Source organism: Erpetoichthys calabaricus, chromosome 12, assembly GCF_900747795.2.
Source record: "Erpetoichthys calabaricus chromosome 12, fErpCal1.3, whole genome shotgun sequence".
Classification (NCBI taxonomy): domain Eukaryota; kingdom Metazoa; phylum Chordata; class Cladistia; order Polypteriformes; family Polypteridae; genus Erpetoichthys; species Erpetoichthys calabaricus.
This window is the reverse complement of record NC_041405.2, coordinates 139,253,379-139,322,592: the sequence shown is the minus strand read 5'-3', so window position 1 is coordinate 139,322,592 and position 69,214 is coordinate 139,253,379. Positions and strand designations below refer to the sequence as shown.

The window sequence follows — 69,214 nt, the reverse complement described above, 5'->3', positions numbered from 1 at the left end:
GGACATGCAATAAGGGATGCCATTGTTAGAAACAATTTTTCATTTTGTCATTATCTTATATATAAATGTCTACGTGTGGAAGTGTGTATGTCTGTCTGTTCAGCCCGGAAGTGAGAGGTGGAGTCGGGCTAAGGGCTCCACCTCCGAGGAAACAGAAAACTGGCTTAGCCATTAATAACAAAAGCGAGGTCAGCATATCAGAAAAACGAAACCTCTGAAGAAAGACAAAGTCGTTTAGCCACTAACATCGGTGGAACGGTGTCCCTTTTACTTTTCCTCCCGCTGCCAATACACAAGCGAGGCGAACACATCGGCAAAATTAATCCTCTTAGGAGAGAGAAGTCCAGAGTAGTTCCTTTCAATTACCTCACATCTCTACATTTCAATTTTTTTTCTGACGATTTCAATAGCTTCTTGGACCCAGCTAGTAATTAATATAAAGTGTCATATGAAAGTTCAAATTGAATATTTTTTTTTATTTTTGGCAGCGATTTGCAGGATTACATAGTCCCTCCAACATGTCCTGGGTCTTCCCCGGGGCCTCCTCCCAGTTAGACGTGCCCGGAACACCTCACCAGGGAGGCATCCAGGAGGCATCCTGATCAGATGCCCGAGCCACCTCATCTGACTCCTCTCGATGCGGAGGAGCAGCGGCTCTACTCTGAGCCCCTCCCGGATGACTGAGCTTCTCACCCTATCTTTAAGGGAAAGCCCAGACACCCTGCGGAGGAAACTCATTTCAGCCGCTTGTATTCGCGATCTCGTTCTTTCGGTCACTACCCATAGCTCATGACCATAGGTGAGGGTAGGAACATAGATCGACTGGTAAATTGAGAGCTTCGCCTTGCGGCTCAGCTCCTTTTTCACCACGACAGACCGATGCAGCGCCCGCATTACTGTGGATGCCGCACCGATCAGCCTGTCGATCTCACGCTCCATTCTTCCCTCACTCGTGAACAAGACCCCGAGATACTTGAACTCCTCCACTTGGGGCAGGATCTCGCTACCAACCCTGAGAGGGCACTCCACCCTTTTCCGGCTGAGTACCATGGTCTTGGATTTGGAGGTGCTGATTCTCATCCCAGCCGCTTCACACTCGGCTGCGAACCGATCCAGAGAGAGCTGAAGATCACGGCCTGATGAAGCAAACAGGACAACATCATCTGCAAAAAGCAGTGACCCAATCCTGAGCTCACCAAACCGGACCCCCTCAACGCCCTGGCTGCGCCTAGAAATTCTGTCCATAAAAGTTATGAACAGAATCGGTGACAAAGGGCAGCCCTGGCGGAGTCCAACTCTCACTGGAAACGGGTTCGACTTACTGCCGGCAATGCGGACCAAGCTCTGGCACCGATCGTACAGGGACCGAACAGCCCTTATCAGGGGGGCCGGTACCCCATACTCTCGGAGTACCCCCCACAGGATTCCCCGAGGGACACGGTCGAATGCCTTTTCCAAGTCCACAAAACACATGTAGACTGGTTGGGCAAACTCCCATGCACCCTCCAGGACCCTGCTAAGGGTACAGAGCTGGTCCACTGTTCCGCGACCAGGACGAAAACCACACTGTTCCTCCTGAATCTGAGGCTCGACTATCCGACGGACCCTCCTCTCCAGGACCCCTGAATAGACTTTTCCAGGGAGGCTGAGGAGTGTGATCCCTCTGTAGTTGGAACACACCCTCGGTCTGCCAATCCAGAGGCACTGTCCCTGATGTCCATGCGATGTTGCAGAGGCGTGTCAACCAAGACAGTCCTACAACATCCAGAGCCTTGAGGAACTCTGGGCGTATCTCATCCACCCCCGGGGCCCTGCCATCAAGGAGTTTTTTGACCACCTCGGTGACCTCAGTCCCAGAGATGGGGGAGCCCACCTCTGAGTCCCCAGGCTCTGCTTCCTCATTGGAAGGCATGTTAATGGGATTGAGGAGGTCTTTGAAGTACTCCCCCCACCGACCCACAACGTCCCGAGTCGAGGTCAGCAGCGCACCATCCCCACCATATACAGTGTTGACACTGCACTGCTTCCCCTTCCTGAGACGCCGGATGGTGGACCAGAATCTCCTCAAAGCTGTCCGAAAGTCGTTCTCCATGGCCTCCCCAAACTCCTCCCACGCCCGAGTTTTTGCCTCAGCAACCACCAAAGCCGCATTCCGCTTGGCCTGCCGGTACCTATCAGCTGCCTCCAGGGTCCCACAGGACAAAAGGGTCCTGTAGGACTCCTTCTTCAGCTTGACGGCATCCTTCACCGCCGGTATCCACCAACGGGTTCGGGGATTGCCGCCACGACAGGCACCGACCACCTTACGGCCACAGCTCCGGTCAGCTGCCTTAATAATAGAGGCACGGAACATGGCCCATTCGGACTCAATGTCCCCCACCTCCCTCGGGATGTGGTCGAAGTTCTGCCGGAGGTGGGAGTTGAAGCTACTTCTGACAGGGGGCTCTGCCAGACGTTCCCAGCAGACCCTCACAACACGTTTGGGCCTACCACGCCTGACCAGCATACTCCCCCACCATCGAAGCCAACTCACCACCAGGTGGTGATCAGTTGACAGCTCCGCCCCTCTCTTCACCCGAGTGTCCAAGACATGTGGCCGCAAGTCCGACGACACGACCACAAAGTCGATCATCGAACTGAGGCCTAGGGTGTCCTGGTGCCAAGTGCACATATGAACACCCCTATGCTTGAACATGGTGTTCGTTATGGACAATCCGTGACGAGCACAGAAGTCCAATAACAAAATACCGCTCGGGTTCAGATCAGGGGGGCCATTCCTCCCAATCACGCCTTTCCAGGTCTCACTGTCATTGCCCACGTGAGCATTGAAGTCTCCCAGCAGAACGAGGGAGTCCCCAGAAGGTATGCCCTCTAGCACCCCCTCCAGGGATTCCAAAAAGGGTGGGTACTCTGAACTGCTGTTAGGTGCATACGCACAAACAACAGTTAGGACCCGTCCCCCCACCCGAAGGCGAAGGGAGGCTACCCTCTCGTCCACCGGGGTAAACCCCAATGTACAGGCTCCAAGTTGGGGGGCAATAAGTATACCCACACCCGCTCGGCGCCTCTCACCGGGGGCAACTCCAGAGTGGTACAGAGTCCAGCCCCTCTCAAGGAGATTGGTTCCAGAGTCCAAGCTGTGCGTCGAGGTGAGTCCGACTATATCTAGCCGGAACCTCTCAACTTCACGCACTAGCTCAGGCTCCTTCCCCTTCAGAGAGGTGACATTCCACGTCCCAAGAGCCAGCTTCTGTAGCCGAGGATCGGACCGCCAAGGTCCCCGCTTTCGGCCACCACCCAACCTCACACTGCACCCGACCTCCTTGGCCCCTCCCATAGGTGGTGAGCCCATGGGAAGGGGGACCCACGTTGCCTCTTCGGGCTGTGCCCGGCCGAGCCCCATGGGTGCAGGCCCGGCCACCAGGCGCTCGCCATCGAGCCCCACCTCCAGGCCTGGCTCCAGAGTGGGGCCCTGGTGACCCGCGTCCGGTCAAGGGAAAACGCAGTCCAAAATTGTTTTTCATCATAGGAGGTTTTGTTTAACCTCGACTGGCCTGGGAACGCCTTGGGATTCTCCCAGAAGAGCTAGAAGAAGTGGCCAGGGAGAGGGAAGTCTGGGCATCTCTGCTCAAGCTGCTGCCCCCGCGACCCGACCTCGGATAAGCGGGAGACAATGGATGGATGGATGGATGGATTTGCAGGATTATTTTAGGGGGACAAAATCCTTTCTTTAACCTTACTGTAATGAAAGGTGTAATAGCCTAATTTCTGCTTTATCTTCTTTATCACTGTAATGGTAAACATATCAGGTGCAAAATATTAATAAATAAATGAGTGTATACTACATGATATAAATGATGTTTATTTGACCAATTTAAATTACATTTTTGATTCCTGAAATCCACTTTCTGGCAGGGATCAGAATCATCCTGATTTTTGGATCAAAGTTATCCCTTCCTTTTCTTCTTCTTCTTCTTCTTTTACTTTCGGCTTCTCCTGTTAGGGGGTCACCACAGTGAAACATCTTCATCCATATCTTTCTGTCCTGCACATCTTGTTCTGTTACACCCATCACCTGCATGTCCTCTCTCACCACATCCATAAACCTTCCCTTAGGCCTTCCTCTTGTCCTCTTCCCTGGCAGCTCTATCCTTAACATCCTTCTCCCAATATAACCAGTATCTCTCCTCTGCACACGTCCAAACCAACGAAATCTCGCCTCTCTGACATTGTCTCCCAACCGTCCAACTTGAGCTGACCCTCTAATGTTCTCATTTCTAATCCTATCCATCCTTGTCACACCCAATTCAAATCTTAGCATGTTTAACTCTGCCACCTCCAGATTTGTCTCCTGCTTTCTGGTCAGTGCCACCGTCTCCAACCCATATAACATAGCTGGTCTCACTACCGTCCTGTAGACCTTCCCTTTCACTCTTGCTGATACCCATCTGTCACAAATCACTCCTGACATTCTTCTCCATCCCACTCCACCCTGCCTGCACTCTCTTCTTCACGTCTCTGCCACACTCCCCAATTATATCCCAAAGTTATCCCAATCCTACTAAAAGGTTTTGAACAACACAAACTGAGGAGTTGATCCAGAAAACCAAGATTGGATTATGTGATGTAATCTAATATTTAACCCGTTTTTAGTTTTGAACAATACATTTTCAAGATTTGATCCAATCCATTATCCAAAATCCGATCAGATTACTTTGGAACAACTGTACTCTGAGGAGCCTATCTCAAAAAGCATCAGACACAAGACAGGAACAAGCCCTGGGCATGGCACCCATACATTGCAGGATAAATACACAGACATGCAGGGTCAGTTTAGCAATGCCAGTACACATAAGCTGCTTGTCTTTAGAAATTGGCAGGAAACTGGGAAACCCAGAGAGAACATGCAATCTCCATACAGGACATTAATCTGAGGCACATGCACCACTGTGCCACCCACAAGGCTACATAATAATAATTCTTTGCATTTATATAGCGCTTTTCTCACTACTCAAAGCGCTCAGCAATTGCAGGTTAAGGGCCTTGCTTAAGGGCCCAACAGAGCAGAGTCTCTTTTGGCATTTACGAGATTCGAACCAGCAACCTTCCGATTGGCAGTACAGATCCCTAGGCTCAGATCCACCACTCTTATTTCCTTTCTCATGAGAGCACTTCAATATGTAATAAAGGTTAATAAGATTAAAGGAGAAAAGGCACCTCTCAGATAAATGTGCCATGTAAATCATTGAATTTAACATCTTGAACACTTTTCACTTATGACCATCAGTTTTTCTCAGTTGCTTTGATGCGATTCACACATCAGAGACATCATTAATGCAGTTCTCGAAACAGTTAAGGCGTTCCTTATAACACTAATTTGCTTGTGCAAAAGCCACTAAAAGAATCAAAACTGTGTTCACGTGTCAAAATATGCAAAGTCAGTCTGCCACGTCAACATTGTCACCAATGAATGAAACCTTTTCGCCTGTGCTTTAAGAGTTAGATACCAAATTATTTCATTTTTAGTGAAAACCTTGCTAAAAAAAAAAGAGTACTGCAAAAAATGTAGAGTAAAAAATGTCTAGACACAAAATGAATGTGAATGTGATTTATTTGTAAATGAGCACAATATAATTGTTATAACCAAGAAAATCAAAATGATGAACATGGAAGTATACATCGGAAAACAGACAAAGAAAACATAGCAGCAGTTATAGGACAGTACATTCACACTACCTGTATAAATCAAAAATGACTAGAAAGTGCAAAAAAATCACTCAAGAAAAATCCAGTCTCTCATCTCTATTAGGTCACATCATTGTGTCTACATCACGCCGTTGTCTTCGCATCTGAGACACAGAGGGAAACATCTTTTGACACATCACACCCAGGGCCAACTAACCAGCCAGTATCTGTTGCCTGCAGTAATGACATCTGATTATGGGGCTTGAAATCATACACCTTCCACCTCCAACTAAAGAAGAATTCCTCAAATGGGTTGTGGACTGGTGAATAAAGTGACAGGAACATCATTATCATGTTCTGGTGGGTGTCAAATCATTCCCTCACACAGTAGAAGTGATGAAAATTTACATTGTCCGTAATTACCACATGACATGGCACATTGGCCCTCACGATTCCCCTTTTATTCTCTGGAATGAGGGCAATGTAGAGCCGATCCAAGAAGTGAAGGAACTGGTCTGTGTTGCAGGGTCCAATGGCTCCCACATTACCCCATGTTCAGCAGTAGCAGTGCAATTACGTGAAACCTGCTTCATACTCCATTGTCAACACCATGCACTGGGTGAAACCTGATCATCCATACAGTATATGCCTGTGTGTAATTACTGCAGTGTCATGACATGCACCTTTGATACAAGATTGAGAACGTATGCTGTTTTATTTGAACCTATTCTCAGAGCATGTGATTACATTTGTTTTCAATTGAAACATAAGTTCACTACTACCAGTGACAGTGTGTAACTAACCTGAAGGTTTACCTTCCAACAGGACAATGAACTCAAGAACAAAGAAAAGACAATGCAGGAGTGGCTTAGGCTCAACTCTGTGAATGTTCTTGAGTGGCCCACTCATAGCCCAGACTTGAATCACATCAAACATCTCTGGAGAGACCTGAAAATGCAGTAGCTCTCCATCTACATTACAGAAGGTCTCCATCCATCCATCCTGACAGAGCTGGGAGAAGATCAGCAGAAAAGAATGGCAGAAAATCCCCAGTCTAAGTGTGGGAAGCTTGTTGAGTCATCCCTCAACACTTCAGGTTACAATTGATGGCAAAATACTTCAAATAAATGCTGAGTAAAGGGTCTGAATATTTGTGTCAATGTGACATTTTAGTTTATTTTTTTATAAATTTGCAAAAATTCCTAAAATCCTCTGTCTACTTTGTCATTCTGGGTAGCAAGTGTGGTCTGATGAGGGATGAAATTAACTTAAAACAGTCTCAACATAAGGCTACAACATAACAAAATGTGTAAAAAGTGAAGGAATCTGAATACTTTCTGAAGGCAAGATAGATAGATAGATAGATAGATAGATAGATAGATAGATAGATAGATAGATAGATAGATAGATAGATAGATAGATAGATAGATAGATAGATAGATGTGAAACACACTATATGATAGATAATAATAATAATATTTATTTGTATAGCACATTTTCATACAAAAAAGTAGCTCAAAGTGCTTTACATAATGAAGAACAGTAAATAAAAAAAAAATATATATAACAACATAAGGAATTAAAATAAGACAATATTAGTTAACATAAAAAAGAGTAAGGTCCAATGGCCAGGGTGGACAGAAAAAAACAAAAAAAAAAACTCCAGATGGCTGGAGAAAAAAATAAAATCTGCAGGGGTTCCAGGCCACGAGACCACCCAGTCCCCTCTGGGCATTCTACCTAACATAAATGAAATAGTCCTCTTGTGTCTAGGGTTCTCAGAGAAGGACTTGATGATGATGGACATGCAGACTTCTGGCTTTTAATTCTTCACTGTTGGAACATCATGGTGCTTTGAGTAGATGGTGGTGGTGAAAGCCACCACCAAAAGGACACCGGAAAAAGAAACAGAAGAGAGAATAGGGGTTAGTACAGATTTTAGAGCTACCACGGATAGTTATTATAATGAATTGGATATACAAAGTATCAGGATTAAATTACAGTGAAATTATGAGAAGGGCATGTTAAAATAATGTGTTTTCAGCAGTTTTTTAAAGTGCTCCACTGTATTAGTCTGGTGAATTCCTATTGGTTGGCTATTCCAGATTTTAGGTGCATAACAGCAGAAGGCCGCCTCACCACTTCTTTTAAGTTTTGCTCTCGGAGTTCTAAGGAGACACTCATTTGAGGATCTGAGATTACGATTTGGAATATAAGATGTCAGACATTCCGATATATAAGATGGAGCAAGATGATTTAAAGCTTTATAAACCATAAGCAGAATTTTAAAGTCAATCCTGAATGACACAGGTAACCAGTGTAGTGACATCAAAACTGGAGACATAGATAGATAGATAGATAGATAGATAGATAGATAGATAGATAGATAGATAGATAGATAGATAGATAGATAGATAGATAGATAGATAGATAGATAGATAGATAGATAGATAGATAGATAGATAGATAGATAGATAGATAGATAGATAGATAGATAGATAGATAGTGTTGCTACCCTTGGCACTGGTCTTCATTTCCAGTTAGGTTTAGATGTTTTTTTAAAGCCTGGGCAGAATATGGACTAGTTTAATTGGAGAAAAAAAAATAGCTTGTGTCTGTAAAATTTTAAACATATATAACAACGAAAGTTGTGTGATTAATACATGAAGAGGCAAAACTATACATTCTGTGAAGTCATCATTCAAGAAGCTTTGCTCTATTCACTCTTTCTGGATAGCATTGCCTAATATTTTAAACTAAAAGTGGTGCAGGATGTTGGTGGTTGACTAATGTGCTCTAAAAGGTCACATAACACCTCCTACTTGCTATGTGGTATTACAGTTAAAGTTTCAGTCCAGCCTTAGATATTTTTAATAAAACCATTTGCAGCTGCAAAAATGCAGTATATAGCAATCTTATTTATTATGTGTGTTTGTTCTGTTGAGACTAACTCAGGTAAAGCTAAAAAATGTTGCACTAAACTAGATAAATATTAAGGTCAAATGTTAGGAATTTCCTTTTAGCGTTTGCGGTAAAATATATTTTTAAAAAATGTGTGAAACAAGGTGAGTGAAAAGCTACTAAAAGTGATGTCCTCATCAAAGTCTATAGCTCAGGGAAACTCAGCAACAGTTTTTAGTTCATATGATATTTGTGGTGGGTGCACAGTTAAACAAATGAAATATGAATACCAGCCAGTAGGGGGCAACATTCCACTCCTAGGCATTTAGGTACTTTAGGCCAATATCTGGAAGGGACCCCTGTAAGGAAAAAGAAGAACTGGCAAACAGGACAAGAACACTTAAAACTCCAGCTCAAAATACTGACCCAGTATAAAAGAGAGCCTGTCTTTCAATCCCCAGACAATCGACGGAGAGGAGGAAATCATGGCTGCTAAAATGGAGATGGCCCACCTACCTGGTGGGTTGTATGATGTTCTGTTAAGGGAGAAAGGATAAACTGTCTGGGAAAAACATCCCCAGGCCACCACATAGCACAGTGTCTAGGATAAGGATACAGGGAATTGCAATGTTCCTTTTGTTTAATTTTATCACAGATTTTTGGAACCATCTTTCCTTTAGGTAAGCATACATTTCTTGTCTGCTTATCTGCACATAGCTGCCATCATGAATGAAGTTTAAACGTAAATAAAGAAATTGATCAGCCTGAAAATGAACACATCTCTGTCTCTATTTAGAGCAGTTTTGTCTTTTGATAAATAGTTTTAAAATGTGCCAACAAAATTCTAAAAAACAAAGCATTTAAAGTTTCCATGGACACCCTTATGGGAACCATCCATCCATCCATTTTCCAACCCGCTGAATCCGAACACAGGGTCAAGGGGGTCTGCTGGAGCCAATCCCAGCCAACACAGGGCACAAGGCAGGAACCAATCCCGGGCAGGGTGCCAGCTCACCGCGGGACCTTATGGGAACCATAATACCTTAAAGTTATGGCTTGTAGAGCTTAGGTTAGATGTGAACACTCGAATGGAAAACCTACTGTAAGTGGACCTGCGAGTCTGAAGTGATCATTTCTCTGTGCATGACTACTTGCAGCCAAGAAGGAAAAGAAAATCCATTCTTGATCACGCATTACTGATGCCAATTGCAGTTCCAAACATTTTTCAGGTGATTCATTTCACTGCAGCTGCCACTGAAGCAGACTAAAATGTAGAGCCATAGAATGTTAACAATAGAAATGTTGTTTATAAGCAACTGAATACTGCATGGATGAGTAGCTGTGATGTAGGGCAGCAAGGCAGAACAATCATTAGTGGTGCCGCTTCACTGATTTTACGTCATTGGTTTGAATCGTGTGCCTCGTTGTTGCACATATGTAGTTTGCACATTCTCATTGACTTAGTGTAGTGTTTTCTCTAACACATATACAAAGCCATAAAGATAATATGAAAGGGTGATTCCAGATTAGTGTGAATGAGATTGTACATGGCTGCCTGTGTGTGAGTTGTTCCTCCTGTCGCCTGTTTCTTGCCTTTCACATGGTGTTAATGGGAAAGGTACCACACACCCGTGACCAAGAATTACATTCAACAACATTCTACATTCTGGAACATACAATACACCAGCACTGAAGAACATGCAGTCTCAGTGATTCAGATCTGTCAAACATCAGGGCTAAGTATGCATTTAACACTGCATAAGCAAACATACTGTAATTGAAACTGCCCATTTGGTCTTTCAGGTTTTGATTGTTTCTTCTAGTTTAATTTTGGAAAGTGGAAAAATGTCTCCAGCCCTTTATGATTCATCAGTAACATATACTGAAGCCTCCCGTAACATAGCAAACTCATCACTTGTTTTGTCTTACATTGCCCAGAACTGGAAGCATTAAATCCCACTTCCTGCAACAGAGGCATTCTTCCTCAGTGGCCATTACTTCATATTTTCTACACATACCCCAAAAATCACCACTTGTTAGTTGCATCACCATACCATTCAGTTGCATATTTTCTTTATTACGTCTCTCCAGTTCTGCTGTTGTTTCTGTTCTGTCCTCTTCAGTCTGTTGGAGTTCCTCATCAGTACATTATGACTTATAAAAATACGGTTCAGTAAATATGTTTAATGTATTCTTGTCTTCATTAATGTATTCTTGTCTTCAGAGGAAGAGGATGACAAAGAAGAAGTGGGATAGTCAGAGAGATGCAGAAAGTAGACAAGAGTACAAGGAGATAAGGCGCAAGGTGAAGAGAGAGTTGGTGAAGGCTAAAGAAAAGGCGTATGATGAGTTGTATGAGAGGTTGGACACTAAGGAGGGATAAAAGGACCTGTACCGATTGGCTAGACAGAGGGACCGAGCTGGGAAAGATGTGCAGCAGGTTAGGGTGATAAAGGATAAAGATGGAAACGTACTCACAAGCAAGGAGAGTGTGTTGAGCAGATGGAAAGAGTACTTTGAGAGGCTGATGAATGAAGAGAACGAGAGAGAGAAGAGGTTGGATGATGTGGAGATTGTGAATCAGGAAGTGCAACAGATTAGCAAGGAGGAAGTAAGGACAGCTATGAAGAGGATGAAAAATGGAAAGGCCGTTGGTCCAGATGGAAGCATGGAGGTATTTAGGAGAGATGGCAGTGGAGTTTTTAACCAGAGTGTTTAATGGAATCTTGGAAAGTGAGAGGATGCCTGAGGAGTAGAGAAAAAGTGTACTGGTGCCGATATTTAAGAATAAGGGGGATGTGCAAGACTGCAGTAACTATAGGGGAATAAAATTGATGAGCCACAGCATGATGTTATGGGAAAGATTAGTGGAAGCTAGGTTAAGAAGTGAGGTGATGATTAGTGAGCAGCAGTATGGTTTCATGCCAAGAAAGAGCACCACAGATGCAATGTTTGCTCTGAGGGTGTTGATGGAGAAGTTTAAAGAAGGCCAGAAGGAGTTGCATTGCGTCTTTGTGGACCTGGAGAAAGCATATGGCAGGGTGCCTCGAGAGGAGCTGTGGTATTGTGTGAGGAAGTCGGGAGTGGCAGAGAAGTACGTAAGAGTTGTACAGGATATGTACGAGGGAAGTGTGACCGTGGTGAGGTCTACGGTAGGAGTGACGGATGCATTCAAGGTGGAGGTGGGATTACATCAGGGATCGGCTCTGATCCCTTTCTTATTTGCAATGGTGATGGACAGGTTGACAGACGAGATTAGACAGGAGTCCCCGTGGACTATGATGTTTGCTGATGACATTGTGATCTGTAGCGATAGTAGGGAGCAGGTTGAGGAGACCCTGGAGAGGTGGAGATATGCTCTAGAGAGGAGAGGAATGAAGGTCAGTAGGAACAAGACAGAATACATGTGTGTAAATGAGAGGGAGGTCAGTGGAATGCTGAGGATGCAAGGAGTAGAGTTGGCGAAGGTGGATGAGTTTAAATCCTTGGGATCAATAGTACAGAGTAATGGGGATTGTGGCAGGGTGGAATGGGTGGAGAAGAGTGTCAGGAGTAATTTGTGACACACGTGTATCAGCAAGAGTGAAAGGGAAGGTCTACAGGACGGTAGTGAGACCAGCTATGTTATATGGGTTGGAGACGGTGGCACTGACCAGAAAGCAGGTGACAGAGCTGGAGGTAGCAGAGTTAAAGATGCTAAGATTTGCATTTGGTGTGACGAGGATGGACAGGATTAGAAATGAGGACATTAGAGTGTCAGCTCAAGTTGGACGGTTGGGAGACAAAGTCAGAGAGGCAAGATTGTGTTGGTTTGGACATGTGCAGAGGAGAGATACTGGGTATATTGGGAGAAGGATGCTAAGGATAGAGCTGCCAGGGAAGAGGAAAGGCCTAAGCGAAGGTTTATGGATGTGGTGAGAGAGGACATGCAGGTGATGGGTGTAACAGAACAAGATGCAGAGGACAGAAAGATATGGAAGAAGATGATCCACTGTGGCAACCCCTAATGGGAGCAGCTGAAAGAAGAAGAAGAAGAAGAAGAAGAAGAAGAAGAAGAAGAAGAAGAAGAAGAAGAAGAAGAAGAAGAAGAAAAAGAAGAAGAAGAAGTATTCTCGTCTTCATAGTTGAACATATTGACAATTTGAAGTTATAGCTGTTTTGTCTAAATTCTAAAAGTAAATGTACCCATTAAGAGTTGATTCTTGAAATAAAAATGGTTGGCATTCACAAAACAAGCTAGAGGAAACCACACCCCTGGGGGACAAAAGGTTTCATGGAGGGAGAGGCAATCAGTGAGATGAGGTACAGAGCTGGTTTTCATTTGAAATGGCCAAATCTCACAACAGACTGTTTACTTTTTTATTCCTTTCCAAAGCAATGTGGTGTAGGAGGAGAATGGGCATCCCTGTCAGGAAGGAGAATACTTTTATTACCTAGGCTTGAGGCCAATGCAAAGCAACAAGCAAACTGGCCAATGGGAACTAACTAGTGCCTGGCCAGTATGATTTAGCAGATGGACAAGCGGAAGCCGAGAGTCGGGAGCTCCATCCCCCATACACCAGGTGGCAGTGGTCCACATATAGGACACCCGCAGGGGTGCTTATGAGATGGAGTCCGAAAATGCAGCCCTGTCAGGTCCCTACATACTGTTAGAGGGAGCTGTCAGGGGAGGCCCTCCCTACTTTCTTCTGGGCCCAGAAGTGCTTCTTGGAAGACATGGCATAGCACCAGAAGCATTCCTCAGTCCAGATTAAAAGGAGCCTGCTGCCTTATATCGGGGAGTCAGAGTTGAGAGTGAGAGGACAACAATTAATGGAGGAAGAGAGGAGGAAGAATTGTGTATTTATTGTGTAACTGTGGCTGATGTCTGGAAAGATGATTGTAGCGAAGTGTATTGGAGAAATAAATATTTTTTATTTTATTCCAACAACATGTTGGGTATTACTGAGTCTTGAGTTTGGGGCTTAGTGGTGCACCCTTGTGGTTACAGAGGATACACTGTTTTACAATATTTTTACAGTCTCAAGAGATGGATTAATATTTAATAACATTCTTGCCTTAAAAAATTACATATTTGTTAAGTTTCATTCTTTTTTCTTATATTTGGACCAGTGTACCCTTTAGCCCCATTGCAGGCTGCAAGAATAGACAAGGTATTTTTAAAATTTATAAAAAACATTTCACTTTAGAACACAGCTTTATGTGGCAAATTAATATATACCACGATTCTGAAGAAATTATTGGGACTTGAATTATACCAAACTCAAATATAGTCTTTATTGAGACTATGTTGTAATAGTGGGCATTGACAGATTGGCATGCTGATGGTTCAGAGTTAAGAGTTTGAAATAAGTGAAGGACAGTGGGAGAGTGCCTCCAGGACCATGTTTTCGCACCGAATACTGAATGGCAGCATCTCCCTTAACAACCTCTAATTTGGACACTTACAGAGTGGTATGGGAGTTGAAGTCCCAATTGGCAGCCCTGTCAGGTTTCTTGGGTGCTGCCAAGGAGAGGCTTCTCTGTTCTGCCTGACCCAGAAGTGCTTTCTGGAGGCAGTATTGTTACACCGAAAGCACTCCAAGATCTCATCTAAAAAAACTGCTCCTCCACCTCACACAAAGGAAATTGCAGTATGGAATGGAGGAGGACAAAGCTCACTTGGAAAGAAAGAGGAAAGGGATAGAGAGTTTCCATTTGAATGGTAAAATATTGATTATGAATACTTTAGCTTATGGTTGTAAAAGGCACTGTGTGCTAATAAAATAGTCCTTTTGAGATGTAAACCCATATCTTTTTTAGTTGTGTCTGGGATTTGGGGTACATGATGCCCCCTACAGGTCACATTGTTCAGATACAGTGATAAAAGAAAACATCAGAACATTAGAATAATTTAACTCCTATCATCTAACCACACTACTTGGCAATGCATTACATGTGTCTGTGGTTCTTTGAGTGAAAAAAACTTTCAGGATTTGTATTAAATTTGCCCTTAACAATATCCTCGAGTTCTTGTTGAAATGTATTTTAAAGTAACAGCAGAGATCCACTGTACCAATTTATCTCCATAATTTAAAACACTTCAATCATGTTTGCTTGAACCGAAAAGGTTCAGCTCCTTCAGTCTCTCCTCATAACTCATATCTCTCAGACTTAACCAGCCTAGTTGCTCTTCTGTAGTCTTTTTCTAGCAGCACTTCATCTTTTTGCCACATGAAGACCGGAACTGTACATGATACACCAGGTGAGGCCCCACTAATCAGTTAAGCATAACCTCTTTTAGTGTACCTTACACATGGTGCTATATAAAATTCTTGATTGCTTCTTGATTACCTTAATAGCTTTTGTACATGGATCATTTGATCACCTTATTGATCACTTCTGTATGCTGTATATTGGTATTGTTGATTCATCTTAAATGTAATCCTTAACATTTACTCATAATAAATTTCATAATGAATACTTCTTTTAGATTTATTACAAAACTTTTATGCAGGACCTTATCAAAAAATTTCTGAAAATTATGGTAGATAATATAAAATGCATAGATTATATCATATTAGATATAGATAATATCATATTAGATATAGATATAGATAATATCATATTAGATATAGATAATATCATATACTCTCATAGAACTCATATTACTGAAGTACTTCCCTCTGCACAATTTCTAAATTACTCAGTACCTCCTTGGCAGTTCCTGTTACATTTAGAAGGTTACTGACTTCTTCACACAAGTAAATCTCATCAAAATGCACGTTCAGAGCATTCAACATTTCAGTGTCTGCATATTTTAAATCACCCTTACTGTTCGTTATACAGTTCACCTCCTCCTTGACTATTCTTTTACTACTAAAATACTAAAACTCTTTTGGGTCGTCATTTCTCTCCACCTATCTTTTCACTTTCCTAATATCTTTTTTAAAGGTGCAGCTCTTTTTTCCTTCTTCAGCTTCTTCTCAGATCCTTATTTATGAACTGCAGTGTTTTCTTTAATTTCCTACAGCTACTAAATTTTGAAATCAGCTTGTTTTACATTAGATGTTAAATCTGTCATTTATCTCCTTAACTGTCTCCACACTTGTCCCACTACAGTATATCTTATTTAGGCTTTTCCTCATGTGCTCAAATTAAATTTAACTGATTTATTTTTTGAGTATGCATTCTGCAAAAGCACTGTAAACTATATTTGATTATGATACTAAACGTTCAACCACATCTCCTAAATCCTATCCTGATTATTACAAAATACTAAATGTAGACAGGCTTCCCACTTGTTTGTGCTTTAACATCCTACAGTGCAAAACTGTGAGTATAAATTAAAGTAATAGTGTAAGAGAATATCTATTATCTTATATTATATATTACTGCAACTGGTATATTATATTATATATTACTGTAACTGGTATTCCTTTTGTATGTAACTAAAGTTTCCTGTCAGTCACACCCTAAGATGGTGCCTGCCTGATCATATGACAAATTACCAAAGACTTTTAAACTGTCGTAACTGTTGTAGTAACATTATTATCTATATATAGCATATGGTGTGATGTGTTACGCAAGTGCATTATGCAAAATATTTTAGCCTATATAAGTTTAGCTGTTCCTTTACCATGCTCACTCTGATGTTTTGAAATTAAGACATTTTTTCGATGATAGCTGTTATTTCACAGAAAATCCACATCAACCAGAAAATATTGTATAAGAATAAATATTCACTCACGCGAAATATGGATACATGTATGTCACTAAATTTTTGATCCTTCAGCTTTTTACCAGGGAATTTTTTTGACCACAGAGAGGTAGGACCTCGGGTTTTACATCTCATCCAAAGAACAGTGCCATTTTTTCAGCACAATGTCCCTGTCACTATGCTGGAGCCCACACGCAGATCACAGGGTAAGCACACCCTGTCTGGACTAACCAGTACCCCTTCTAGCACTTATAGCAGCAAGCCAATCTTTCTGGTTGGTCTCCCATCCAATTACTGCCCAGGCCTAATCATTCTTAGCTTAAGATGGATTACCTGTTCTAAAGTGCAGGTGGTATGGCTGCTGGCTACACCAGTTGTGGCCTGTAAGTTGCAATTGTAGCTGCCTCTAAACTTAAATAAGGACCAGTGATGCCAGAAAAATATACAAAACATATAAATACCCCAATGAGTAACGATGGGCCATACCATACAACTCTTTTCAACTAAAACATATAATTTCCAGGAATATAGTGCTCCTGTCATGAAAAACTATCTTCTACCTACTAGTTACCCAATTACAAAAGCTGGATCAAACAAAAGGTACTGACAATTATATAAAATTATTAAAACTTGTCATTTTGGTATTATTCTTGTAATACATTTTGCAGTTCTGAAATTTTTCAGGTAACAAAGTCAAACATTTTGAGGTAAGGAAGACGGAAGTTTTGAGGCAAGGTACTTCTGCTCATTAATCATGGTGCTAGAGAGTGGTAATGTATTGCATCTTCACGAGGACAAACAAGTAAGAATTTCACAGTAGCAATCACCCAATAAAGCTAAGAACCCATATTCAACTCAGTCCCAAACCCTTATATTTAGACCAAACTGTTTTGTTGTTCTCTGTACCTACAGTATAGTGACTTCAATTAAAAGAGAAAATAGACAGGAAAAAATATATGTGCATTTGGGCATGGATTGAAATGTGCCACCAGAGGGAAAAAACGTCTTGAAAGAAAAATCTTTTTATAGGTTCACGGCTGTAGATGGTCCAGAAATCCTTCAAGAAATCAGCTGTAGCTTGTAGGGGACTCCCTTACTGTCCCTAAACCTAAATAAAAATAAAGCAGACAGAGATATTGTTATGATCATGGAGTTCCAAAGCACAAAGAAAGTCCCACAATTGTCCAACATGCCCACTATGAGGGATTTACCATCAAACCCCAACTAGATAAAAGGGCAAACACTGGATATTTATAAAATAAAAGGTATATTTTAACAAAAATTATCTGATGCACAAAAGAGGGCTCAGTGGAACACAAAAAGAAAAATGAATTGTCTGAAAAGGAAAGGGCAATCCAGTAGCAAACATTGAATCCAAGAGGAAAAGTCAAAAACAAAGCCCAGGTTCAAAAATCCAGAAAAAGCACAAGAGAACTCACTACATCACAAGCATATTAAGAATGAACTGCAAGGGATGGTGGATTGCCCCCATCTTTACAGGGTTGAGGTGGTGCCGTGATGGGCAGGTAGGCCCATCTCTTGGGCAACACCCACAAAACACAAATGGTGAATAAAGTAAATTATTAACAAAAGCAACATTAGCGTAAATACTCAAAAATTAGCAAAAAAGACATCAAACAATGGATTTGAACCCCAGCGAGGGGAGGAATCCTGACTGAAATACAACAATTATAGTTAGCCATGGCTCCCACCTTTTGATTTTGTTTCCTGCCCCTTTTATTGCTCAGGATAATACAGGATTAGAAGAAGGATGGATGGATGGATGGATGGATGGATGGATGGATGGATGGATGGATTGATAAATTTGATTGTGTTTGATGGAGGATCAGCGAGTCCCTTCATTTGATTGCAGGCCCCAAGTAATAAAGTTGCATTACTGTAGCAACAGGGGACTCTCTGAGGTTCTTTCTGCCGCTATACTCTCACAATGGCATTGGTTACATAAGAACATAACAATTTTGACAAACAAAATGATACCATTCAATCCATCAGGCTGATTTGTTTAGCTAATAGCAAAGCTGTCCAAAATCTCTTTGAGATACTTCTTAAAAGTTGTCAAGATTTAGGCTTTAACTACATGGCTCAGTAGCAGGCTCTTACTGAATTCTTCTGCTTGTCTTGTTATTTTGTGCTTTGCTCTTTTGTTTGTTTGTTTCATTCTGCTTTATTTTCAAGAATTTTAATTTTTTGTTTCTGTTTTAGGGGTTTGACGTGAAGATTACAGATTTTAGCTTTGTTAAATAAGAGATTATTAGATGTTGTCTTTTTAAATTTTTTACTCTTTTTTGATTTTTACATTTTTTTTAATTAGAATTTTGAAATTTGAGTTTTTGATTTTTAGATCTTCCTCTATCTTTGCACATTTCTTTATTGTTTTGTAAACATTATTTAATTATTATAATCAGGTTTTCACTGTGGGCAAAGCTTTTTTTTTGGCAGCTTCTCCCCGGTTTTCACTCTCCCATTGCATTAGTTTTGGGGCAATCCACCATAAACATATTACACTGTAATATATAGCAAGGAATTATTCAGAGAACAATGAAGCTTCTTGATGCCATCTAGTGGGTTGGCCTATGACTTCTATTTATGTGAAATTATAAGTTCACTCTCTTTCAGTTGTGTGGCTTTATATATCAGAGCATAAGGATAGCATAGGATGACTCAGGCGCCACTGAGAGTGGCAGCCTTCTCAGCAGCTCCGTGTATGACTTTATTTTTCTACCTTTTATTTTTCTCTTTTTTTTATTATTTTTTATTGATCACTCTTATCACTTTCTTTTATGTGGATTCGTTCCCTGGACACTCTTACTTTTACAATGTTGACATGGATTTTTACACGCCGAGACTCGTCGATTCAAGTAGTCAACTTCAAGCGCTGAGAACAAATGCCAGTGTCGGTGTGGTTCCCTATTTACCCGACGAGGTAAGAAGGCGGTATCGTGGCAGCAGAGCCGGCACTAAGCTAAAAATGAAGCGGATTGCGAGAAAGTGCCGTTTTAAGCCTTTGGTGCCTTCTGTGATCCTGGGAAATGTGAACTCAGTATCAAATAAGATCGACGAACTGGCTGCGCTGGTGAAAAATGTCAGAACCTACAGAGAATGCAGTTTGTTGTGCTTTTGCGAAACGTGGCTAACTACCACCATCCCAGATGCTAACGTGGAGCTACCCGGGTTTAGCACAGTTAGAGCGGACAGAGATGCAAATACCTGTGGGAAGCACAAAGGAGGAGGACTAGCTCTCTATGTCAATACAAGGTGGTGTAACTCTGGACATGTGAATGTCAAAATCTCCACTTGCTGTAGGGACATTGAACTGTTGGCTGTAAGTTTGCATCCCTATTACTTGCCCAGAGAGTTTGGACACGTCATTGTTGTTATTGTTTACATACCTCCTCGGGCGGACGTGGAGATAGCGAGTGACATCATCCATTCTGCTGTTGCTAAGTTACAAACACAGCACCCTGAGGCGCTTGTGCTAATCGTTGGAGACGACTAACCATGTGACGCTAGACAAAACATTGCCTGCCTTCTCCCAGGATGTGGACTGTAACACCCGGGGAAATAAGACTATTGACTTACTGTATGCAAACGTTAAAGACGCATACAGCGCCACCCCGCTGCCTGCGCTTGGGAAAGCAGATCATAACCTGGTTCTGCTTCAGCCTCACATTACAAACCAAGAGTGAGGGTCCTACCTACAACCACATGCTCATTCAGGAAGTGGTCCCCTGGAGCAGAGCAGGCTCTGAGAGACTGCTTTGGAACTACGGGCTGGGATATCCTGCAGGGATAACATAGTGAGAACATTGAGGAGGTTGTTGACTGCACTACTGACTACATCAACTTCTGTATGGACACAGACAGACAGACAGACAGACAGACAGACAGACAGACAGACAGACAGACAGACAGACAGACAGACAGATAGATAGATAGATAGATAGATAGATAGATAGATAGATAGATAGATAGATAGATAGATACTTTATTAATCCCAATGGGAAATTCACATTCTTCAGCAGCAGCATACTGATACAATAAATAATATTAAATTAAAGAATGATAATAATGCAGGTGAAAAACAGACAATAACTATGTATAATGTTAAATGTTAATGTTTACCCCCCCGGGTGGAATTGAAGAGTCGCATAGTTTGGGGGAGGAACGATCTCCTCAATCTGTCAGTGGAGCAGGACAGTGACAGCAGTCTGTCGCTGAAGCTGCTCTTCTGTCTGGAGATGATACTATTTAGTGGATGCAGTGGATTCTTCATAATTGATAGGAGCCTGCTGAGCGCCCTTCGCTCTGCCACAGATGTTAAACTGTCTAGCTCCATGCCAACAATAGAGCTTGCCTTCCTCACCAGTTTGTCCAGGTGTGAGGCGTCTTTCCTCTTAATGCTGCCTCCCCAGCACACCACTGCGTAGAAGAGGACGCTCACCACAACTGTCTGATAGAACATCTGAAGCATCTTATTGCAGATGTTGAAGGACGCCAGCCTTCTAAGGTAGTATAACCGGCTCTGTCCTTTCTTGCACAACGCATCAGTATTGGCAGTCCAGTCTAATTTATCATCCAGCTGCGCTCCCAGATATTTATAGGTCTGCACCATCTGCACACAATCACCTTTGATGATCACTGGGTCAATGAGGGGTCTGGGCCTCCTAAAATCCACCATCAGCTCCTTGGTTTTGCTGGTGTTCAGGTGTAGGTGGTTTGAGTCGCACCATTTAACAACTTCATTGATTAGGTTCCTATACTCCTCCTCCAGCCCATTCCTGATGCAGCCCACGATAGCAGTGTCATCAGCGAACTTTTGCACATGGCAGGACTCCGAGTTGTATTGGAAGTCCGATGTATATAGGCTGAACAGGACCGGAGAAAGTACAGTCCCCTGTGGCGCTCCTGTGTTGCTGACCACAATGTCAGACGTGCAGTTCCCAAGACGCACATACTGAGGTCTGTCATTAAGATAGTCCATGATCCATGCCACTAGGCATGAATCTAATCCCATCTCTGTCAGCTTGTCCCTAAGGAGCAGAGGTTGGATTGTGTTGAAGGCGCTAGAGAAGTCTAGAAACATAATTCTTACAGCACCACTGCCTCTGTCCAAGTGAGAGAGGGATCGGTGTAGTATGTAGATGATGGCATCCTCCGCTCCCACCTTCTCCTGATATGCAAACTGCAGAGACATTGTAGTTCCAGTAAGAACAGTACGCTGCTATGCTAACAACAAGCCATGGATTACAAGTGACATCAAGGGCCTTTTGAACCAGAAGAAAAGGAATTTTAAAGGTGGTGATCAGCATGAGCTCAAGCGTGTGCAGAAGGAACTCAGAGTCCAGCTCAGGGCGGCGAAGGAGCAGTACAGGAGAAAGCTGGAGCAGAAGTTGCACAATAACAGCATGAAGGAAGTGTGGGATGGGATGAAGATCATCACTGGCTCCAGCTCGAAGCCGGGTGCCACCATCAAGAGAGACGTGAAGAGAGCAAATCAAATGAACAACTTCTTTAACAGGTTTGACCACCCTAACCCACTCTCACCTCGGAGTACTGCACCCTCCACCCATCCTTCTGCTGATACCAGCATAGGAGAGACATCCCCACCCACAATTACAGCAGCGCAGGTGAGCAGAGAGCTGAGGAGACTTCGTGCCAGCAAAGCAGTGGGTCCAGATGGAGTATCGCCACTACTGCTGAAGGTCTGTGCGTCGGAGATGGGGAGTCCTCTACAGCGCATCTTCAACCTGAGCCTAGAACAGGGGAGAGTCCCGAGGCTTTGGAAAACATCTTGCATCACCCCAGTCCCAAAGGTATCACGTCCTAGTGAGTTGAACGACTTCCGGCCTGTCGCTCTGACGTCACATGTGATGAAGACCATGGAGAGGCTGCTGCTTCACCACCTGAGGCCACAGGTCCAACACGCCCTCGACCCTCTGCAGTTCGCATACCAGGAGAAGGTGGGAGCAGAGGATGCCATCATCTATATGCTACACCGATCACTCTCCCACTTGGACAGAGGCAGTGGTGCTGTAAGAATTATGTTTCTAGACTTCTCTAGCACCTTCAACACCATCCAACCTCTACTCCTTAGGGACAAGCTGACAGAGATGGGAGTAGATTCATACCTAGTGGCATGGATCGTGGACTATCTTACAAACAGACCTCAGTATGTGTGTCTCAGGAACTGCAGGTCTGACATTGTGGTCAGCCACAGAGGAGTGCTGCAGGGGACTGTACTTTCCCCAGTCCTGTTCAGCCTATATACATCGGACTTCCAATACAACTCGGAGTCCTGCCACATGCAAAAGTTCGCTAATGACACTGCTATCGCGGGCTGCATCAGGATGGGACAGGAGGAGGAGTATAGGAACCTCATCAAGGACTTTGTTAAATGGTGCGACTCAAACCACCTACACCTGAACACCAGCAAAACCAAGGAGCTGGTGGTGGATTTTAGGAGGCCCAGACCCCTCATGGACCCCGTGATAGTCAGAGGTGACTGTGTGCAGAGGGTGCAGACCTCTAAATACCTGGGAGTGCAGCTGGATGATAAATTGGACTGGACTGCCAATACTGATTCTCTGTGCCAGAGAGGACAGACCTGGCTATACTTCCTTAAAAGACTGGTGTCCTTCAACATCTGCAATAAGATGCTGCAGATGTTCTATCAGACGGTTGTGGCGAGCGCCCTCTTCTACGCGGTGGTGTGCTGGGGAGGCAGCATTAAGAAGAAGGACGCCTCACGCCTGGACAAACTGGTGAGGAAAGCAGGCTCTATTGTAGGCATGGAGCTTGACAGTTTGACATCTGTGGCGGAGCGACAGGCGCTCAGCAGGCTCCTATCAGTTATGGAGAATCCACTGCATCCACTAAACAGTGTCATCTCCAGACAGAGGAGCAGCTTCAGCGACAGACTGCTGTCACTGTGCTGCTCCACTGACAGACTGAGGAGATTGTTCCTTCCCCACACTATGCGACTCTTCAGTTCCACCCGGGGGGGTAAACGTTAACATTATTCAAAGTTATTGTCTGTTTTTTACCTGCATCTATCTATCTATCTATCTATCTATCTATCTATCTATCTATCTATCTATCTATCTATCTATCTATCTATCTATCTATCTATCTATCTATCTATCTATCTATCTATCTATCTATCTATCAGTAACAAATCATCTAATCCTCACCGAGTCCTAAAACTCAGATAAATCTACCTGCATAACAGATTTAACTTTGGCATTTATTCAACAAACAAAAGCCAACATACAGCCATGTGCAGCAAGTAAGTTCTTCCCAAGATGAAATAGTTTGTGGAATCATCTTAAGCACTGATAATTTAAAGTCCATTTGTGTTTGATGGCTTTTGTAATAGCACAGATCTCATAGGGTCCCATAGCAGCATTTCAACTTTATGTATTGCCTGCAATGGGTACTTGCAGTTTTAAAAGAAAGGGGAATCTGGAAAAGTTGCAAAGTCAAAATAACAAGTGAAAGATCGAAACTGTGAAGGTGTGAAATAAATAAAGTTCAGGATTTGAATCAGAATCAAAGTGGAGATACCATGCAGGATCCCCCTGACAATCTCTCTACCCTAGCCCATTCAGAGATGGCCAAAAAATAAAGTGCTAACTGTACATGTCCCAATTACAACAAAATAGTTGATTCTTAATAAGTGTACCTCCTATTTCTAAAGATGGTACAGTGGATGTAGAAGAGAAATTAAGACGAACTGTTGAAAGTTCTTAAAGAAGTAAGTTGTAAAAATAAGTTTCCCTGGGAGTCTGCTAAACATTTGCTTTTTTCCAGCGAGATGCCAGGAGGACCAATTTCTTATTGGAGGATGAAAAGGAGTATGATGAAAAATCAAGAAGATAAACAAGCTGTGGAGAACAAGGAATCAAGACATCCAAACTGAGCAAAAGGTGTAAATAGAGATTCACAAAGATGATCAGGAGGGCAGGACTAAAACATATGAAGAAGGAAGCTAGCACTTTAAAAGAGTGCATAAATTCTGGGTCGGGGCTAAATCAATTAAATATATAACGTTGGCTGACTCACTTACTCACTCATCAACAACAACACTATTCCTCTTTAGTTAAAAAGCTGAAAATTGGCAGAATGGTACATCTAGGCCAGTAGGTATCCACTAAGAAAGGACATTTTAATATATCAATATTTAGGGATGTTCTCCTGGGATCTTTTGTGGCCTCTTGAATGAGTTGTCACTGTGCCCTTGAGGTATTTTGGTAGGCCAGCCTTTCCTTTATAAGGCTATTTGACGATAATGCCTCTCATTGAGGTGTTGTAGAGTCCCAGAACATTAGTAATGGCTTTCTAACCTATTCCTAATGGGTATGTTTTAATATATTTTTCCTTATCTTTTCTGAAATTTTCCTTCATCAAGGTACAGTGTCCTTCTAGAAACCTTTTGATGACTACTTCACTCTCATGGTAAGTAAAAATATATGGTGGGGTTTAGATTCAACAGGGCTGGCAGGTGTTGGATAACTTTAGTATTTAAATATATTAAGTAGTAGTTTAGAAATGGTGTTCACTCTGGTACCATTATCTAATGTTATATTTTATTTAAAGATCGGAAACCATCCATTGTGATAAATATACAAAAAGAGGATATCAGAAAGGAAGGCAAGCATTTTTTCAAAAAACTTTATGTACTGTATATTCAGTTCATGTGTGATGTGCTGGGAGCTACTAGCAGTGGTTCCTTGTTTGCAGCACTTTTAGCCCTACTATTACAGACAGCATCTAAACTTGTTGACAATCATGTCTCGCTCACCTTGCTTCTCACTTTCAAAGAACCAGATGGAAAGTTACTAAGTTAGACAGAAGCACTGCAGATATATGACTTCAGTATCCAACAAGTCGGAAATCACTACTCAAATACAGTACTGATACCCTCTTCCTTCTTTTTTGAGAATCAAACATCACAGTCTAACGGGCATGAACATCTCTGAAAATCTGTGGGAAGATCTTAAATATAGCTGGCTAATAAAAATGTTTGCAAGTTGTGATTTTGCCAGGGTGCCCAAACATTTGCAAATGACACATTTACTCCTTGCTTTTTTTTCATTTTTAAATCAATCATAACTGTACATTACCATTCTAATAAAAAAGTTTGTTTGCTGTTGAAGTTTTTACTATTTATTTTTTACTATTACTTCAAATGTGAACAAAATGTATAATTTAGCCAAGGGTGTTCAGACTTTAGCATGTAACATTATACTTTATTTATACATTTTTAGCACTAGTGCCAAGTGCCAGAATGGATCATTTTGCTCTTTATATGGCTCTTTTGTGTAGATTGCTCTTCCTAAAAGGACTGCTCACCATTACCGCAGTAAATGGAATTCTTCTCGTGACATTGCAGGCTTGCCATTTTTCATGGCGCCCCTGCCACTGGCCCTAAAGCTGCTCATTCGCATGACATAATGCCAACTCATACTATGAGTGACTCATTCCTAGCTGATGTAACTTGTCAGTGTCGTTACAGTATATATGCGCTATATATAAACAGGAGAAAAAAAAAGTTACTGTCCGGTATGAAAGGTATTTTATTTCTTACATAAGTATAACAGGCAATTTCCAGCCTGTATGGCTCAAATTATCAGTTAATTGCATTGCTTATCTGGAAGAATAGTCCTTTAGCCTAGGAAGTTAAATATTCCAGTTCTTCAGGGCATAGATGGCAACTTCATTAAATATGTGTGATGTCAGGCTACAAGAATGTTCCTTTAGCTCAGCAGAATAGGCAACTAAATTTATGTTCCAAGGGTAAACTTCAGTCCATCTAGCATCTTATGACAGGTGTAGTATGAATACAGTGTTATATACAGTATAATTAAAGTGTGCACTCACACACATCCTCAGTTACAAAGAGCCAAGTTTGAGGTGACAGTAGGGACATTCACTCTAGATTCAAAAGCCCGGTCTCCTGGTGCTATGAGAAGACAAGTGTTATAAACTCCGGCACCCAGATTCCAAATGTAAGCAAGCTAATTAAAGGTATATGCGCTATAGGGGTGTATCTTGGTGCTTGTGAATTTCCCCTTGGGATTAATAAAGTATCTATCTATCTATCTATCTATCTATCTATCTATCTATCTATCTATCTATCTATCTAGTATTACAAACTGTGGCATCATCTGAGAAAAATCTTACCACAAAAGTGGCATTACTCTAAATTATTTTAAACTAACTAATTTTGAATAAAACCAGGTGTTACTATATGCAAACAAAATGTACTGTGTTCATAAGAATTACTTGTAGATGCTTTGAAATCACTTTTTTTTTTGTCTGGGGCCTCCAGACTTACCAGTATGAAAAAGCCTCCACATATGATACCCTGGTTGCCTTGTATTGATGTCTAGTTATGCAAGATGTCAAGCTTTTTGGTTTTCCCTTCTATTTTTGGCCCTCTATACCCAAAAAACCCTAATTGTTTTGGCAATTTTGGACAATATTTTGCGGAGAAAATGACATCCATATGATAGAAAGCAAACCAAAAGGTGTCTTCAGCAAAAATGATCAGAAGGATTTGAAGTTGTGCAGGCCACATCAACCAACTCCAGAGGTTCAGTCCCTAATGGGTTACAAGGGGTCACAGTTACTCCTTTCCACAGAATTTCAAAATAAATGATGATCGATAATACAGACCAGACATGTATTAGCATTTTATGCTATTTCGAGGTTGCTGATCACGAATATGATAATATTTTTTATATTTGCCTTTTTTTTTCTTTTACCAGAGGTCCACAAATTCACAGATTTCTAACATAAGCATATGTGGTGTCTTTTAAGACTATTACAAGATCAGTGATTATGAAAATTATGTTATTTTTGCTCGTTTATTAAGTGAATACAAATTTATTTATAGAGCACCTGTGAAGTCATAAAGTGCTGAACAATAAACCATTGATTAAAAAGAAACATCAAAACATAAAGAACATATAATATCAAAACAATTAACATAGAATAAAATAAAATTTCAAAAAATTTCAAAAAACAAATTACAAAACAAGGCTACCCAAATGTCTGTCAGAACAGATGGGTTTTAAATTGACTCTTGAACAGCTCAGTAGATTCTTTTAATCTCAATGACAGTGGAAGACTATTCCATAACCCTGGAGCAATTGATTGAAATCCTCACGTATCTTTAAAATTGTTCGAGGAACCGAAATGTGATCTAAATGAGCAGATCTAAGAGCACGGCCAGAGGAGAAGGAGGGTCGTAATAAGAACCAGTTTTTGAATTGGTTTCTAAATTCCAATGGGATGAGGGTGAAGTGGGAACTGCAATAATCCAGACGTGATAAGATGAAAGCATGGACAAGCATTTCCATCCCAGCCCTGGTAACAACGGATCTCATCTTGAATGAATTGCTAGGTATTTAACACTCTATGGACCTCCAAAAGTGAGTGAAAAAATAACAGACTTCAATTACAATCGAAAATATTTAGACTCATTTATATTCATATTTCAGTATTTGGTACAACTGTTCTTGCTTATTATGTACTTTTACCTCCTGAAGTAAAGATTGCTTATGAACACCACGAATTAGTGCGGCTTACGCTATCTCAGACATTTCTTATACGGAAAAAAAACTCCTCTAAATTACACAACCGATCTTGTGAATAAAGTACAACCACCAGACAACGCTGACTTGTCATCCAGCAAGAGATAGTTGAAAATCCGCCCTCCTGCAAACAAGGACTGCCTCGCTTGTTCAGAAGCCATTTTGGCTCTGATTATTTTTTCCGTTTCCTTACCGTCCGGTATTCAGATATAGAGCCAAAATGGCTGCTGGGCCAATGCGGATGTTTATGTAATCTGGGCGCGCAGCGAAATGAGGCAATTACGTTAGCCAATAGGAATACACAGGCAAACGGTTTGAGTTCGGGCAGAAAACCGCGAAAGTTAGAAAGTCGGTTAAGAGACGCGTCTGGTTGTTTTGACAGGATAATTACATAAAATAAAGGGAAAAAATGTCAAGAAAAGAAATTTACTACTCGGATAAATACACTGACGACGAATATGAATACAGGTATGAACGTATATGTTCTTTAGATTTATGACCACATTGTCTTACCATTATTTAAAAATTCTTAAAGTAGTGGTACGGAGGCGGGCGTTAATGTGGGGAGGTGCAAGTGACTAGCATTTTGTTTTCAGCTGTATTTGGGTAGAGTCAAGTTTACCTGGTGTGCTTTGCTATCGTTTATATTGAATCATCTCGCAATTAGGTTAGGCTTTTGTATGATGGGTTAAGGCCTTTTGATGCACACCTGCTTGATTGCGCCTGCTCCGATATGTTTGTTATCCCTCTAAGACAAATTTGCGGATGGACCAGCACTCGCAAATGCTGCACTGAATCTGTTTTATCGTACATCAGCTCGGCTCCTTTAATAAACTGTACAGCAGTCTTCATACATATTTTACTATTACAGCACAGGCAGTTTAAAAAAGCTCATACATTGACAGAACGGGAACTGAATCGATAACCTTGTGGTTTAAAGCCCACATTATCTAACGTGATAGTAATAAGTGTTATGAACAACTGTATATTACCAAACAATTGTCAGATGTTTGTTTTACAGATCTATTGATTAGTTTTTCAAGAAGTATGTAAACAATATCGGCCGAGTCCCTAAAGCCCGCAGCAGAGTGGGCAGACGAGCAATCTAAACTTGTATGCCACAGTTTATCACCTATAGTGTCGCTGTCTTCGAAGAAGGTCCTTCACCCTTAGTAAATAGTCGTCAAAAAAAAGTTCTGACGCAATAGCAGAGTTTTTCTTGGTGGTCCGAAATGACTTAGGAGCTACATCCATATTTGGATTTTCACCGTACCGTCGTTCGATCGGTCGCTGTTATTTATTTCTTGTCTCCTGTTATACTTGAATAAACAATCCCACTGACTGATCACGCGTCGACGTCTCCACTTGACCATATTATGATCAGGCAAGCAGCACTTGTCTGAGTTAAGATGAGCTTTCCTAAACATTACTGGGGAAATTAGATCCCTGTCTTGACTTGGTCTTACAAATGGATCAGACACCCACTCAAGCTGGCAGAAGATTTTGGAAAATAGGCAAACATTTGGAATTCTCGAAGCGCTGTGGACATTGACACCTTGACCGCAGAAGTTTTGAAAGATGAAAAGAATTGAAAGCTGACACATTATTCCAAAAAAAATTGTAGTTTAACATTTTGTTTTTTTCAATTGTAGAACACAAAAACAGACTTTATGAGTCTGTCTGACGCTCGTTCAGAGTAAATCAAATGCCCGTGTTTATGTTCAGTTTGTATTATTCATTTCGATTAAGTTTAAATCATTCATTAACCTTTTTCTTAATAAATATGCAGTGTCTGTTGCATACTGGGACCTACTGGTTCAGGTGCTGAACTATAAAGCAAGTTGCCTTTTATGAAGGTCTTATTTAAAGTAGATTGTTTCAAAATGTATAACTTTCATTAAAATGTAAACTCTCAGGGTCAAGGTTTGAAGTTTTTAGTTATTTTTAAATAAGAAAACATGAAATTTGTCTTCTTATGTGCATCCAGTAACAGACAAAATAAAAAACAAGTAGAAAGAAGACTGATTAAAAAGAAAATTTAATATACTGCATTTACATCATTTAAAAACAAATTGTTTGGTAACTGCTTCTTGCAGTTTAACAGTACATTTTTACCTAAAACAGTTGCATGATACATATGATAAACTCTACACTCTTAGAATATTGTATGATGTGTGATATTCCCTATTAAAAAAGGTATATGGTACTGGGAAGAAAGGAATTTCTGGAATGGTTTGTATGAGTCTTTAAAGTGACTGTCCTCCCTGATTTACTGAAGTTAAGTTCTGCATACTGGGTGTCTGTCATCAGTTGAGATGATTTCCAAGTTTTACAGCATTGCCGTCTGACACACACACCAAATCATCTATGTCATATCCAATAATTTTAGCTGCATGTTTCATAATCTGTTAAGAGTTTTTTGAAATTTGATTTGTCAGACCTCTAAATTAGGTCTTGAAGCCTAAAGCGATGACTAAACCAGTTCATGAAGGTGAAAGTGATGACAGACTGGATCATATTGCGGTAAAATGAAAAAATTATGGTCCTTGCCCAGTTTAAATAGTCTTGCATGTATGGAGGAGGAATAAGTGCTTATTGCCTTTAGAATATACAATTTTTGTATTAATGTTCCAATTACGATTATTATCAAGGATAGTTTCTAAGGTTTTTATATTCACTTACTATTTCTGCATCCTTTGTTCTCCTAAGTTTAAAAATAATTTCTTTAGTCTATTTGACATTCAGAGTAAGATAGTCAATCGTTGGTCATTTTGTGTTTTAATTTAATAATATTGTAAAAATGTGTTAAAATGAATGTCAACTGTAGATTGCCTTGTCTCTCCCCACATTCATGAACTGTATAAGTTAGGGAAAAATGGATGAATATATTTGTAGTTAATGTATAGTGCACAAGGCTTATAAAGGGGAAGTGTGCCTTGTAAAAATATATTTAAATATATATAAAAAATATATTTAAAAAACTTAATAACAGCCATATGTGTGACATTTTGTTTTTCCTTTTTGAGTAGATAAATGGTCATAAACTATTTTAGAGATACTCCCACATTTATATTTATTTTATACACACTAATACAAAGCATCTCAAAGTGCATAGTAGGGTTGTTTCCATAATTCTACACTTGCACTAAGTTTATGTTAGGCTACTGGTAGAGACTGAACTGCAAATCATTAACTGAACACTCCAACATCTTATTTAGCATGTCACATTAGAATATGTGTTATGTGTAATTACTTCTGTATGCATTAGGTTAATTTACTATCTTCTAACATAATGTGCAAGCTTAGAGACACTCTCTATGTTGAGTAATATTGGTTTTGTGCTACATTTGCTTTAGCTGTACTTATGGATATATTTTGTATTAGTGTGATAGTAAAATACTGAATGATATCTTTTAAGATTAGTTATTGTGTTGTTTATATGTTTATTAAATCATCTGGCCATGAATCATGATAGAAAATTGAGAAAACCCAAATGACTTTCTAAAACCTTTTAAAATACATGTTGAGGAATTTCAGCTATCAAGTGATCATTTTGTAAGCAGCAGGCTCTACGTCTCTGCTACAGGTGGGGAAATAAGCATCCCTTCCAACAGTGCTGGGCAGTATGACCAAAATTCTATATTACGGTATTTTTCTAAATTATACAAGTTTCACGGTATTCAACAGTATTTCTTTCCCCATGCATGAGTGGATGTTAACCACATTTTCCACTTCACTTACTGCAGTAGACTGGCTAAGAATAACCTATTCCACTGTCATGAGAATTGTACATTATACAAAAAAACATTTTAATGTGCACACAAGTATTAATACAGGTTTGCATGGCCCCATAAAGTGATAGTTTTCAAGGGGGTGGCACTAATGAAGAGAAGGAATCACATTGCATTACAGTTGCTGTCAAAATATAGAACGATTTTATTGAACAAATTTTGCAAACAACTTAAAGCTATAATTTTGACAACATATTTTCAACCATCCAAAGAGGCATTTAGACTTAGTAAAATATTCAGAGGTGCTTGCCAAAAGTTGTATTGCACTGAACATGTCTTAGAAAAGGAATAAAGAGTAAATATTTTTTGTAAACCAACTACACATTCTGTTAATGTTAACAATCTCTGTCCACTGACATGTTAGCTATATGGATTGTAATGGTGTTGGTTATCTCAATCCACCGCTTGCTTTTTTTTGTCGTTGGCAGTCCTCTAGCAAATGTGTCTACAAGTGACGTCTGACTCGAGTGTCCTCTAGCTTTTTCAGTTTTACCTGAGGACGTGGAGGGTGCCAATCTTAGTTCCATACATTCATGGTACTCCAAAGCATGTTTGTGGCTAAGGTGGTGCAGCAAATTGCTCGTGTTACCGCCTCCAGCGACAACTTTAGCTCAACAGCATTTGCAGTAAATAGTTGTTTGGTCCACATCCGACCTTTTAAAACCAAAATCTCCAGACAACAGGCTCCTTTTTTCTGCAAAAGTTCTTCTGTGTCATCATGTTCAACTTTATCGTCTGCTACAGCTTCAGTTTCGGAATGTTCTCTGTCAATTTTCACCGCTCAATACCTCCACTAACACATGTAATCTGTTGCATGCGTGTTTAGCGGTGTAGCAGTGAAAAAAGACCCCCTTAAACAGTTTCCCGCTGCGCCACATTCCAAACGTTATTTAGGCTATTTAAACCAGTATTGCGGTATAAGAAAAATACATATCATAACAAAAATAAAAAATGGTTTTCGGTATGAACCGGTATACCTCCCAGCACTAGTTTTAATAATAATGTTTGATTTAGCATGCTTTTTTTGGAGTGGCATGGTGGTAGCGCTGCTTCTGCTTTGTATTAAGGAGACCAGGGTTCATATCCCAGATTGAGTTTGCATGTTCTCCCCGTGTCTGTGTGGGTTTCCTCCTGGTGCTCTAGTTTACTCCCACTGTCCAAAGACATGCAGGTTAGGTGAATTGGCAATGCTTCCAAGTGCTTTTGGAATTATCAGTTACTTTTGTGATGTCACACTTTACCAACATCTTCACAAGATCTCTATTGTTTTTATATTTGATCTGCCAAGAGCAATTAAGTATCTGGTCATTTGTTTTTTGTGAAAGTAAAATGCAAAAAATATACTTAGGATGTGTTTCATATATTTAAATGCAACATAACTACACAATGCAGTTTTTGTCAGTGATAATAATTGATTTATCAATATGTATAATATTTGAGGTCAGTGTTGCTTAACAGTTTGATGAAAGGTAGTATATGATTTTTCTCACAGGCATTTGAATATTGCATAATTTCCAAAAGATGAACATAATGTATAAAAGCTTAAATCAACTCGTGAATTTTTTTTGTTTGTTTTTTTTAACATTTTTCAAAACTACTGTTTTAAAATTTGATGACAATAAATGTTCTTGATAATCCCCTGTTGCAAGATTGTTAAGTTTATAGCTAATTGTTTCATTTTGGAAGTTTTTTTATGAAATAATTGGCCATTACAGTTTTTTTTTTCCCTCAGAGATCCCATTAGTTTGAAAGAATATTTTTGTGGCTTGATAAAGACAGTAAACATAAATATGGGCATAATCACCTTGTGTGCTTGAGCCATCCATGTTTCTTTTAGTTGCATCTTCTACATTAGAGAATGAGAATGTTTGTTTTGCTTAGACTACATTTTCAAAAAATTTTATTATAAACTAATATAATTTAACCAGTGTGTGTTTGTCTGAGTACCTCTTTATACAAAAAAAATATTAGGTAGAAATGAATCCCTAAACACTTGTTTTCATCATTTTGCAGGCATGTATTTCTCCCAAAACCACTGGCGAAACTGGTGCCAAAGACCCACTTGATGTCAGAGGAAGAATGGAGAAGTCTTGGGGTACAGCAAAGCCAGGGATGGATACATTATATGATACACAAACCAGGTAAGTATTCTATAGAACAGTCAACTGAAAATCATTTCTGAATGTGTCATACATGAGTCACAGTTGATGAACTAATTCTTTCTGCAACATTGTTTAAAGGGCATAACCTTGAGCTACTTTCGTTTCTGTTCTAAAGAAAAATGAGATGCACAGAGCTGAAATTCAAACATTTTAATAAACAAATTCCTGTGATAAAGCTAGTAGGTTATGTTGTAATTTCTGAGAATGAGTATACATGAATTTCAATGCTGTCATTTTTTTATGTTAGTGTATTTGTGGAATAATGTGTGTATACTTTGCTACATGCACCTTTCCCCTAGACATATTAATACAGATGTAATCCAGATATTTTACAGCAACCATGTTAATGTTTTACTTCCTGATTTTTTCTCCAAGGTAATTTTAAAGATTAGTTACCTTCCAAGCAATGGGCATCCTATGTACCATCCTCGCTGTGTGTTTGAGTTACATTTTTGCTCTACATTAGAGATACACTTATTAAAAGCTAATTGTTTTTCTTTTGCTTTTACAGAGCCTCACGTGTTGCTATTCCGAAGGCCTATCACAAAGAAATGAAGAAGACAAACATGCCTTTTTTAAAGTGCACATAAATGTTATTGCAAGTCAACCTTTCACAACCTATGTTTATCGAGGAAGTTCAAACAAATGAAAATATTTTTGCATGTTTTCTTTTTAAATGCTGATTTGATCACTTCTGTAGAAAATTTTGTTGAGCAAAATGTGAGGCAAGTTTATTAATTCAGGTTGTTTTTTTTCTGCAATTACTAGGTTAATGTTTTAAATTTTTTTTTATTCTGCATACAGTTCTTTCCTAGTATTGGATATCTTATTCCTGTTACGTTTTTCACACAGGTTACTGGCTGTGGAGCATTAGGCTTATTGGCAGTACTTTAAATGAGGATAAACTGATTACTAATACTAGATAGCCTGAAATTGATATTTTTGTTTGAAATTTACACATTAAATTAAAAATTATTAACTGAAGTAAAAGAAGTAATTAAACCAATATAAAATTCTGCAGGTGTATAGAAGTTCAGATTGAAAATGTAAACTTAGAAAACAGAATTTTTCCTGAAATGCAGTGCATTTATTCGAGTGAATGGTGATCAAAGTGTTTTTGATCTAAAGCCAGGATATGTGAAAATTGCTTATCAAACTTCAAGGACTTTTCATAATTTATACTGTACAAGTTTAAATTAGTAAATGTTTTTAAACAAAAAATTTATATGTGTAAATTTGAAATTGAAAGCTCCATTGTACAAAGAACAAAGGACAAAGAACCCCAATATTATTTATTATGTTAAGGCTGAACCTGATTTGTTGACATTTAATACTGATAGTCATTTGTTTCGATGTGTTTCAAATGCACATGCTTGCGGTTTCTATTTGTAGCACCTTTGTGGTCTTAAAGAGTGGATACATTGATGTTACAAGGAGAACACATGGCCTATAATTCAAGTTTTTTTTGTGTGAGATATTCCATTTATTCTTTCAACAAAAATAACTAGTTTGAAAATTATTGTAATTCTGTATTTCTAAAAAGTTTAGTTTTTGTATTCTGTGAATACTGTAGATTTTCACTTTTATAGCTGTTACTATTTGTGTTTCAGTTTACTTGTTTCTACTGTATTAGTTGTTTCTGGATAGATTTTAGATATGCTTATTTAAAATATTTCTTTTTTAATTTAGAGGTATAAACACATAACACCACTTAACATTGAAAGTCTGTTTAAACTGTTATATTATTAGGTATCTTTGTGTAAGCAGAATACATAAAACAGTCGTAAAAAATTAAATGTACAAAAAATGAAATGTATTATTATCTGAAGTGAATAATGAAATGTTTCATGACATTTTGCATGTGGTTTCTCCTTAACTCACCTAGTTTATGATACAGTATGTGTGTGCAAAATAAGAGTGAGTTCGATGCTATATTTTATTAATTTTTGGCACCACCCACAACCTGTAAGTGAACATAATGAATGTCTGTTTGTTTATTGTTTAATGCCATTGAGTGGTCCTACTATAAAAGTGGCACATCATGCCCAAATGCACTGTCTATACCTTTCTAAACACACCTCAAGCAGGACATCTTTTATTTGGAACTATTAGGGGTACCTTGCGTTGTCTAGGGTGAGTGCACAACATTGTAGAAGAAAACATAGTATATGGTGTTCCTCTGTACAAATGGGAAATCTGCACAACCTTTGGTGGAAATGGGTTCAATGGGGTAAATTTGAGTACCGGACAAACACGTGCACACACACATACACAAAAAACACTCATTTAGCTTTATATATTAGATTCAATGTGCATAAAATTTGTTTTATCACTAAATAGAATGCATCCCTAATATATTCAGTATATAATTTTTTAACATGAAAGGGACATTTTATCTATTGTTGATTATTCCAGTTTAATACTTAAAATAAACATTGATTTAAAGCATGGCCCACCTGTATATTGTTATTATGTGTTTTGTTGTCTATTTACTAAATGTAAGCCAATTTTATATTATAATATTCCATATTGTTTTGGAAGCAATGTTCACAATTATGTGTCCTTCATGTGTTTGTTTTTTAATAACATTTTTGTCATTTCTGCATAATATTTTTATTGGATTAAATGTTCAAATACATAAATATTCAAACAGTTTTGTTGTAATTTTCATTTATTCTTCTACCCCTTTTCCTTTTCTTTATAAGATGCTTGTGTCAAGGTAGATACAGCCATCAGCTTCACACTGTTTAGCTAGTGCAGCTGGAATGCTATGAATGTCATTTTGCTAACTGCACAGACCTTTGTTAATATGTAAATCCCAACTAAATTTCCCATCATAGCTAGTGAACAACCAGTATCCTCTTGCTGGTCCCTGCCATTTTTAAATAAGGTTTTTGTGTATGAGTCATTGTAAAATAACTCATTTGTATTAATGTTTAAAATTAAGTCAGTGAGGTAAGAGCTATGTATTAATACAAGTGGAAATTACAGAAGGTACAGCTACCAGTTTCCTTACCTTAATGAAGAAAGATTTAACAGGTCTGGTGAGTTATGGATGCCTACATCAGTCCTCTTATACATATTTTTCATACATTCCACAGTGCTGGTGCAAACTCGTTTTTTAAAGTGTGTTTAAGGCTAACAGATAAAAGACATCATGCTACAGTATCCATGATGACTGAATGACACTAACAAAAGCTTAACTCAAAATTGTATTATTCAGTTGGAACCCTGCTTGTTTGCTGCAGTTTGTAATAAGAGATTTCATGTTTATGTCTGATCAAATATGTTGTTCCCCAACTTATGTAAGGTTATTTATATATCTTCATGATAGAACACATACACTTTAAAATACAAATTAAACAGTTAGAAATACTTGTGACTTTAATTTAAATGTTCATTAGCATCTTTTCTTGAGGGTTGTTAAGAAAATGCCATTGTAGATAATGAGTGTCTAGTTAACTATTGCAATAAAAAGACTTAAATTAAGCTTGTCTTGACTGGCAAAGTCAATGATGCTTGTATATTTTATGAAAATATATATTATGTGGAAAATTAGACAAAAATAAAATATTTTCAATAGTTTGTTTAATGGGTCATTGTTGTTTGTATATAAAATGAAAAACATATTTGCATGTAGCATTTTTTATGTATGAGCATTATTATAACACAAGAATTTTCTTTTGCACAGGTCAATTTGTATTTTCTCAAGATGGATGGGCTTATGTCACTTGTATGGAACTTTCTGCTTGGTACCTCTTTAATTTTTTCAGTGTTTAAGACTCTTCATAATTTAGTTTGTTCAAAGCAGATTTGGTCTTCAGTGATTGTTTGCTTTTTCATTAACTAGTAGTGATTAATGTTGTTTATAACTGACTAGATAAATTAAAGTCTTCAATGTATTGAAGTGCAATTTTGTAAGCAAGAAAGAACATATCTACTAGGTTTCATACTTGAACATGAAAAAATAATTAAGCAAGCAAACTAATGAATCCCCCAAAATATTGATAACTACAGATGGATTCAAAGTTAAACAATACCATAAACGTTTACATGTGAAAGTAAACGTTCTGCTCTGGCCTAAATCAGAAGTTTAGACAAAGAAATACTTTTGATAGTGAAGGACTTTTCCTTGTAGAAGTACAATAATCCATGGTATTTCATTTAAAAAGTGAATTAATAACACACACAGAAATAAAATTTAAGAATTTTATTGGAAGAACTTTAGAGTTGGATTTTAATGATGTTACTTTCATAATATATTGCTTAGTTTTCTAGAAATGTGTTTATATTCTTGTTCATTAAAAATAATTTGATTAACAAGACAAAACATTGGAGTTGCTTTGTGCCTATTTACAGGCTTCTTGTTTTTTTAACTGCACAACATCTGTAGCTGTTAATCTGGCTTTAGGAGTAATATTAAGATTACTGCAGCAGAGCTTTGTTATTCTTTAATCTGAAACATCTGTGATGAGTGGGGTTACATATTCAGAATGTCGAATGCCTAGTGAATAAGCAGGGGGCTTAGGTTTGTGTACAGTCACTTTTTCTGGGCAATGTGTGCCTGGTCCAGGTTTTTTGGTGGAGTCTGTTGGTAGATTGTAACGTCCAAGCATTGAATATGCTGGCTTTCTTGTTAGGTAGATGCTTGGGTCTGTACTGTTGTATCTCCCAGGTCCTGGAGTCCCTGAAAGGTCTTCAGATGGGCTACCCACCTTAGTACGTCCAGAAAGGGTATAGCTGGCACTGGAAGGCTTAATGGGCACTCTGGACCCTAGCAAGCTAGGCAGGCTATACTTGTTTGGTGCTGGTACTGAATCCACAGTGCGATACCTGGTACGGGATCCCATCGTGTAAGATGGAGGTTGTCTTTGTCTGTTCAAAGGTGGTGCAACTTCTGGGCTGTAATCTCCAGGTCCAGGGGTCTTCAATATACCTGTGAAGTACTGGGATTTACTAGGGTTAATCACTGGGAATTGCTGACAAAAACTGTAATTAGTAATATGTGCTAAAAAATCATTGGCACAGAATGCTTCCATTCAGATATTATATAAATACTTTACAAACAAATGCTTAGCTTAAAAGAATAATGCATGACTTGCATAAACAATCACCCAAAAATTTAATGTGAAAACAAACAATTTTAACACATCTCAAACCTTCTGTGACATTTATTCATTAGAAATAATGTCCATGATATTAATTATATGTTTAAGTATAGTATACATTAGGTTTAACAACATTTAATATTTATCAATAGCATTACATTACACTCATGGTATTTAGATTTTATGAAGTATGATGTTGAATCTTTTCAGTGTCACAGCACTTTCTCAGCATTTTTAAGTTACAATCATTAGGGGATTTTGGTATCATACAGTATACGCACCAAAAAGGAAGCCTTGAAAATGAATGACTTTTCAAAACTCTTAATGTCATAGGATGATTTTGGGGTTTCTATGCCTTATATATCAGGTGCTTGACAAGAGAGATATTTCAGAATGATGGAAAAGCAATGGCTGGTGTCTAGCCTGATGGTGAGACCTGATGGTGTGCATAGTGGCCAGATATGATTGGTAAGACTATACAATTTTACATGATGCTTGTTGAGATTTATTGCAGTCCTTCTGGATCTGAATGGAGAGAGAGAACAGAAGGGTTTTTTTGTGTGTCTGATAAGAAATGTAGGGATTTGTGGGTTAGTATAAGATGAAACTGTGAGGAACATAAAATGCTGGCTACAATATTTGGCATATTTCCTCAGTGATAGCTGTTCTGTTATTACTAAAGCTATAGATTGTTTCTGTATATTTTTACACTTAGGGTATTTTTACATTAAGTGACTTTTAAGTAATCATAAAATCAGCCCATGTAAATTTCAACTAAAAATCCCATCCTTTAGTTTAACAGTTTGCTTCACTATATGTCAAATGGTAGGTGATCAAACTGCCCACAGGGAGACAAAAATATTCTATCACCAGAGAGTGCAGGCAGGGTGGAGAAGAGTGTCAGGAGTGATTTGAGACAAGAGTGTAAAGGAAGGTCTACATGATGGTAGTAAGACCAGCTTTGCTATATGGGTTGGAGAACAGGAGACAAATCTGGAGGTGGCAGAGTTAAAGATGTGAAGATTTGCATTTGGTGTGACAAGAATGGACAGGATAGAAATGAGAACATTACAGGGTCAGCTCAGGTTGGATGGTTTGAAGACAAAGCCAGAGAGGCGAGATTGCATTGGTTTGGACATGTGCAGAGGAGAGATTCTGGGTCTATTGAGAGAAGGATGATAGAGATGGAGCTGCCAGGCAACAGGAAAAGAGGAAGGCCTAAGAGAAGGTTTATGGATGTAGTGAGGGAGGACTTGAAGGTGGTGGATGTATTGGAGCAAGATGCAGAGGACAGGAAGATATGGAAAAAGATGATCCACTGTGGGAACCCCTAATGGGAGCTGCTGAAAGAAGAAGATTGAGCTTGGGCTGGAGTAGGAGATGCCTCGTCAACTTGGACAGATAGGATGGAAAATATAAACTTAAAAGATTTTAAGCACTTGAGAGGAAAAGAGGGAAGCAGATTGCTGGTTTATGTCTAGGAAAGTGTGTGTAGGATTGACAAATGTACTGTGTTAAGTATTTTTGACCTCTTTTAATCATTCCCAATGTGTAGGTCACACTACAATTAACAGGTGTAGAGTTAATACTCTTACTTTTTTTGCTCTATTTGGCACTTGAAGTCCAATGCACATTTTACAATATTTACATTTGCAAACATATCTATATGATAGTGCCCCATACACCTAATGACCACAGGCCCATTTCAGCAAGTACTTGGAAAGGCAATGTAAACTCACTTGAGTCTTTTCTTCTTCCTAACATGGTGAAAGCTGGCGTGCCATCTCTCCCAAAGCGGGTCATCTTTGCATCAATGTAGTATTGTGGCCCTGGACTTGAGTCCACAAAGTACACTAAAGAAAGTTTTTTTTGGGAGAAGAAGGAAGTAAAGAAAAACAACAAACATTAACTGCAAGTTCTTCAAAGGGCAATTGTTCCATCAATGTTGATTCTTGGCTTGTGCCCTGTTACTGCTTGGAAAGGCTCCAGTTAAACATTGCATTGACCTAAACTAAACAAATTTAGAAATGTAAAAATAGAGAAAGGATAATAGATACACTGAAATTTAAAGTGTAAACATTAAAATGTTAGTTTAAACTTTAAAATAGTCTGAGCAGCAAACATACAGCTATATACAGTTAGGTCCATAAATATTTGGACAGAGACAACTTTTTTCTAATTTTGGTTCTGTACATCACCACAATGAATTTTAAATGAAACAACTCAGATGCAGTTGAAGTGCAGACTTTCAGCTTTAATTCAGTGGGGTGAACAAAACGATTGTATAAAAATGTGAGGCAACTAAAGCATTTTTTGAACACAATCCCTTCATTTCAGGGGCTCCAAAGTAATTGGACAATTGACTCATAGGCTATTTCATGGGCAGGTGTGGGCAAGTCCGTCGTTATGTCATTATCAATTAAGCAGATAAAAGGCCTGGAGTTGATTTGAGGTGTGCTGCTTGCATGTGGAAGATTTTGCTGTGAACAGACAACATGCGGTCAAAGGAGCTCTCCATGCAGGTGAAAGAAGCCATCCTTAAGCTGTGAAAACAGAAAAAACCCATCTGAGAAATTGCTACAATATTACGAGTGGCAAAATCTACAGCTTGGTACATCCTGAGAAAGAAAGCAAGCACTGGTGAACTCAGCAACGCAAAAAGACCTGGATGTCCACAGAAGACAACAGTGGTGGATGATTGCAGAATCATTTCCATGGTGAGGAGAAACCCCTTCACAACAGCCAACCAAGTGAACAAAACTAGGCATATCGATATCCAAGTCTACCATAAAGAGAAGACTGCAAGAAAGTAAATACAGAGGGTGCACTGCAAGGTGCAAGCCACTCATAAGCCTCAAGAATAGAAAGGCTAGATTGGACTTTGCTAAAGAACATCTAAAAAAGCCAGCACAGTTCTGGAAAAACATTCTTTGGACAGATGAAACCAAGATCAACCTCTACCAGAATGATGGCAAGAAAAAAGTATGGAGAAGGCGTGGAACAGCTCATCCAAAGCATACCACATCATCTGTACAACACGGTGGAGGCAGTGTGATGGCTTGGGCGTGCATGGCTGCCAGTGGCACTGGGACACTAGTGTTTATTGATGATGTGACACAGGACAGAAGCAGCCAAATGAATTCTGAGGTGTTCAGAGACATACTGTCTGCTCAAATTGATCAAATTGATTGGGCAGCGTTTCATGATACAGATGGACAATGACCCAAAACATACAGCCAAAGCAACCCAGGAGTTTATTAAAGCAAAGAAGTGGAAAATTCTTGAATGGCCAAGTCAGTCACCTGATCTTAACCCAATTGAGCATGCATTTCACTTGTTGAAGACTAAACTTTGGACAGGAAGGCCCACAAACAAACAGCAACTGAAAGCCGCTGCAGTAAAGGCCTGGTAGAGCATTAAAAAGGAGGAAACCTGGCATCTGGTGATGTCCATGAGTTCAAGACTTCAGGCTGTCATTGCCAGCAAAGGGTTTTCAACCAAGTATTAGAAATGAACATTTTATTTCCAGTTATTTAATTTGTCCAATTACTTTTGAGCCCCTGAAATGAAGGGATTGTGTTCAAAAAATGCTTTAGTTGCCTCACATTTTTATGCAATCATTTTGTTCACCCCACTGAATTAAAGCTGAAAGTCTGCACTTCAACTGAATCTGAGTTGTTTCATTTTAAATTCATTGTGGTAATGTACAGAACCAAAATTAGAAAAAAGTTGTCTCTGTCCAAATACTTATGGACCTAACTGTATATAAAATTGGAACAAATATCAAAAAGGTATTAAAAGTTATAATGGATACACATAAATATATGCAAAACTTATCCAGCTTATAAATCAGGTGCACATTTACAATAATTTGTTTATTTTGTGATACTTGGCCATTTGTGGTACTAAAGAGGTACTGGCCATTAAAACAGAAATATGTCTTTCATATACTTAACATGTTAATCTAAAGCAATGTCATCAATGATTAAACAAGCATTCATTTATGTATTATGAAAATATTCATACTAGATTGACCCTTAGTAGGACACCTACTCTATTGCCTGGTACTAAATGTTTAAAAAGCAGCAGGGATTTAAGTGTTAATACATCCCATAATATGTCTCGGCATAGTAATAAAAAATTAATAATAAGCTAAAAATAATAAGATGTTATTATGTTACAGTAATTGTTTTAAAGGTGTAGGAGGAGATTTTCATTTACTTCATTATTTTAAGACTCACCGTCTTCTGAATAATTTTGTTCTTAGTAATTATTAGAAAATGTGTCTACCTCCAAGAATTAGGAAAATTTGCTGATATTGGCCGACTCCTCTGTTCTACTATAGAATGTTAAATGTTTAGCCACTGGCTCCCTCTGGTGGTTTTAACTGCAGCGGCACCAAGTACAGGAACTTCTACTAGCTCATCAATTCGAAATCAATCCTCCTCCTTAACTAATATTTTTATTTCACCAGGAGGCCTGTTACCTCTCTCTGTCTTCAGGCTTATAAATAATAACAGTTATTATATAATATTTTTTACTTCTTTTTGATATTCTGAAAGCAGCTTGTTGATGTGATGGCTTTTAGTAAGCTAAATTCCATTGAGTTTCAACTTTTTTTTACTTAATTTGTATTCACTTGTGTGTTAATAAATTTTAAGATTTTTTTTGTTTCATTTTTGCAAAAGGTAATAAATGACATGCAAGTAAAATGGTAGCAAATAGTTAACCTTCTAATTTCTAGTGTGTTAATCATTAAATATCTTTTAGTTTTAATAAATTATTTAGTAAAAAAAATAAAAATCATGTCCCTTATTTTTTTAGAAAGTTAAAATAGGTACAGCAAATGCATACTGTATGGGATTGTTTTTTGTTTTTGTTTTCAGCAGAATGATTAAAGGAAGAAGAAAAAATAAAAGTAGGCTTAATGGTTCATTCGTTATAGAAATTGGTTCTATAGTGGTTGGAGGCAAACTTATAGTCACTGCACTCCTCTAAGACGATTCCTGATCAGTATAGGATCTTATTCATCCATCCTTCAATTTTTAAGTCCATTTTTATGGTTTAGGGTTTTGAGCAACCAAATTTTGTTGTGAAAGTAATGGGCACAAAATACTTTTGGTTTTCATACAGTGTTATAATTTTTTTCTTTTATGCAAGGCAGTTTGAATGTTTTCCCAGTGTCTGTGTTCCTATCTATTAGATAGATAGATAGATAGATAGATAGATAGATAGATAGATAGATAGATAGATAGATAGATAGATAGATATTTATTTGTTCACAGGGAGAAATGATCAATCAGCTCACATTTTAAAAGTTTGTGTACCATAATGTAAGACTACTGGCTTCATCAGGGATGTAACTCTGAATCACCGAGATCAAATAAGGAAGCATGTTTGCTAAGGTATGTACGCAAAAAGTGGTTTGCAAGGATAATAAACAAGATTGCAACAAGAAAGGTGGGTTGCCTTTTTCCTCCCACTGTCCAAAGCCATACTCTTAGGTTGCTTGGCAACTCTACAGTAGACTTGTGTTACTGAATGTGTGTGTGGTGTTAGTATATATCAGATTATCTTGCAGTAAACCAGTGTGTCATCATTTTGACTGTCAAGTTGAGTCAGTTCTTGCTGGGAAGGTCAGGGCACTGGGTGCTCTATCATTTTTTCCTTGAGTTTAAGCAAATATTTTACGCCATCACCATCAGGTTTAACAGTATGCTGTAAAAAGGTAAGTGGGGAACAAAGTTTGGGCCTTTTATATCATCAGATAAATCTTTATTTATTTATTTTTACATCTCCACAACACAAACTTCATTATATTATTTACATGTACATACTGTATATACGTTCAGTACATAAGTAGGATAAACGACTTACTCAGGATTATGGTCAAATGGAAACAAGGACTGATTGAGCAATCATGTAATTTAGAGTCTAATTCCTTTGCTATTAAACTAAAATGTCTGGCCTCTTATAGGCTAAAAGATCTAAAATGTCCATTATTTCTTATTTCTTATTACCTTATTTCTTAAAGGTATCAACAAAGCTTCTTCTTCTTTCGGCTGCTCCCGTTAGGGGTTGCCACAGCGGATCATCTTTTTCCATATCTTTCTGTTCTCTGCATCTTGTTCAGTTACACCCATCACCTGCATGTCCTCTATCACCACATCCATAAACCTTCGCTTAGGCCTTCCTCTTTTCCTCTTCCCTGGCAGCTCTATCCTTAGAATCCTTCTCCCAATATACCCAGTATCTCTCCTCTGCACATGTCCAAACCAATGCAATCTTGCCTCTCTGACTTTGTAACCCAACCATCCAACTTGAGCTGACCCTCTAATGTCCTCATTTCTAATCCTGTCCATCCTCGTCACACCCAGTGCAAATCTTAGCATCTTTAACTCTGCCACCTCCAGCTCTGTTTCCTGCTTTCTGGTCAGTGCCACCGTCTCCAACTCATATAACATAGCTGGTCTCACTACCTTCCTGTAGACCTTCCCTTCACTCTTGCTGATACCCGTGTGTCACAAATTACCCCTGACACTCTTCTCCACCCATTCCACCCTGCCTGCACTCTCTTCTTCACCTCTCTTCCACAATCCCTGTTACTCTGTACTGTTGATCCCAAGTATTTAAACTCATCCACCTTCGCCAACTCTACTCCCTGCATCCTCACCATTCCACTGACCTCCCTCTCATTTACACACTTGTATTCTGGCTTGTTCCTACTGACCTTCATTCCTCTCCTCTCTAGAGCATATCTCCACCTCTCCAGGGTCTCCTCAACCTGCTCCCAACTATCGCTACAGATCACAATGTCATCAGCAAACAACAAAGGTATTAACAAAGCTGATCTGTATTAATTTGTTAATACACAATGTCATTAGTGACTTTAACCACTAGCCCCTTATCAATCCCTGTGATAGACTGGCATTGTAGGTTATTGTCCTGTTTAGAGTTGATGCCTACTTTTCTGTCAGGATTGATACAAGCTGTCTACAGCCCTGAACTAGATAATCTGGTTATAAAATGGATGGATCATATCATTCATTTTATCAATCAATATATGAGGCTGTCTTGTATTATATGTTGAAGAAACATCTAGAAATAGCACCCAGATGTAGGCTTATGATAGATATTGGATGCAGATATTATGTAAAATAACCGGAACGGTGGGATGTAGGAGGAAAATGGAATGCCTGGGGAAAACCCACGCACACATAGTGAGCATTTTAAAATAGATAATGAAGCTAAAGCGCTGTAATTTCTGAAGCTGTGAGACAAAATCTTTAACCAAGTACCACCTATGGAGGAATATTTTGAACAAATTTAAATAAGTCCATAAACATGCAAATAAACAAATGTATTTTGAAATGTGACAATAATTAAAAAAAATAAAATGATATGTAGGCATAAAAAAAGTTTTTTGAAAATTTTTTATTGGCTATTCCTTTACAAAGTTGATTATTTCTTAATTTTTTTATTTCATTTGCACGGAGCACAACATGAAATGAAAATTGCAATTTTCACCTGTAAAAGTTAAGGGGGCAGGCTTTAGTGAGTACTGTGTTTTGATTGGTGAATCGTCAGTGAAGCACATACTCAAAGCTGTGACTGTGCGTATGTGAGGCAGACGAGTGAAAAAAAAACGTTGCCCAGAATTACTATTTTAATTCAAGAGGGTCTGAATTCATTATTAGTTACAGGGCTCCTAAACTGTGGAAAGGTCTGCCTGCTACTATAAGGGATGCCCCTTCGGTCTCAGCTTTTAAATCCCGGCTGAAGACTCACTACTTCAGTTTAGCACACCCTGACTAGAGCTGCTGATTAACTGTAAATACTGCATCTCTGTTGCTAGTCATTAGCACTAAAACATAAGTAACATGATAGTTATAATTGGATACTAACCCTCACCTATTCTGTTTCTCTTCTCGGTACTCAAATGTGGCACTTGGTGCCACGGCCCACCTGCCAAGTTGAATTTGGGTCTCAGCAGGACTTGGCACTTTGAAAAGTTGGATTGTTGGTCTTCTATTTGTCCCTCTCCTGACACCAATGTACTGCAGACACAGACTACCAGTGGAGTCTTGCGCTTTTACATTACTCTTTTAGGTAGCTTATTGCCCTTATAATAAGCACTCACTGTTGAATACTACTTTCAAAATCAAACATGTGACTTTGTCAAGCTTGCTGTTTCTATAGAGTCTCCTGCATCTGGCTGTGAAGCAGCTCATTTGCATGATGGAAATATATCACCTCAGGCTGAGAACGAGCTTAACATATGGGATCACATATTTCTTCAGGTCTTAATGACTGACTACCTTTTTAATCTCTCCCTTCATCTTCTCAAATGGCATCTGTTTTCCACCTACTCTCTCCTTTTCTCATTTTGTCTTCCCTGAAGGTAAAGTCATCCCTGATGGAGGATCGCAGGAATTGTGGGAAAGAGGGGTCCTTTCATCGGATTGGTTGACCCAACACTGTTTCAGCCATGGAATGGCCAGATGGGGGAGGAAGCATGATGGATGAGGTCTCCAGGACTCTAAAAGTATCCAAATCTTATTATGTGATATCATCTACTGTTACATTCTGCTCCGTACTTCTAAAATTTTTATTTTTTTTTACTTCTAAAAATGTTTTTATTTTATACTGTATTGAGGATTTGTTCTGTTCTGTGTATTGTATTGAATTGACCCCCTTCTTTTGACACCCACTGCACGCCCAGCCTACCTGGAAAGGGGTCTCTCTTTGAACTGCCTTTCCCAAGGTTTCTTCCATTTTTCCCCACAAGGTTTTTTTTTGGGAGTTTTTCCTTGTCTTCTTAGAGAGTCAAGGCAGGGGGGCTGTCAAGAGGCAGGGCCTGTTAAAGCCCATTGCGGCACTTCCTGTGTGATTTTGGGCTATACAAAAATAAACTGTATTGTATTGTATTGTATTATCAGGAGTCTACATCTGAAGTGTCTGCTTCAAATTTAGCCTATGATAACTAAACATTAACTTCCACACTATCAACAATTCACCGTGATTAAAACACAGCCCACCCTCTTAACTTTAATGGATGAAAATGACAGTTTTCATTTCATAGCATATTTTGTGTTATATGCAGTGTTTACTGAAACAACTTAAATAGTTATATAAATACATAAAGAAATAAGCAACATAAACACATTTAATCATATATACTCACTTGTCATTTTGCTTTTATATATTTATTGTCAAATTTCATAACACATTTATTTGTTTTTGTATTTTTGTACTCCCAGGCATTCCACCACAGATACCAACACTAAACACAAAACCATGTTAGGCCTCTCTTATTCAGTAGTATCAACTCTCTGTGTGCAATTTTTAAAAAGAAAAGGCCAGTACGGATGATTGTGGGTTGTCCACATGTATATATTATGACAATGTCTCAGTTAAATAAATCTATATATATATTTATTTCTAATATTATATGTAGAATATACCCATCATCAAAAGGCACATGTTTAGCTGGTGGTTTAGATTGATTACTGTAGAAAATAAATTGTAGTATTATGAATAATTAAAGTATTTCTTCCTGAGTTTTCTTTAGAGAAACATTAAAAGCAATAAATAAAGACTACTAATACAGCACAATTTCTACTTATTTTCTGAAATGGTGTATTTTTATGAGACAGCCTTGTCAACAGACATTGCTATACTATAACTATGATTTTTAACTGTTTCACTGTTCCCAGTCCTGTCTCCAGGTCTGAATGTACAGGTTTGGCAGTGATGATTCCTCTCAAAGCAAATGGGGTGGTGGGATACCATTTACATCTTCTCCTAGGGCAGCACAAGTCCTGGAACTGGCTCTCAGGTACAATAACAGTCAAGATACCCATTAGAGTAGGTTGGCACCAGTAATCTTATCTGGTTATTGAGGTGTTCAATAATGGGATGAAGGACCAATCCCCAGGAGCATGCTTTTTGCTGGTGATATTTTGTTGTGTAGCACCAGAAAAGAGTAAGTGGAAAGAAGTTGGAAGAATGGAGAACGGCTTTGTAAGACAGAAGACTGAAGATAAATAGGAAGAAGACAGAATATCTGTGGTTTAATGATGATCAAGATTCATAGAAGTTAGCAGGCATGGAGAGCTATTGAGAAAAGCGGATAAACTGGGGAGGAGGTGCAGGACTGAGTTGTATGGGGAAGGCTGATCAAGCACTTCGACCCCACACAGAAGTGGGAAAGGATGAAGAGGAATAATAATAATAATAATAATAATATTTTATTTAATAGGTGCCTTTCTTAACACTCAAGGTCACCATACAATGAAATTAAACAACATTAATAAAATAAAAACAAAGAGAATGATAAATTAAAAATCAATAAGGTACAGAGGTAGTAGCAAACATACAAAGATAACAGGCAGTAACGGTGTTAAATTCATAGTTGGTATGCCAGTTTGAAAAGATACGTTTTGAGGGTAGTTTTAAAATGTGTTATTGAGTCGAGTTGACGGATATGAGAGAGAAGAGAATTCCAGAGTTGAGGAGCACTATGAGAGATGCTCTATCTCCCATAGAATAGAGTATGATGCGTGGTACAGAAAGTAAAGCTGAGGATAAGGATCTGAGGAAGTGAGAGGGAGTGTAAGTCTGTAGGAGATCTGTGAGGTAGTGAGGAGCGAGCTTTAAATGTTGAGTGCAGTATTTGTATTGTATTCGGTAGTTAACAGGGAGCCAGTGAAGTTGAGAGTGAATAGGTGTAATATGTTCAGTGGATATAAAACAGCAGGTTATTATCCTAGCAGCAGAATTTTAAATAAGTTGCAAGCGATGGATACGTTTTTGTGGGATGCCAGATAGAGTAGCATTACAATATTGTAATCTATATGTGAGGTGACTAGGGCATTAACCAATACTTCAGTAAAGTGTCGTGTAAGAACAGGACGAAGTCTAGAAATGTTTCGGAGATGGAAGAAGGCAGTCTGAGAAACATTACTTATATGGGAAGAAAAAGAGAGGGTACTGTCAAGAATGACGCCCAGTCTCTTAACCTGGGAAGAGGTGTTTGTGTTAATATTGTTAATTAAAATGGAAGAATGGTTAACCTTAGCAAGTGTGGATTTAGAACCAATGAGGAGCACATCAGTTTTATTGCTGTTTAATTGGAGAAAATTGTGAGTCATCCATGACTTTATGTCTTGGAGACATGCCATTAGAGTATCTGGAGGGAAAACAGAAGTGGATTTAGTGGATAGATATAGCTGTGTGTCATCAACGCAACAATAAAATTTAATACCATGGTGCCGAAAGATATTACCTATTGGGAAGATATAAAAAGTGAAAAAGAAGCAGCCCCAAAACAGAACCCTGTGGAACGCCTTGAGTAATGACTGCATTCTCAGATTTAAAGCCCTTTACTTGAACAAATTACCTCCTATCAGTGAGGTAGGAAGAAAACCACTGGAGGACAAAGCCACAGATTCCAAAACTAGCTAGTCATTTCGAAAGTATCTGATGAGATATGGTGTCATATGCGGAGCTGAGGTCAAGAAGTACAAGAATTGATAATAATTGATAAGTTCCATGTCAGCTGCCCAGAGAAGATCATTTGTGATTCTGACCAGGACACTTTCTGTGCTGTATTTAGGACGAAACACAGATTGAAATTGTTCAAAAAGGTTATGTTTTTGAAAGATGGGTCTGAAGTTGGGAGGCAAGAACAAGAAAGATCGGAAATTACGATGCATAAAGCACTTGTATCACAATCAGTTTTAAAAATTATGGTATCGCCCATTCCTACTATTCAAGCAGGTGTGTGTGTCTGTCAACAAGAATAACGGGCGTTACATTACAACCGAGTTCACGTTAAACATCATTTCTCGTTACTTGCTGCTAAATAAGCATTTTCGTTTTTGAAAAATCCTTACCAGACTAAGCCTCTTATCCCCCTTCCAACCCTAAAATTCGCAGCAAGAGTTTAAAAGTATCTGACCTTATGTAAAAGCCGGGAGCTTGTCTACACCGATCGAAACGAGCGGGAAAACGGTCAGCATCCAGGCGTAAGGGAAGGCGGGAAGGTCTGCGGGAGAGGCGCGCGCGAAAGTTTTCTCCGCCCCCAAGATGGAGCTGTGCAGTGCAGACTAGAAGACGGGAGTCTGAGGCGAAGGGTGTCGCCACATCTTCTTCGAGCTTGTTTGTTGTATCCGAAGAGTGAGTATTCATGAATCTTCTTTTGCTGCTCTTAGTTAGTGTATAGTGTTCACTCACGCATATCTCTTATTTTGACCAAAGTGATATTTTTTTCCTCTAAACTCAAAAAAAAAACCTCTCAATATGCAAACAAAATGTGAAAAATTATATCTGTTAGTATTTGCATCCCATTTGGTGCATTGTTACATCTCCAATTGTCAGTTTGAACAGTGGCTTAAAAAGGTAATTGAGTTAAGGACATGCGCTATAAAATTAGCCTTTTTTAAACTATTGAGCACCTGCCTCAGGACTTCCATCCGGGTCATGTTACAAACATTGGAGATAACTTTTTCTTTGTGTTTTTAAAGCCTAACATTAATCTTTATATTAACGATTGAAGTTTACCATTTTTGATATATAAAATTTAATTGGATTTTATTAAATTATGTCGGCGGCATGGTGGCGCAGTAGTACAGCTGCTGCCTCGCAGTATGGAGAGCAGGGTCTGCATGTTCTCCCTGTGTCTGCTGGGGTTTCCTACCACAGTCCAAAGACATGCAAGTTAGGTAGACTGCCAATACTAAATTGGCCCTGTGTGTGTGTGTGTGTGTGTGTGTGTGTGTGTGTACTCCCTGCAATGGACTGGCATCCTGTCCAGGGTTTGTTCTTGCCTTGCTCCCTATGGTAGCTGGGATAGGCTCCAGCACCCTCCACGACCCTGTTTTTGGAAAATGATGTGACATGCAAATTATACATACAGCACGATATGTAGCAAAATGTTTAGCTGTTCAAGTCCAAAAACTATGCCTTTAAGAAAAATATAAAACGAATAATAAAACATGACTTTATAAATATCAAAAATCTTTAATAGAATAATAAATATGTGATAAATAATAGCAACATAAACTAAACCTTTTTACATCAAGTCATTTAAGTTATTAACAATCGGGCATCATGTATTTCTAGACACTCCTTTTCAAGGTGCAGATGGACTATATTTAAAAAAAAAAAAAAAAAAGGTCTCTTTGGACTGGACTTTAGGCAACAGTAGCATTTACCAGTAAGGAGGCTATTGTTGGGATGGCTGGTGTCACAGATAATCTTTGTTCTGGTACGACAGCACTTGTTGTAGATGTGCTGGATTATTGAGTGTGTCCACCCTGTGAAACATTCAGCTGTCTGCACAACTCTCTGCAGAACACTGCGGTTCTGCTGTGTGCTCTTCCTGAACCAGACAGTAATACTTCCAGTCAGGATGCTTTAAATGGTGGATTTATAGAAGATTTTTATGGACTATTTATTACGCTTACCATAGTTACAGGTGCCTTGTTAGTTTTTACATTTTATTATTATACAACACTGAATCACAATGGATTTAATCTGGCTTTTTTAAAACCGATCAGCAGAAAAGACCCTTTAGTGTCAGAGTGAAAACAGACCTTAGCGAAGTGGTCTAAATTAATTACAAATATAAAACACAAAATAGTTGATCACAGGGTGGCAGCGCTGTTGCACTGCAACAAGAAGGCTGGGGTTCTTTCCCAAGTCCTTCCTGCATGGAGTTTGCATGTTCTCTCCATGTCAGCTCCGGGGTGCTGGTTTCCTTCCACAGTGCAAAGACATCCAAGTTAGGTAGATTGGCAATACTAAATTGGCCCCAGTGTGTGTGTGTGTGTGTGTGTGTGTGTGTGTGTATACTCCCTACTATGGAGTGGCATCCTGTCCAGGGTTTGTTCTTGTCTTGCTCCCTGTGGTAGCTGGGATAGGCTGCAGCACCCTCCACAACCCTGTTTTGGACAAAGTGGTTTAGAAAATGAGTGACATACTAATTATACATGCAGCACAATATGTAGCGAAATGCTTAGTTGTTCAATTCCAATGACTATGCCTTTAAGAAAAATATAAAAGGAAAAATAAAACATGACTTTATAAATATCAAAAATCTTTAATAGAATAATAAATATGTGATAAATAATAACAACGTAAACTTAACCTTTTTACATCAAGTAATTTAAGTTATTAACAATAGGGCACCATGTAATCTATACACGACTTATTCAGGAGGTGCGGAAGGACTGAATTAAAAAAAAAAAAAGGTCTCTCTGGACTGGACTTTAGGCAACAGTAGCATTTACCAGAAAGGAGGCTGTTGTTGGGATGGCTGGTGTCACAGATAATCTTTGCTCTGGTACGACAGCGCTTGTTGTAGATGTTGTGGACGTTTGAGTGTGCCCACCCTGTGAAACATTCAGCTGACTGCACAACTCTCTGCAGAACACTGTGGTCCTGCTGTGTGCTCTTCCTGAACCAGACAATAATACTTCCAGTCAGGATGCTTTAAATGGTGGATTTATAGAAGACTAGCTGAAGTACCCAGCGATGCCCGGCAGAAAAATAAAGTGTTTTTTTTTTTTAATTGTTTGAGAAGAATATAAATAGAAAAACCCACAACTTTAAAAATAAAAATAACAAACAATGAAGACTCACTAATGTGCTTGTCTTGTATGTATGTTATCATCCAGTTGATGCTCAGAACCTGCCAACTGTATTTAATTTCAAAAGCAACAGGGGCGCAGTGGAGCTCGAACATAAGGAATGCTGGCAGTCACCTCCAGTTCGCCCTCTGGCGGTCATGCTGAGTATCAACTGGATGATAATATGCATACAAGACTGCAAGATCACCCCCCCCCCCCCCACACCCTACCCAGAAAAGGGGGGGTAGGGTTGATTTCACCCTACAGTATTTTTAGTCGATCAATGAGAAACATGTGTACCAAGTTTCATGGAAATCATGATGCTGGAACATACATACACACATACATTGACTTTTATATATATTGATTTATATGGACTCTTTATTACGCTTACCATAGTTACATGTGCCTTGAAAGTTTTTACATTTTATCATTATAAAACACTGAATCACAGTGGATTTACAGTATTTTGGCTTTTTTAACACTGATCAGCAGAAAAGACCATTTAGTGTCAAAGTGAAAACAGACCTCAGCAAAGTGGTCTAAATTAATTACAAAGATAAAACACAAAATAGTTGATCACAGGATGGCACAGTGATGCAGTGGCAGCACTGTTGCCTTGCAACAAGGAGGCTGGGGTTCACTTTCCCATGTCCTTCCTGCATGGAGTTAGTTTGCATGTTCTCTCCATGTCAGCTCCGGTGTGCTGGTTTCTTCCCACAGTCCAAAGATATGCAAGTTAGGTGGATTGGTGATCTTGAATTGACTCTGCTATGTGTGTGTGTGTGTGTATTGTGTATGTGTGTGTTCACCCTGCGATGGACTGGCTTCCCGTCCAGGATTTGTTCTTACCTTGCACCTAATGCCTGCTGGGATAGACTCCAGCTTCCCCACAACCCTGCTCAGGATAAAGTGGGTTTAGAAAATGGATGGTTAATCAATCACATATGCATTTATGCCCTTCAAGTCATTATTTAGTACATGCATCTTGACAGCCTTGACTCTGTGTGCACAGGTCATTATCAGCATTGCACACCATTTTACCACGTCTTCTTTGCAAAACTGCTCAGACTCAGTCTGGCTGCATGGGGATTGTGAATGAACAGCCTTTTTCAAGTTAATCACAAATTCTAAATTGCTGTGAGGTCTGGACTCTGACTCAGCCACCCCAGAATATTAACATTGTTGTTTTGAAGGCATTCCTGTGTAGCTTAGGCTTAATGCTTGGGGTCATTGTCACAATGGAAAACAAATCTTCCAGGGTGCAGGTGTCTTGCTGAGTGCATCCAAGATTTTCCTTTATTTTGTTGTATTCATTTTACCCTCACAAGCCTTCTGGGGCCTCCTGCAGAGCAACATTCCCATTCAGCATGATGCTGCTTCATGGAGGTGATTGTTTCTTTTTGATAATATGTAGTGTTTGGCTTATGCCAAACATGTAATTTGGTCTGAAGGTCAAAAAGCTCAGTTTTGGTCTCATACAACCATAGAACCTTCTTTCAGAGGACATCAGAGTCCTCCAGGTAGCAAATTCTAGCCAAGATGTCATATACATTTTTTTAACAATGACTTTCTCTTTGCACACTCTCCCATAAAGCTGTGCAACAATTGTTATCTGCACAGTCCCTCCAATCTTTTGCACAATAGCTTATAATTCCTTCAAAGTTATCATAGGTATGTTTGAGGCCTCTTTCACTGGTCTTCACGGGAAATTCAGTGACTAAAATATTTTGTCTTCATCCCCTGATTTGTGCTTTTCAATCACTTTTTCACAGAGTTGCTTAGAATGTTCTTTTTGTATGCATTGTATATGTTAGACCAGGGGTAGGCAAAGTCAGTCCTGGAGAGCCGCAGTGGCTACAGGTGTTTGTTCCAACCCAGTTGCTTAATTAGAAAATGATCATTGCCAATAATTTAATTTAATTGCTTAGTTAGTGCTTTGACTCTGCCATGTCATGTCATTCTCATATCCTGGATTTTTTTCCTTTCTAAGGATTTCAACTAAATGATGTGTGGCCTTAAATGGATGAGTAATTCTCAGTCCTTAAGTTTTTTTTCTCTTCACTTTCCTTCCAAGTATTTAGTTAAACCAATTAGTGCATGATAAATACACTCAGGTGTAAATGGAAACAAGCTAAATGGGAAACTTCTGGTTTCTTTTGTCATTTGCATCTTATTGCTAATAAGGAGCAACTAAAAACCGAGTGTAAGAGCCAATCTTAGAAAGTTAAAGTTTTGAGTTAAACTCATATTAATGTTTGCTTTATTTGAATAGAATATAATATCTTCTATAGTCATAGACAATGGTATAGTCTTTTCCCCCTATAAGTTAGCAAGATATAGAATCTTCTTACTATAACTAAGAAACTGTGAGTTAATAAGCTCTTGTTGTGTTTAGAACAGGTCCCAGTAAACAGGACTTGAAAGACCCATTTTCTACTCAGAGATGGGATAAGCATACAGTTTTCTGACCGCTTTGAAATGGTTCAGAAATTATAAGTGACTAGTAACGATTTAAGATGTAACAAGAAAAAATTTAGTTCTAAGCTTAATCTTGTTACATCTTAAATCGTAAGATTGGCTCTTACATTTCCGGCCCCTAATTGGCTATGCAGGAGCGGAGTCAATTACTATACTTTACTTTAATATGAGCCAGTTAACTTTATAATTACTATTGTTTTCAAATTGCTAACAATAACAGTCATCAACATAGAAATTATTTAACACAGTGTTAACTGCTTCCTCTGGTGTTGTGCCTGTTCAGGCATTCTCTTTTTCAAGGGTTAACTGCTCAGTGGGTACCTTGATGGCATATTCTTTGTCTAAGATGTCTTTCATGAAAATTTTGTAATCCTCATGGAATGTTGGATACTTTGTAAGTTTCCTTTTAAGTCTAAAAACACATCGTTTTGCAACACAGCGATTGTTTGGCACTTTAAGAGTTTCATCTTTAAAAGGCAGATTAATGCAATTTAGGGACCGGATGTGTAAGAGCCATTTTCCTTGTTCTATAAGATTCATGAATATTTCTTAGATGACAATGTATAAATAACGGGAGGTTCCTATAACCCCCATAAATAGAATCGTATTGGTATATTCTTACCATTTCTAACTTTTAGTGTAGCTGCTGAAATATATAAGGTGTCATCAGGCACGGGTAAGACGCGTGTCAAAAGAATTCTCAGAGTCCAAGAGTTCGTTTTAAAGGTATTTAGTGAAAGGTAAAAGCAAATAGTCCACACAAGAATAAAAGAAAAAAAATAGTTACACACGTAGAATAAAAGGCAAAAAAAAAGGAAAAATGTATCTTCTTTAAACTTAGCTTTTCTTGAAAGACTTTAGTTATTTCTATACTTAAAGGTTCTTAATTTCTTCTTCTGTACGCCTTGGTGTATGGTGCGGTACTTAAGTAAACAAGTTTTCTTTACTTGTTATTTCTCACATTCAAAGAGCCCGTAGGCCATCGAGCACTGTTACGTGCGGTCACGTTTCTTTTTCTCTGCTTAAAGGTTAATTTCTTTTTCTCTACTTAAAGGTTCTTAGCTTCTTCTTCTGTACGCTTTACGTACGGCACAACACATAAATTAAGTGCTGTTAAGTGCATGTTTGCTTCACACACTCAAAAGGCTCGTAAGCCAGTTGGCACATAGGCAAGTGCCCAGGCACGGTGACGTGCGATCACGGTTAAAAACCGTATGCCTCTACACCTTATACAAGGCAAGGCTGACACTAACTCACTGTAGAATAGTGTTTACTCCAAGCTATTAGAAATGGCAAGAACATACCAAAACGATTCTGTTCACGGGGGTTATAGTAACCTTCCATAGTTTATGCATTGTCATCTAATAAACATTCATGAATCTTATAGAACAAGGAAAATGGCACTTACACCGAGAATACAGCTATTTAAAACTAAAATAAGCAGTAGGTGTTCCAGATCTTAATGAGTGAGACAATTAAAATGAAGCAGAAGTGTTACTTGAGCAATAAGTGCTTACTAATGCTAATGCTAACTCGGCTCTGGGGCTTTTGCATGACACCATCAGCAGTAAACAGAGCAAGTATCCTGAGGCTGTTCACATCATTTCTGGGGACTTCAATCATGCAGATCTGAAAGCAGTTCTCCCCAAATTCCATCAACACATAAAGTGTGCAACCAGGGGAGTAAAAACACTGGACAAGTTGTACACAAACATCAGACAGGCCTATAGGGCTAAACCCCTAGCACACGTCCCTGCTTCTAATCCCTGCATATACTCCCCTCAGGAAACAAGCTCCCACTATGACCAGGACTGTTACCATATGGCCTGAGAAGGCCTCCCAACAGTTGCAGGACTGCTTCCAGAGAATCGATTGTGAGGTTTTCTATCACCAAGACTTGGAGAACCACACTACAGCAGTCCTGGATTACATCAGGTTCTGCACGGACAACGTCACCAGGGACAGATGCATAAGGATTTATCCTAACAGGAAGCCGTGGATGACGAGGTATGTCCAGAGTCTGCTTTCAGGTCTGGGGATGGGGCTCTTTACAGTGTAGCCAGAGCGAACCTGAAGAGAGGCATCCGAGAAGCTAAGGCAGCATACAGAAGGAGGATAGAGGACCATCTGAGGAGCAACAACACCAGGCAGGTGTGGCAGGGTGTCCAGCACATCACCGGCTACAAATCCAGCAACTTCTTGGCCGCTGAGGGAGACGCTTCTCTGGCAGAGGAGCTGAACATCTTCTTTGCCCGCTTTGAGGCGACACCAACAGCAGCTCCATCACAGCAGCCTGTTCACAACAGCAATATACTCACAGTGGAAGAGTGTGAGGTGAGGCGGGTGATGAGGAAGGTGAACCCGAGGAAGGCTGCAGGACCCGACGGTGTGGCTGGACGGGTGCTAAAAGACTGTGCAGATCAACTGGTCGGAATCTTCACTAGGATTTTCAACCAGTCCCTGTCCCAGGCCACTGTCCCATCCTGCCTCAAGTCCTCAATCATTGTTCCGCTGCTGAAAAAATCCATCACGAACAGTCTGAATGATTTCCACCCAGTGGCACTCACATCTGTCATCATGAAGTGCTTTGAGAAACTGGTGCGGAGTCATATCATCGCCTGCCTGCCAGCAGACCTGGACCCATTTCAATTTGCTTACAAAGCAAAGAGATCTACGGAGGATGCTGTGGCCACAGCCCTTCATGCTACCCTTACCCACCTGGAGCAGCAGGGAAGTTACGCCAGACTGCTCTTTGTAGACTTCAGCTTGGCGTTTAACACCATCCTCCCACAAAAGACTGGTGTCCAAACTGGCAGATCTGGGACTTCCATCACTCACCTGCAGTTGGATACTGGACTTCCAGTCTGGTCGCTCCCAGAGGGTCAGGCTGGGTCTCCACACATCCACTGCTCACGGCCTCAACACCGGGACACCGCAGGGTTGTGTGCTCAGCCCACTCCTCTACACCCTCTACACATATGACTGTGTCCCCACACCATAGCAACAAGATTATAAAGTTCGCGGATGACACGACGGTGGTCGGACTCATCTCGGGCAAGGAGGGTGAGCTGGCATACAGGGACGAGGTGGAGCGGCTGTCAGAGTGGTGCACAGTCAATAACCTGCTCCTCAACACCAAAAAAACGAAGGAGCTTGTTATTGAATTTAGAAAAAACAAAACTGACATCCAGCCACTCATCATTTGCGGGGCCTGTGTGGAGAGGGTCCCGGTGTTCAGGTTTCTGGGTATTGAGCTGGAGGACGACCTGACCTGTAGCGCAAACACCAAGGAGCTGCTGAAGAAGGTGCAGCAGAGACTGTATTTTCTGAGAATTCTCAGAAAGAACCATCTCCCAAAAAATCTGCTCCTTGATTTTTATCAATGTTCCATCGAGAGTGTGCTCACGTACGGACTGTGTGTGTGGTACGGCAGCTGCACTTCCTCAGAAAAGAAAGCGCTCCACAGGGTCGTCGGGACAGCGGAGAGAACAATTGGTTGTACCCTCCCCACTCTGGAACAAATCTACACCTCCCGATGCCGCAAAAAAGCAATAGACATTTCACAGGATTCATCACATCCCGGTCATTGCCTCTTCCAGCTTTTACCATCGGCCAAGAGATACAGAGAAAACCAGGACAAACCGCCTTAAAAACAGCTTTTATCCAAAAGCAATCATGGCTCTGAACTCAGAATAAAACTGCTCCATATCATTCTACCAATGTGCAATATATACCTTAAGTCAACAAGTGCAATTTGTATATTTTGTAAAGTACTTTTATTACGATTCGGTTTGTTATTTTCTCTCTTCTTGTCTTTTTGTCTTTTTAAGTCTTATTCCTCACACTGAGTCGACTGCACCTTCAATTTTGTTGTTCCTTTGTAAAAAGTGACAATGACAATAAATATCTATCTATCTATCTATCTATCTATCTATCTATCTATCTATCTATCTATCTATCTATCTATCTATCTATCTATCTATCTATCTATCTATCTATCTATCTATCTATCTATCTATCTATCTATCTATCTATCTATCTAATTAAGCAACTGGGTTGAAACAAAAACCTGCATCTACTGCAGCCCTCCAGGATCGACTTTGCCCACCCCGTGTTAGATCACAATACTGACACACCACAAGTTGGACCTTTCAGAAATTGGGTCATCTATACTACAAGAAAGTAAAATCCCTTGACTGCAGACAGGTGATCTCTATTTAAGTAATTACCGTATGTGACTTCTAAAACAAATTTGCAGTACAAATAACGATTTAGGTGTGTCATATAAAAAGGCACTGATTACTTAAGTGAGTAAATATTGTGTGTTTTATATTTGTAGTTAATCACATTTACTTATTTAGCTGTCACCTTTATCTCAGGCAATTTATAACATTTGAGATACAATTGTTTACATTTCTTTTGTTTTTCCAGTTGGAGCTGACAGATAAAGTGACCTGCTCACAGTCACACAGTGTCAGTAGCAAGATTTGACCCCACAACCTAAGGCTTTAATGTGCAAAGCCTTAACCACTACATCACACAGCGTGCCCTGCAGCAGTTTGAAGAAAATTTGTTTTCACTTTGACATTAAAGAGGCTTTTTTCTGTTGATCAGTGTCAATAAGCCATACTTATTTTAAGAGGTTGATTGCGTTTTATAGGCACTATAAATGATTTGATGATATATCAAATTGTTGTCAATATTATGGGGCACTTTTCAGGTTACCCCCAAATTCATATGTTAAGGAGAACAAAGTATACAATAATGGGTTCATTTAACAAAATAGTAATAACAGAAGGATATAGGATAATGAAGACACAAGATGCAGAAAATAAGCACAATAAACAAAGCTGTAACCCTGCTGTCTGTTAGATTGAGTGGTTGGTCAACTTCTTCTTCTTTTTCTTTTCTATTTTTCTCTTTCAGCTCTCACCTTCTATTTTTTTAATTCTTTCTCTGCTGAAATGCTTACCAACTACAATCATCCAGACTATAGTCACTTAGTAACTGAACTGATTCAATATTCAAGCCCTGGCTAGAAACATCATCTGAGGAAATTGTGGCAATAACATGAATGCTCAGAAGTGGTGTTAGGAATCTCTAATTGTGTTGATATATATGTAAAGTGGTGTAGATGTCTTGGATCGCAGGGAGATGTGTGCCTTTGATCTGTTGTGCTGTTTTCACTACATGCTGGTGAGCTCTATGGTCCTAAGCTGAGCAGCTGCCATACCAAGGATGGGCTTAACAGCACACCTGTAGAAGCTGGTCAAGGTTGTGGGTGACAGACAGATTATTGAGGAAGTAGAGACATTGGTGGACCTTCTTCACCATAGCTACAGTGTGACATTGCTATTTAAGACCATCAGTGAGGGAAACCCAGAGGAACCTAAAGTTATTGACCACTGCACAACATCTCTATAAATGGGGGTGTTTTTTTCATCTGCTTGTGGAAGTCCATGATCAACACCTTAGTTTTGGTAATGCTGATGGCGAGGTTATTGTCCAGGCACCATTCAGCTTTGAGTTTGACCTCCTGTTTACATTGTCTCATTGTCTCTGTTGATCAGACAAATGACATTGGTGTTGCCAGAAAACTTGAGGATAGTGTTGTAGATGTACTTAGCCACATAGTCATAGGTGAAAAAGCAGTAAAGCAGAGGGATCAGCATGCAACGCATATTAATTGATGAAAATTATAAATAAAAGGACAGCAATTCAAAAGTTAAAGAGAATAGGTGGACCTTCTCATTCCTTACATAAGGTTTTTAAGATAATATCCAGGGTTAGATATCTGTGCTGTTGTCCAGGAGCTTATAACTGTCAACTTTTGCCTCATTCAGGAGGTTCAGGTTTACTAACTGGTGCTTCTTCTCTCTTTTTATTGTACATCAGATTGGAAATTCTTAAAACCAACTTGTCCCCTCAAATTAATTTTGTTAATTCAATGTTTTTTGTACTTGATCTACTATTAAGTCTCTTATTTCTTCATTTTTTTTTACAATTATGAGAGATCATCTATCAAATATTCTATGATGGTTTGATGGGTTTATCTTGTTCACTGATTTTGGCTTTGGCTTGACATTATTGTTTACCCAATGGGTTTCCGCTGCCTGTGAGCAGTGGGTCAGTGATAGTAGATGGGGTTTCCTTAAGATGAAAGCACTGACTCCAATCAATAACACCAAAATGTCTTTGTTAGTCTTCTGCTCATTCTACAACAGGTGCAGACTGACCTGCTGTCAGTAGAGATGTTGACATGTGATCTGCATCACCAACTCCAGTTTAGGGAAATTGCAGCAGCTGATTGTTGCAGCCTAGCTAACAGTGTATCATGGTAGTGCAATTACGGGCTTCTGTCAGTTGTTCCAGAATAAATATCATACATTAGATTGCCTGTTGGCAGTTTGGGTTGGGAGAGCAGGGAGTGCCAGATGAAAAGCTATGAAATGTTTTGCAATATGTAGATCAGTGTTTCTTAAACACATGGTTATGATGGGATTCCATAGCACATGATTGTGTAGTAAAATTAGCCAAGTGGAGAGTGATATATTGCCCTCTATTTGGCATAATATTTTATTGCTGTAGCATGTGATCTGAGACATAACCTAAAAAACAATGTCATTGATGCATCAGAGAGAGAGAGCATTTGTTTTTATGTGTCACAGCCTGTAAAACAATCAGACTGAGATGACTGAGAAGCAAAAACACATATAAGAAACTGGGGGAGATGAGGAAATGACACTGAAAAACTACTAGGATAAAAGATCTTAGTGTTCGTTTGAAATGCTGAATACATTTCAGTCCAGTCATAATGTGATGGATATTTTTGTTGGACCAGTGACAACTGTGAGAACACCAGAAAATAACAAATAGGATGAGACAGGCCATAAAGCGGAGCCATCTGCATTTGGCATGATGTCAGTCATTGCTGGCATTAAACATTACAGATAGAACTGTTTGCTAATTCTTATTTAGGATTTATCCTATCCCACATATAGACAGGCTTTAGAGTGGAGCCTACAGCATTCAGTGCAATGTCAGTTGGAAGCATTAAACATTTCAAACCAAACCAAAATTTATACTATACCTGTATAAAATGCAAACAGTGCAAAATTTTTTAGGAGTAATTTAACTACATGACTAAACTTTTTTTACTCAATGCAGTGAACTGTCAAATGCAAACCAGAATATACTGAACAATTTGCAAACTCATTTAGGAGAATGTATTGTTATTGTTACTCATAATGAAAACCTTACTTAAACAAATGTTATTTAAAACAATGTAAATAAAGTGAAGTACTTAATTATTTTTTGACTACTTTATTACTGTCTGGCACCATGAGTCAAGTTATCCTTTCAAAAATCATCATATCTTCGTGCCACAACTGTAATAACGAATAATAATAGAATAAGAATGCCTTTATTGTCACTCTATTTAGGTACAATGAAATTGGAAAGTCTCTCCAGTATGGTGCCTCATTGCAAAACACTTTAGTTTAATAAAACCACACTTCCCACATCATACAATGCAAACACACCCACCCCTAGACCCATACTAACATAAAGACATCTCACACCTAATTATATTACTCATATGTCTTTATGTGAACACACGTATACCATAAAACAAAGACACTATAAATAATATAGATAGTGTGCTAGGTTTTAGTAAAGAAGAATTTCTTTCTTTCTCACAGCTTTATTAAATCTCCCACTAATCATTTACACTGGCAATGATATACTTCAGGAATCCATTCCTCGTTTTTAATGTTAATTAATGTTTTATTATGAATATATTTGTTTTCCACTTTTCTGCTATAGCAATATTTGTGTGAGAAAAATGCTTGAATGGAAACGTTTACTCTTTTCTGTTATATGGCCATTGTTATTGGCTTATATATGGCTCTTCTGCCATTATGGTAATAAACCTTTATTTGGGTCCCAATATGGTACCAATTTTCTTATTAGGTTATCGGATTATGAAGTTTAATAATCTAAACGGAACATGGTCTACATGGAAACACAATTTTAACATAAGACATTATTCAGGCACATGTTCTTGACCTACACCAAATGCAGTTAATTACCAAATGGAAAACCTTTGTATATTATGGATTGATCAGCTAAAGGAAAAACATCAGTCTCTGTACCATTTAGATTATATATCAGGAATCTCTAAACCTCAGCCTACTTTACTTAGGCCTGATGATGTGTAGGTATTGTAATGGGGTCTTGCGCACCTAGATAGTTCTCACGTCTAGCCACAATTGAAAATCCAGCAGAAAACTAAGTGATGATCAGTGGCTACCAATAGACTTTATTTAATATGCAATATTAAGAAAATGTGTTTTTCCTTAAGCTGACCTGTACTCAAAATGCTGTGGAAAACCTGCTGACTACTTAGCGGGGTGGATGAATTTCATACCAAAACTGAATTTCTGCAGTAGGGGAAAACATAAGCCACCTGTGCATTTTTACTTTGAAAAATCGTTCAAATTGCATATAATCAGAATATTTGCAAGCCGAATTTCTGAAGAAAATGTTAACAGAGGATTGTATCATTTTTTATGAGTTTTGGAATATGATTAAGAAGGAAAGTATGTATTAGGTCATATCTTCTTACAAGACCAGATAATGAAAGCCCCCTGCTCGACCTTCATGAGTACTGCAGTGTTTATACTTTGTATATGTTTTTAAGAGGCTTTGTGCTATTTGAACCTTGCTACATCTTTCATCTCTAGCATCTTTTCTAGCTTCGTCTTTTAGCTAAGGTCAAACCTTTATTATCTCCTAGGGATCTTGAGAAAGCAACTCATGCTTTTATCTTTTCTTGGGTTGATAACTGCAACTCATTGTATTCTGGGATTAACAAATCCCTGATACCGCAGGTTGCAGTTGGGTCAGAATGCTGTTGCTCGTTTTTTGGTTGGGCCAAGAAAGTTTGATTCTGTTTCTCCAATATTAGGTTCTTTACACTGGCTGCCTGTTAGTTTCAGAATTGACTTTAAAATTTTGTTGTTAGTTTTTAAATCATTACATGGGTATGCTCCTGCCTATTTTTCTGAATGATTGTTTTACAAAAGCTATCCAGAGAACTTCGATCTATCAGTCAGTTATCTCTTATGGTCCCCGTATTAAGTGTACATCTAGGGGGGCCAGGACTTTTGCAATTGCTACACCTTGTCTGTGGAATTCTTTACCTCATTACATTAAGGAGTCACCTTTAATTGAACCGTTTAAAACTAAACTGATGGTGTATTTCTTTTCTCTAGCTTTCAGTGACATTCACTAATACTGATGGTTTCCCTACTTTTAGTCATCTTCTTTCTTTTTTTAACTCACTGCTGGCTTTATTTTGTTTTATTGTACTTTTATTTCTGTTTATTTTATTTACAAGGGGGGCTCCGCCCCCTGCTCGCTTCGCTCGCCTACCCCCGGCGTTGGGTATCCTGAAATACATTAGTCGAGCTCGTTCGTCTTGGAGCCGTGCCTGCTTTGCTTCCGTAGTTTCAGACGCGCGTTGTAGGCGCCTGCGTTCATTGATGTTATCTAGGTGGGCTCGTGTTTGTATCGTTGAGCTGTATTGTGTTTCAATTTGGTGTAAAGCGTTCAGCGGTCTGTACAATCCCAAGCAGCACATTATTCCTAACTTCACTCCGCAGTAGTGCCACTCACAATATGGCGGTGACGCCTGTGCCTTCACTCCGCAGTAGTGCCACTCACAATATGGCGGTGACACCTGCGCCTTCCGTACTTTATGGACCCGTGGGGCCTCCGTAGCCTCTTCCATTTGAATCTGGGCTACAGCGCAGAGTCTTCTTTTTTGTGTGGCTGTGTTGGTAGTCGTTAGCCATGGGCGCGTTGTTGCTTCATTTCTCATTCACGTCAGTTGAGCTCTTTCGTTTTTGGGCCGTGACTCCTTCGTGCGCGGTGGATACGACTTCGCGTGCGGTTTATGAGACGCGTGCTGTAAGCGCCTGCGCAGTACGTCTCATGGTCCCATCGCCGTGTACCTGCGTCCATGCCATCCGGTTTACCATTCTCGGTTAGTAATATGGATGTTCATTGTACTTTTTAATGTTTGTCTGTAGCATTAATGATGTTGTTTTAAATGTGCTCTATAAATAAGTTGACATTGACATCTTTGGCAGGTAGCTCCTGCCAATGGTCATTTTTATCCCAATTGAAAGTGGAAATAGGCAATACATAATTTTTGGATTTCTGTACAGTCAGGCAGAATTGTCTAGACATGAAGATGTCCTACATTCATTTGAATTTGTCTACTGTAAACATGCAATGATGTGCTGTGTATTTGGTTTAAAGTGGTTCAATAAAGCTCCATAAGAAAGAGAAAAACATGTCCACAGTAAAAATAGATTTTGACATGAAAATTATCTTCTCCCCAGTACGTGGAGACTTACTTGAATTGCTTGCGTGCCCATGAAAGGTGTAAGCTGGTCCAGCAATCTTGGTGAGGTCATGACCCACAATTCCCATTGTAGGGGGTAAGCTGTATCTACCTGGTCCAGGCCCTAGTGACAAAAGAAGGGCAATATTCAAATATTTTCTGCTTAATCACTAAAAAGTACAGAACCTTTTGATATCATTTGTCATATACCTCTTTTTGATTTATTTTAAAAGGAAGCAACTTTAGATCCTTATACTGTATTATGATGCAGTGTATTGTATTTGTAATTTGAGTCTTCAAGTACTATAATCTGTTATGGAGGTGTTTTAAAGAAATATGTTTTCTCTTAGGAATATTGTAGTGCTTTGATTCTCAAGTAGCTCAAAGGAAGAATATAACAGACTGTGCCCAGTTAAGAATAATAGTACTAATAATACAGTACCTTGGAAAAAAGTTCAGTCCCCTCATGTCTAAGGTTTTGGTTTGTAAGCTAAAAGGTTGCTGGTTTAGTCTCCACTACAGTCTCACTAGCCAGTTTCAAACTGATGAGGGCAAAGTGCCTATTTCCAGGATTGAGAACTTTAACACATTAATGTTTCAGGCTAATCAAAAGAAAGGGATTATGGAATTTGTATATAACATCTGTGACCTCCAGCATCCAGAGTTTTAAGTTTGTGTATAGAATATGAAGAGCAGCTATCTTATTTCAAAGTTTGTCTAATTTTTGTGAATGGCTAACCTTCCAAAAATAAACAGGTTTAAGTTCTGTTCTTTTTATATACTGTATACTCCCCAACCACCGGTCCGCGACCCACTACCGGGCCGCAGCCGTCTGACAGCCGGGCTGCGAGAGAACTGCCGGCAACGGAGACTCAGTCAGACTTTTCAGAACGCTTGGCGGGCAGGGCTTTGCAGCGGCACAGAGAGAGGAGAGAAACCGAGGTGAGAGAGTATTACAACAAAGTATTGTTACGGTCCCGACAGTTTCCCCATATGACACGAGTCTATAGAAATCGCGTTACTACGAAGTACATTCAGCAGATGCTTTCATTACAACGAAGTGACCTTGAAATGCCTGAATGAATCATCCACAGAGCAGTTAGATCTGTGGTCGCAGCTCAGATGTGCACGTTTGCACAATGATCCCCAAACAGAAACATTGTAAAAAAAATTCTTTCTTCGAACTTTCCTCGTACTGTTTTTTTTTTTTTGCTGTTTTTGTTTTCTGTGGTTTTCAGTGATACCTTTTGCTTATTGCTTGTCAACATTTGAAAAACATCCATTGGAATTTAACTCATTGTCACCCTCCTATAGAAACGGCAGACATGAAAAAAACGATAGCAGTGTTAATGTTTGTGATGTGCAATCTGTTGGAATGGCAAATGCAAAGCATATGTCTTTGTTATATGCAAAAAAAGAAGAAAAATCTCAGGTTGCAAACGTATGCGAACTGCTTAGTAACTTAATAATAATAGAAATGTTATGTAAATTGTGTATAAAACTGCCCCCCCCACTCCGCCCCCCCCGACCGGTCCGTGGAAAAATTTGCATCTAATAAAGTGGTCCTTGCTGTCAAAAAGGTTGGGGACCACTGCTGTATGTGATCACTTGAATAATTTATGATTGATTCACTTGCATTAAATGTGCTCATATCTTAAGATGATAGGATACTGACTTTAGCTTTCATTTAGATAACTATGAGCTAAATAAAGGCATATAAAGTCATTCATTTATTTATTCTTGAAAGTGTTTTAGGGGGCCAAAACCATTCCCATTAGCACTGAGTATATGGCAGTCCTTTGCAGACCATGTTCACTAACAGAACCAGACTCACTCATACAGGATCGGTGTGAAAATTACTAGTCATTCCAGATCGCATGCCTTTGCGAAATGGAAGGAAAACTGGGTACACAAGAAAACCTCATAAAAAATGTGCAGACTTAATATGTTTATGCAGGGATTTAAACCCATGTCTTTGGAGATGTAAGATCACAGTGCATTTGTGACTGCTGCAAATGTATAAATGTAAACATAAAATATAGAAATGAAACAAAAGTTAACATTTTGGTATAGTAGCCTTACCTCTTTCTCGGGCAGCAATTACTGGGTATTTTCTTTGTGCATCTGTCATCTTGTTTGCTATCCTTGTCACGAACGAAGCTTTCTCCTGCCAAATGATGTGATTCAACTTCAGGAGTGCTTGAAAGGCTTCAGGAATGATCAGTCCAGATAATGGAAACCAAGAGAATTGTAGGTACAAATGCACTAAATATCCACTCCAGCTCCCCAGCAAAGATTTTATGGAAAAGTTATTTAAGTACTTCAGTGGGCAGTGGCAGCTTCAGGGCTGAATAAAATGTATGTGTGGCAGCAGCAATGCTTCACGTCTGGGACTTCTTAGTATTCGGTCTTCTACACAAACCAAAGATCATCAAACTTGTGTGTGTCCTCCGCTAGTTGGGACTCCTGATGGCTTCAGCAGCTGCTGCATCTCTTTGATCAGCTTGTTTCTTAATTGTGAATTTTTGATTTGATTTTGTCCAGCAGTATCCCAGGGAGGAGCCTGACTTTAAGTCCTTTTTTTCTGCTCCAGTGATGTATGCTGTCCAAAAGTCCACTCTAGTTAGGCAGCCACCTGATCACTGAATTGCCACTGGGACTGTTTCAGAAGCAAAGAGTCTAATGTAACCTTATCTTCATTATGACTAAATACCACCGACTCCCT

General features: G+C 39.2%; 2 protein-coding genes across 2 annotated transcripts; one reads left to right on the top strand and one right to left on the bottom strand.

Annotated features, from left to right (window-relative positions):
• Positions 1 to 28,194: 28,194 nt before the first annotated feature.
• Positions 28,195 to 35,707, top strand: cks2 (CDC28 protein kinase regulatory subunit 2). The gene is made up of 3 exons (XM_028816393.2): positions 28,195 to 28,371; positions 33,708 to 33,835; positions 34,368 to 35,707. Exons 1-3 carry the CDS (start codon positions 28,313 to 28,315, stop codon positions 34,409 to 34,411), a joined length of 231 nt encoding a protein of 76 aa, XP_028672226.1. The 5' UTR covers positions 28,195 to 28,312; the 3' UTR covers positions 34,412 to 35,707.
• Positions 35,708 to 37,261: 1,554 nt separating this feature from the next.
• odf3l2b (outer dense fiber of sperm tails 3-like 2b) lies at positions 37,262 to 68,620 on the bottom strand. The gene is made up of 4 exons (XM_028816392.2): positions 68,572 to 68,620; positions 66,503 to 66,613; positions 40,704 to 40,817; positions 37,262 to 38,792 (listed from the first exon to the last, which is right to left on the bottom strand). The coding sequence occupies exons 1-4, from the start codon at positions 68,618 to 68,620 to the stop codon at positions 38,308 to 38,310; spliced, it is 759 nt and encodes a 252-aa protein (XP_028672225.2). The 3' UTR covers positions 37,262 to 38,307.
• Positions 68,621 to 69,214: the final 594 nt, after the last annotated feature.

What these genes read in the sequence shown, in the direction of transcription:
- cks2 (XM_028816393.2), top strand. Translation starts at nt 28,313, where the DNA reads ATGTCAAGAAAAGAAATTTACTACTCGGATAAATACACTGACGACGAA. An exon ending in GACGACGAATATGAATACAG is followed by an intron (nt 28,372 to 33,707) that starts GTATGAACGTAT and finishes ATCATTTTGCAG; the next exon opens with GCATGTATTTCTCCCAAAAC. An exon ending in TTATATGATACACAAACCAG is followed by an intron (nt 33,836 to 34,367) that starts GTAAGTATTCTA and finishes TTGCTTTTACAG; the next exon opens with AGCCTCACGTGTTGCTATTC.
- odf3l2b (XM_028816392.2), bottom strand. Translation starts at nt 68,620, where the DNA reads ATGACAGATGCACAAAGAAAATACCCAGTAATTGCTGCCCGAGAAAGA. An exon ending in AATTGCTGCCCGAGAAAGAG is followed by an intron (nt 66,614 to 68,571) that starts GTAAGGCTACTA and finishes TTTTGTCACTAG; the next exon opens with GGCCTGGACCAGGTAGATAC. An exon ending in AGGAAGAAGAAAAGACTCAA is followed by an intron (nt 38,793 to 40,703) that starts GTGAGTTTACAT and finishes AGTACTTCACAG; the next exon opens with GTATATTGAAGACCCCTGGA.